The sequence below is a fragment of the Dipteris shenzhenensis genome, chromosome 14 (genome assembly GCF_047967505.1).
Source record: "Dipteris shenzhenensis isolate YYH24624 ecotype China chromosome 14, Dip_SZ_1.0, whole genome shotgun sequence".
NCBI classification, from domain to species: Eukaryota; Viridiplantae; Streptophyta; class Polypodiopsida; order Gleicheniales; family Dipteridaceae; genus Dipteris; species Dipteris shenzhenensis.
The window spans coordinates 49389498-49458943 of record NC_141609.1 but is presented as its reverse complement, the minus strand read 5'-3'; the positions used below and the strand labels follow the sequence as shown (position 1 = coordinate 49458943).

Genomic DNA, 69446 nt, shown 5'->3' with positions numbered 1-69446 from the left:
GTCCTTTGATGATGTGGCACAGGGATTCACATGTTGAATTCCATACTGTGCTTAGCAGGGGCTCTGTGCTTAGGTGGCACTGTGGTGACCTTTGAACCTAACTTGGCTAAACCTAAGGTTACATTTACTAACCATGGTCCAACTAACCATAAACTTTACCCAAGGTTAACTTAACCATACTGATTTCAAACTTAACTAAGGATGCTTCTAACTAACCCTGGTTAGTATTTATCTGCCACGTGTCTAACATTTAGAACCTTAGAGAGACTTTGTGAAAAGATGAGCAGAGCGTTTGCGATGGAGCGAAGAGACGGCGTCGCGGTGAAGAAGGCGATGGCCGGCTGTTTATTTTTTTTGAGGTGTCGTGAAGGAGCTGTGTTTGCCTATGCTTGGAGAGTAGAAGGTAGTCGATTCAGTTCGTTGGAGACTGGTCGGCTATTCGTTGCATGCAAGAGACCTTTGTTGCGCCGTTGGAGCACGGGCATACAGTCGTCGTTGTTGGAGAGTCTCTTTGCAGGAGAGCTCCTCGTCGGAGTGGATGGCATTTTTTCTGCAGCTAAGCTCTTAAGTGATGTCACTGAGGATCCGAGAGATTCTGGAGCGGAAGGCCTTCGACAATCTCCATGGCCTACTCTTTGCTGCTGCTGCAGATCCGGGCATTAGGCCGTTTAGGCATCTCGACTGGCTACGGAGAGAGCCAAGGAGCTATGAGGCTGGTGCTTTTGTTGGAGGCTATCACCGTTCGTGCAGAACACTACGAAGCATGATGGTTGATGAAGCTGCTGGAGCCGTGGCCTTCATTGTGGTTGTGGCTTCATCTCCAACGCCTGCAGTCCTCGACTCAACATTGCAACTTGAAGATCTCTCTTCTTACCTTTCTCTTGAGCTCGAAGTTCTCTAAGAGGCTCTCTTGCTTCTCTTGCTTTATCTCTTTTAGTCAAGAGAATGTTTAAAAACCTCTCTCCTTCTCAGCAGATCCAAAGGAGGTCTCTCACAAATCTTTCTTTGAAAGACTCTCCCTATCTCTCTCTCTCTCACAACAACACCCAATGGACGGAATTCTTTCACAAGAAGAATGAATCTAGATCTCTCTCACAACTCAAGAAACACTCTAAAGAACTCTCTAGATCTAAAACTAATCTAACATTCTGAAACTAATCTAGGAATGGGAGCAATCCTAGTGAACTACTAATGAGCTAAACTAGGAGAGCTAAACCTATGCTCTGATACCATGACAAAACATGCGTGCCTCAGGATCTATGGAGCGCTCTAAGGTGGATGGAACCTATGTGGAAACATGATGAAGAGAGTGCTCATGACATGTATCTCAAGTCAATTAGGTTCCAAGATAGATTAGCTTGGACTCATAAAGAGAATCTTGAGATAGTGCAAAATGCTTGATTGATATTACTTCAAATGAACCTCCCTTTTATAGGTGAGGGTACTTACATCCATTTTGCTTGCTCACATGTGGGATAGCTCCTCTCCATGCCATGTGGCAGCTTATCCTTTGCTCATACCTTTGCTCTATATGTGCTTATGGCACCATATCTCTCAACAGCCATTTCAATAATGTGTCATTTCTTTCCTTTCCCCGCAATATGTTCCTTATATCTTGACCAAGCTTTTTAGTTTTCCTATCTCGCAACCTCTCTTTGGTTCTCTTGCAAGCCATGATGACCTGCATCTTGCCATTGATGCCATGGAGATGATCATTGAAGTGCCACTAGAATAGAGACTAACTAGCTTGCGAGGTGAGCAAAGAATAGAAGACAATTTACCTGAGTAAAGAAGATAATGCCAAACCAAAAGAATGAGGTCATGTCGAGTTGACTCTGCACGGGAGGTAGGTTGCAGGGTAGTAGGAGGAGAATGTACTTTGTAGAGCAATAAGAGGAGGGTGAACTTTAATATTCAAAGATTTGTAGGGGGAGAGGTGAAAATATTCAAAAGTACATGGGGATAGCAAAATATTCAATCACCATGATTTCCCCCTCTGATGATACACGTCAATAAATTTGGATATATGGTTGTCATCAAGCAAATGCAAAGTGGCCCAAATTGCTTCAGAATACAAATAGGTCAAAGGGCATGCTTTCAGGTTTAATGCTATATATTATGAAATGCAATGAACTTTGACATGCTTATAAGTCATATAGCAAACAAGTGCATGGGAAAGAAACCCATACAAAATTATAAATAGTGTTGGATTTATTGAAAGATCTTTGCATATGAACAAATTGCACATTTTCAAATTGTTCCATTCTAGGGTGAGTCTAGATACCACTATCACCAACTATCAATGTTTTAAGACCACTGTGCAGTAGGCCCACTAGTTTGGATTCCAAATTTTTAATTTGCCTTGGTTTTCAACAAATCAAGAAAATTTTATGGAGCATGCACTTGAATGGGTGTGGAAAATTTTAGCACAACATTGGATGACCCTTAAACCATGCCTAAGTTTCTCAATTGGGTATTTACTTAGATTAAAGATAAGCTCATATAGTAGTATAGTTTTTCATGATTACTTGGTTGCATGTATGTGTAGAACAAAACTTTGATGTTTTTGAATTAATTGCTATATCCTAGACTCTTCAATATATATGCTTCCCATGCAACATAGAACTTGTAATGCTTTAATGGTCTTGTTCCAAATCTTTATTTCATAATTTTTTGGTCTCATGTTCAAAATTGGAATGGTACTACAACTTAAACACAAAGTTTGTCAAATTCCATTGAGTGATGCACAAGCTATGGGTCAGGCAAGATACCTTCCAAAGCCCAATTTGGATACTCTCTCCAAAATTACCAAGTTGCTAGATGAATTCAACGTGTAGGAGGGGTACATTATTTGTCAAAGTTAGAGGATTAACATCAATGAAAGCATGATTCAAAAGGCACTAGGAATTCTTGGAGGCAAATCACAAGCATAATTCTTGGAGAAATCATGGAAGAGAGAAGATATTTTAGCTTTATACCCCAACGATAAGATTAGTGTAGATGGTGGAAATAAGTTTTCGAGCTTGCCAATAGATGTTCAAGATGTGTTGAAATATACTTTCCTAATACAAGAGGAACCATGAAGTTTTGGCATGTTCAAGCAGTAATAGAGAAATTGTGTAGACATATGGTCTCTTTCTTGATGGCGATCTTAGAGTGTGATGACTAACTTGAAGAATTGCAAGGATGACAAATCCAAATTGTTATCTCAATCAATCAAAGTCTCTATGCACTTAATGGGGACTTCCCTCAAATCAATTTTTGAGCAATAAGATAAGAAGATGTATTTTTTACATATGGAAGCCACCGATGATGTAGCAAAGACAATGCTATGTGAGAAAATGCTCAGGGAGGGTGCAAAGTCTAGATTGAGGAGGAAAGAGTAAAGGCCTTCCAAGTAGGAGAGTAAGCTGAGGCCACTAGAAAAATGTATAAGATGGAAAGACATAGAAGAGAAGAAGCCACAGAGAAGCACATCGAGCTATAAATTAGTAGTTTGATGAATTTAGAATGGATGGGGTCAACACAGAGCAAGAGCTAGCAGGGATGAGAAAAATTCTTGAAGTTTAGAGAGAAAAAAAGGAGGCTCTTTGCAAATGTTTGTGCAATATGCAAAACACATTGAACATTGATGAAGACAGAATGTTAAAGAAATAAAAAAGGAAGAATGTAGAAACCAGAGCAATGATGTAGGAGCTTCAAGATAGCTTCAAGGCCAAAAAAGATGCAGATCAGGCAAAGAGAAGCCATGACAGAGAACACAATGAGACTATGCAATATTGGCAAGATAAGTACAATTCCTTGCAATGGAATTAGACTAGGTCTATGCATGAGCTTGCCATGGCTCTTGAAAGATTTGAAAAGCAATCCTCTAGCTTGACTAAAACCTGACATAGAGTCGATGTCTTGGAAGATGCCTACATAGATCCTGCTAAACAATTTCACTAGCTTTAAGAGCAATTGATGGAATTAGATAGAGCTATTGCATAGAGTGACTAGCACTGTGAAGGTGCTGAAGGAGAACGTCCACACACTTAAGATGAGGAAAGAAGTAATCAAGAAATATGTTGCTAATATACATGGTCTAGACTGTGGTATTCATAGTCCCAGAAAATAAATTGGAGGACCATCTTGTGATGTGACAAGGTCATACATGATTGGTATACTATGGGCACATCATACTAGATGAGTGCATGATCCGATGGCCCGAGTGCAAGGACCCTTTGCATGTTTTTTTCTTTGTGGTGTTTGTGGATGCAACCTCAAAATGCAAAGATTGTAATCTGCCACTGGCCAAGTCATGGAAAGATAAATTGTGCCTACCTATGTAGCCATCTGTAGCAAGAAGGGAAGAACCAGCCCCCTGAAACAAAGGAGCCTATAAGGGAAGAATCCCAAGCTCTATCCTTAGGAACAAGGCCCGATCCTCCCATCAGGGAGAGGATGTATCTCAAAGAGCTCAAAGCCACCGAATGAAGGGACCTCAAAGTAAAAAGTAAAATGTGAAACCAGATGTCTCCCTAAAGGAAAGGAGTGAGAAGGGTCAATCTTTCCATCAGGGAGCAACCAAACGTAGCTAAATACCTCAATGTATAAGATGTTTCTATTCAATTATCAATGAAACTAATCTTTAATTATTTTCAGAGTTGTCAAAATTTTATAGCCATTGGAGTTCAAGTTTCCTTTTTATAGGCTATTTTAGGTTTGCAACCAGCACAACAGTAGTATAAGACAAGAGGTGTCACAAGTTTCTTTTATACAAGCTATTTTAGGATTGCAACTAGCACAATGGTGGTACATGATAAGTGGTCTCACAAGTTTCTTTTATACAAGCTATTTTAGGATTGCAACTGGCATGATGGTTGTACAAGATAAGTGGTCACTAGCATGGTGGCTAGTTACACAAGGTATATAGGACCTTGAGGGGACCCTTTAAGGGTAATACCCATATCGACATGCCATATATTTCCAATGGCATGTCGATATTTCCCTTGCCCCTAAAAGGATTCCTCAACGTCCATATTAACAATTGCATTTATACAAGTGGTTTTAGGATTGCAACTAGCATGATGGCTGGTTGCACACGATAAGTCATCTAGGAAGGATTAATTGCCATCCATCAACTGCCACTAGCATGATGGTTTTCTTCAAGTATTACAAGATGAATGGCATACAACTCTTCAAAGCTGGATGCTTCCAATGCACTCAACTATAGTACTGACATCTTATCAGGCGTCAATGAGCTCATTGGTACCGAGAAAGAAAAAGATTTCACAAGTGATGCCTTATCCAAAGTGGATGAATTAATGCACATTGAGAACTTGGGCAAACATTTCAAAAGTGATATCTTATCAAGCATAGATGACTTCATGTGGATACTAATAAAGTTCTTGGGGTCAAACCAAGTAATTATGGAATTATGAAAATCATGTATGACGATATAATGAGTGATGCCTCTCAAGAGTAGAGGAGTTTCAAGACTGTGGATTTATGAAATCCATAGAAAGTACATCAATGAGTGATAATATATATGAGTTTGGAGATCATTTTGGACACTCTATCACCCACTATGATAGTTAATGCAAATGGTTCTATGATTGTATCAAAAGTAAGGATGAGATCAACAAAGGACTATATAGTATTTGACTTTGACTATGATAAGATCAAGGATGCAACCTCTTGTGAAATAGTTAATGCAAAAGATTCTATGAATGCATCAAATGCAAGGATGAGATCAACAAAGAACTATTCGGTATTTGACTTTAACTATCATGGTGATAAGATCAATTATGCAACATCTCATGAAAACAAAGCGACAAATAAATCTTACAGGGAGAACTACACAAATCCAAATAAGGATGTACAAAAGGCCCAAAAATGGATATATAGATGCATGAAATGAAAGCGAGTTGAGGCAAATCTAGAAAAGAAATTACAGAGAATAAGAGTAATGAATGAAGATGTTATGCTGAAAGCGTAGAAGTATGTGATCCATTAACTTACATGACATTAAGGGCTGTAGAGAACATGTCTAGCAAAGAAGAGGGAGTAGAAGAAATGAATACCTACTCACGAGACTCTCTTGCTTTCTTGTAAATGGAGTAGAAGAAATGAATACCTACTCACGAGGCTCTCTTGCTTTCTTGTAAATGATAGGAGAAGGCAAAGTTCAGGACAACAGATAAATCCTCTTATAAATAAAAAAAGTATTTGCAATAATGCATATTGCATTATTATAGGATTGTCACATGGCACATATTGGAATTTGGCTAATAAAGCAAATTATGGAGTAAAATTTAACATTCATGGAAACACAAGAAGGCCCAAAACAAGCCTCAACAGTTGCAGCAACAATAATTTTGAAAGACTACATTCATGAAAATGCTTTACCTCAACCCCATCTATCTAAAATGCATCTTAAGATAGGTTTGACAAAAAAATAAGTATATAACTCTATTGGAGAAACACAGAGGCAAAGAGGGTGTGCTCTGGCATCTTTTCATACTTTGTATACTCCTTGGAAAAAGATCTTTAGACATGTTAAAATCCCAAAGAGGAAAAAAATGTCAAAGTGCAAGGAATGTGATGATCTAAAGCGAGCACTTGAGAGTGCAGCATCTCCAAAACAAAGAGAAGCAAGAGAATTTCATCGTGGGCTTGTTCAACATTCTAGAATAAAATATGAATTTTGGAAGGAGAAAGTTATTTCTCATAGCATATCACAAGTGGAGCTCGGTATCTCAACACTCCCCCTTAAGCTCAATCCCAATTCTTGCACACCAAGTAGGTCTTTGAACTTGCGCAACTTCTCTGCACCCAATGGCTTCGTGAATATGTCAGCTACTTGATCCTCTATGCTAACATAAACTAGATCAATAAAACCTATTAGAACCTTCTCCCACACATAGGATAATGCACCTCAATGTGCTTTTTCTAGCATGATAGACTGGGTTATTTGCCAAGTGTATACTGCTCATGTTGTCACAATAAATGACAACTGGCCCATCTATAGACTGATGCATATCATAAAGTAGCTTATGTAACTAAGCTGCCTCACATGCAGCCATTACTGTACCCTTGTACTCAGCCTCTGTGCTCAACAAGGCAATTGTAGGCTGTTTCTTACTGCTCCAAGTGACTGCAGCACTCCGAAAAGAGAACACATATCCATTGGTAGATCATCTATCAGAAATACTCCCAACCCAATCAACATCAGTGTATCCATGCAATTGTATCCAAACCCTAGTCTCATAAAATAGTCCATATTGCAATGTGGACTTCACATACCTCAGTATGTGTCTAGCCGCATCCAAATGTAGTTTCCTTGGAGCCTGCATAAGCTGACTTACCAACCCAACAGCATAGCTCAAATTTGGCCTTGTAATAGTCATATAAATCAAACTTCCTACTATGCATCTGTACATAGCAGGGTCTTCTAGAAGCTCACCTACATCTACGCTCAACTTCACATTCTGCTCCAAAGGAACTAAAATAGGTTTATGCCCAAGATGTAATGCAGCTCTCCCAAATCCTTCATCTCAAACTTCTACTTCAATAGCATTTTCACATGAAGGATATCTTCATCACTATCACATGTGATGATCAAATCATCAACATAAATGACAAGCAACATAATACCTTTCTCTCTTTTTCTCACATAAAGTGAGAAATCTACCTTGGAAACTTGAAAGCCAATAGTGACAAGATACTATCCTATCTTGTCAGACCATGCTCTGGGTGCTTGCTTCAAGCCATACAAGGCTTTCTTCAATTTGCAAACAAACTCAGGATGAACAGCATGAAAACAATACCAATGCCAAATAAAAAATATCAATTTTTGGCGTCACATCTTTTCTGCCCCAGCAGATCCTCTTTAGTGACAGAGAGGGTCTACTGGCCCTCAAGGTGGTTAAGCATAGAAGAATTTAAGGTGATACTCATTGGTGTGTCCGAGTATCACCATGCCATCAACATCCTCAAGGTGATAGGTTCCATTCATGAACTTCTTTTTGACTCGATATGGTCTCTCCCATCGACCGATAAGCTTTTTGTCTAGCAGCTTGTCCAGACGAGTATCAAATCTCATGACCAAATCTCCTTCTGCAATATCTTTCTTCTTGTGTAATTTGGTGTCAAAATGGGCCTTGCGCCTTTTTTGAGAAGCTTCCAAGTTTTGTAAGGCCTATAATCTGCATTCATCCAAGGCTTCTAGCTGTACCAAGCATTGAGCATAGGCATCGTCCTGTCCTTCTTTTCTTGCAACATCAGTGCGAAGAGTATGTATCTCCAATTCAATGGACAAAATGGCTTCTATTCCATACACTAGTTGGAATGGTGTAAACCCAGTAGCTAGCTTGTATGTGGTCCTGTAAGCCCATAAAACTTCTACCAAGTGCCTATTCCAATGCCTTTTCTTGGTGTCTACAAGCTTTCCCATTGAATTGCACAACAATCCATTTGTTTTCTCAGCTAAGTCATTACATTGGAGATAGTATGTCGTGGACATGCTATGATTTATCTTTAGCTTATGCACCACATCTTCAATTAGTTCATTTCTAAAAGAGGTTACTCCATCAATGAGAATTTCCAAAGGACAACCAAAGCGTGAACAAATTCGATCAAAGAGAAATTTTGCAACTGTGCTTGCCTTGCTATTGACTGTGGCCTTGGCCTCTGCCCACCGAGTCGCATGATCTATGGCCACTAATAAATAATGCTTGCCCTGAGATGAGCAAGCGAGTGGTCCCACAAAGTCCAACCCCCACCTCTCAAATGGTCCATATGCTGAAATAGGCTTCAAGGGCCCAGGAATCAACTGTCGCCTTCCAAACTTTTGGCATGCTTTACAACTTCGACACCATTCATATACATCCTTATGGAGGCATGGCCAAAAGTAACCTGCATTAAGAATTCTCCTAGCTGTGCTCGCTGAAGCAAAATGACCGGAGCATTCATAACACATTTCTAGGATTCTCCTAGTCTCCATGGGATGGACCACCTGACAGAGCACCTTGTCTTTTCCCAATTTATAAAGAATGTCATCAACAATAGTATAGGGACAAGCCTTTCTTACCAATCTCTGCTTCTGTTGTGCAGTTAACCCTTGAGGAAACATGCCTTCTTCCACATATTGTTGAACATCTTGCAGTTCTGGCCATCCAGTGTCTACCGAAGAAACCACCCCCTGGTCTTGTACTACAATGGCTTGAGTAGCTAACTCATCTGCCCTTTGATTTTCTTTTCTGTTTATATGAACAAACTTGCAAAAATCAAATTGACTACATAGTGCCATAGCCTTTTAATTAAGCTCCTTCAAATGAGGACTTCTTGTCCTGTAATGCCCTTGCATTTGCTTTATAATAAGCTCAGAATCTCCTCTTACATCCAATTCTTTAACTTGACTTTGAAGACAACCCTCCAAACCAAGAATCAAAGCATTATACTTAGTTGCACTGTTAGTTGTGATACCTGGAAGCTCTTGTCCTCTTGCCCACACCTCTTGACCTTCAAAATTCATCAAGACTATCCCCCCGGCTCCTTGTTGGCGTGAAGGACTAAAATCCCCATCAAAATACAAGACAAAAGCTCTTGGTGGTGTCTCCTTTTCATCATTAATGTCCTCCTTATATTTCATTTCTTCTCTTAGATCCTGGTGTCTTGTGAGCAAATCTGCCATAGTGGACCTAGTGGTATTTTCAGTGACAAAAGAGAAAGAGAACTCTTGAAGCTCTGACAACCATTTTGCAAATCTCCCCCCCGGATTAGGCTTGTGAACTAGATATGCTAATACAAACTAAGAGATAAGGAAGAAAAATGGCCAAGGTAATAAATAGGAGCGAAACTTTCTAACTGAAAACACCAAAGAAAGGGCTTGTTGCTCCATTTCTTCATACCTTGTTTCCACCTCTGTAAGCTATCAGCTGGCATAATAGATGGGTTTCATTCTACTTGCCTCTCCTTTTTATAGCAATACAGTACCAACTGAATGCAAAGAGACACTTGGATTTACATAAAAATCTTGAGACCAATCAGGGGCTTCAATATTGGGCCCTTACTCATAGCCTCCTTAAGTTGCTAAAAAGACTCTTGTTGCTCCACACCCCATTGGAAAGAAACTCCTTTTCTTGTCAACAATTTCATGGGATGCACTATCTCTACGAAATCATCACAAAAGCATTGATAATACTTGCTTTTCCCTAGAATTCTGCGAACACCAATGACACTCTTAGGACTTGGCAATGCCATGATTTCTTGAACCTTGTCAGGATCCATTTGCAAGCCTTCTTTGGACACAATATGCCCCAATAAGACTACTTTTGTTTGAGCCGAATGACACTTGCTAGGATTTAGACACCCTTTTGCTTCATCAATCCTAGCTAAGGCCATCTTTAACTTCTCCATGTGATCTATGGAAAAAATCATCCAAAAACACCCTTATGAACTTTCCCAAGTAAGGCTTGAGCACTTGACTCATGAACCTTTGAAATCTAGCTGATGCATTGGTCAACCCAAAAGGCATCACTCTGTAAGCAAAAACTCCCCAAGGTGTGACAAATGATGTTTTCTTTTTATTTTCCTCTCGAATACGAATTTAAAAGTACCCAGAATACCCATCACATACAAAATACATCTCATCCCCTGCTACTTGGTCTAGTATTTCATCTTGGAATGGCAAAGGAAAATGATCCCTCTTAGTGCATGCATTCAAAGGACGAAAGTTGACACAAACCCACCACTTATTTACTTTCTTTGGTGTGACAACTATAGGAGATATCCATGCTGAATCATCAACATAAAAGATGAATCCCACCTCAAGTAGTTGTGTTACCTCTTTCTTTAGTGCCTCAATGTGGATCACCCCCAATCGCCTTAAGCGTTGCACAAGTGGCTTGCTTTCTGGCTTCAACTCAATCTTGTGCTCCACAAGAGAGACTAGTCAAACCTGTGAATAGTTTGTTGCAAAGAGACATGGAAAATCATCTAACATATCGAAGTACTAGAGCTTCTCACTACCTGATAGAGAATCACCAAGAAGCTCTTCATTGCATTGGCATCATTTAGTGTACTCCAGATCCTCCACATGAAGTGTCTCTACATGATCTTCTTGCACCACCACGTTGTTCCTTCCTGACTCATCCCAATTAGCACCAAGACAAAGACTAAAGGCCACTCCTTCCACCTCACCCTCTGATCTGGACTCCTCGGAGTTACACCTTGTCTTCTCTTCTTCATCGGTTATTCAAACTCTCTGATGTTGAAGACTCCTCCTTGACAACTTCCTTTTTGTGACTTCTGATGTTGTAGTGCACCTTCTTATCATTTCCTTGCAAAATAAATTCTCCAGTATCCCACTTTTGAACAGCCTTCACCTTGCGTAGCCAAGGCCTTCCCAAAATCAATGGATAGGAACGTGCATCTAGCTTGGTAGGGATCACCTGAAAGTAGTCGGCACAAAAATTCCACATACATCCACTTCTAGATTCTTCACAACTCCCAAGGTCTTAACCCTAGTATTGTCAGCCAATTTGATGCGATAAGGAGAGGTAATACTAGAGTATTTTAAATTAGCATCTATCAAAGTCTTCTCACTCATGACATTAATCAATGCACCTCCATCAATGTAAACATTAGAAATCACTTGACCATCAATGATCACATTAACCACAGGTACATCATCCACCAACATCTATATCTACCTTTTTAACAACAGGAATGGCACTTTTCTTCTTTTTCTTCTTTGACACTCTTATGCTTGCTAGCTTTCCCCATTCCTTCCATAGTTTTGGAGACAAAGCAAGTAATTGACCAAAGGTGATATGAGCTTCCTTTTCTTTAAGGTCAGACAACAAGTCATAGCTTCCAATGCCTTGTCCTAAAGGAAAGTCTGATTGGCTAATTCTCCTTCTAGATGCCCTCTTTTTCTTAATACAATGTTCCTCTTCCTGATGTTCCTCATCTACTTCTTCCTTCCTTTCTTCTTCTTCTTTTGCTTTACCACGCCCCCGTTTAGCCATCACTACCTCTCTTTTCTCATCCCTTGAAGAAGCTTCTAACAAGGATACTTGTTTTTCTTCTTTCTTTCTCAATCTAGGACACTCGGGGCAATAGTGACCTTTTTCATTACATTCATAGCATGTGACCCCACTCTTATCTCGAGGCCCACTCTTTGGTGCTCTAGGTTATCGTGCATTGACCAAATGCAATTTTAAATCAGCAAACTCTACCATCGATTGGGAGATATTATGATCTAACTCAGAGCACTTTGGTACCTGAGGAGTGCCCATTACCTCCACCTTAGAAGTTGAAGCTGTTGAAGACAAAAAGAGGATTCGATCTTTAGAGAAGCTTCTTTCTTGGTCGCAATGCAAAGTGCCTCCACGTATGTTGTTGGATCTTTACTCATTACTTTTGAGCAAAGATGAGGCTCCAAAGCCATAATGAATTTGCTCATCTTTAAGTGCTCCATCCCTGAGAGACTTTGAGGGGTCGATGATGCAAATGCCACAGCTCACAAAGCTTTCCTTTCATACTTTGTCCATAAAGTTTCATATCAGATTGTCAACACAGAGACCATCTCACCCTCTCCTTGATAAAACTGGTCCAACTGCAATATCAAAGCATTTGGCGACTCCATTGCCCCAAATATCTGCTTCATTGCTGCCACCACTTGGTCCTAGTCCTCCTTGGTAGAGTCTGTGGCAAGGCCTCATGCCAACTCAAGGCTAAACCTTCAGGAAAATCAAGAAAAATCTCTGCCCGATCCTTTGTGGACCATCTAGAAAGCTGGCATCCTTGAACAAAATCCCAAAGATAAGACTCCGGGTCATCCCCTTGGGTCCCTCAAAACACTAGAATCTTCACCATGATGAAACACAAAAAGGAAACACCAAGATCCAACTAATATCCCAAACAAGATCCGAACAAGATCCCATAGAGACTTAGTATACCAAGACCAACTTATTATGCATAAACACTTGTTGAAAACCCTCCACAATGTGATACTCAACAAAATCTTCAAAAATAAGTGACCAACCAACACCATGAAAACATTGTGTATACATGCATTCAAGAATCACCCTTCTCACAATTGGAAGTGCATATAATAGCTTCAAGATATTGTACTCTTCATCATTTTCATAGCAAAAGAAGTTGAAAGCATTGAGAATCAATACTCCACTATTATAGTAAAGAATTACCCAAAGACTCAACTGCCAGTGCATGAAACAATCCCCAATCTATCATTATGCCTACTGACGGCATTGTCGATTCACCAACATATTCAAGACTACAAACATAAAGAATATGATCATAATGACCGTGCAAATAGCTTGAGCATCACCTCCACAATCTTCAAGTTCTCTTAAATGGGTTGTAATCTCTTCTAACGGAGTTCTTCCAGGCATCTTCTTTATCACATCAGAAACACATGCCTATATTAGGCATAACATGTAATCAAGTACACCCAAGACCATTTAGTAAGGTGGGATGAATCCAATACCAAACGTACCCAGCATCTCCACCAAAAAGATGTGACGTGAAGTTGGGGGTAATGAAACTTCACGCACCTCTTAGCTTCCCACTCTTCCCAATCTTAATAATAGAGACCCTTGTCACTTACAAAAAGAGATCAAGAAAATATTTTCATGCAAAGAAAACCACAAAATATCTTTCTCCTTGCTTCCCTTATAGGAGAATGAATATGGTAACATCCCAAGTGATGTTGTAGTCTAGCATCAGAAGAAGAAAAGGATCTGTAGAGGCCATTATCTCACCAAGCCGGTTCGTGCCAAAGAGAAGAGTGATGCATTGTTGGAAGAAGATCTTTTGACTCAACATGACATGAACTGATATATATCTAGGGGCTTGAAGGGGCTGATTTGACTGGATGGGTAAATTCTGGGGAAACATGGCACCTCCGTCATAGAGGCCTCTAGAAATGGCTCAAAATCATTCTATAAATTGCTAGAAAACACAAAGGTCTATAACTTCCACCCAAAAAATGATATTAAAAATTAAAGCACATACAAGGATGTTCCTTGAAGTGAGCTTTGTACTGATATAAGTTTTGTTAAAAATAGATAACCGTTGAAGAGATATGGATAGTTTACTGAAAGGGGGTAAAAATTGCCATAGAAATAAACAGTCATACATAGAGACTCATAACTTCTTGTCTTGGACCCAATGCAAGAAATAATTATATAGGAGGGAGAATCTTAAAGAGAGCTTTGCGTTGATATAAGTTTCATTGAAATCGGACCACCAAGGAGAAAGTTATAGGCCAAATATTGACAGGGGGTCTAATTGCTATATTAACTACCATCTGCCCATGCAGATTTTGCCCAAGCAAACTACTCCCTCAAGGCTCCACAATTATCAACGATCCAATACCCCTAGAAATTGCCTAAAATAGAGGAAGAAGCTTGCATGGTGGCTCGAGAAACGGATGGACCATGTGTGCACAGTGAGCGGCCGAACAAGAACTACTTTAGAGACTTGAATAGAGAGAGAAAAGAACATAGGAATGGAGACTCAAGGAAAATGATAAGAAGTGACTTTCATTTCCATGAGAGTAAGACTCCACTCAAATACACTCAAAATACTACAAACACAAGGGAGAAGAAGAGGTTTCATACATACAAGAGGGAGCGGAAGCTCCAAGACTACTCACAGAGAGAGAATAAACTAGAGAGAGATGGACTCAAGAGTCTACATAAGAGAATATCTACAAGAGGGAGAGAAGGTTCATGGAAGAGGCTTGAGGAGACTAGAGCTACAACAACATGAGGCTTAATGGTGGAAGAGATGATGAACAAGGGATAGGAGGGCTCCTTTTATAGAGATTTTGTCACCCTCCTTCACCCATTTACAATTGCTGCCTGTAGATTCTTTTCCCCATCAAGCACATAAGCACGTATGTCACCATCCATGTCCTTTTTTGCTACTCTCGCCATGTGTCCCATCAAAAGATGCTCAAGACTCTTAAAATATTAAGAAAGTCAAGAGTCTCCCCACATGGAGCCCATAGGGACCCTCTCTTTTCCATATGTCCACATCCTCCTTATTTCACATGGGAATTCTAGAAGGATTTCTCTTGACTCCACACTCCTCCACATGCCTTCCACATGCTTGGCATATGGCCTCTCTTATATTATTAGAACACATGGACATGAGCCCACCTCTTTATATGACTCTCTTCCTATTTTCTAAAAACCCCATAATATCCCATACACAAATAACTCTCACCCCAACCAAGGTACTTATAATTCATACATATGGTATTTACAATGATCCATTCCACTCATCCTCTCAATCCCATACAATATCTTAGAAAATAGAAATAACTGAGAGCTGCTAGGCTATCACTTGATACTCAAACTCTTATCAAACATAGAAGAAAACAATACCAATGCCAAATAAAAAATATCAATTTTTGGCATCATAGTACATGTGCATTATTATAGATGGTATGGATCGAAATACAACAACATTACCTTGATTCATTAACACTCCACCTAAGCTACAAGGAAAATACTTTTTGAAGACACATCTATGTGGAGTGTTAGTGCATGGATTTAAGTTTTTTGCAGACATATGGATTGATTCCTTGCATTACATGATAGCAATCTGAGTTGTAACATCCGTTATAAAGGCACTTCACAATGTACATGCAGAAAAAGATTGCCTACTAGTAGCAACTTTAAGAGTACATGCAGACAATTGCAAACGAGAGAATAAGAATGTACTCTTCTTTGCATTTTTCTCAATGCTAATCACTCATCGAATCTTCAATGAGATTGAAGTTGGTTTTTTATTGGTTGGGCACACACATGAGACACACATGAGGATATCGATCAGGTATTTAGCACGGTGTCAAGAGAACTAAAACACAAGGACATGGACGATGGATGACTTGATAAGAAAATGTGGGAGGCAAGTTGAAAGGATGTATGATTGAAAGGATGGTTAAAAGGATGTATGATTGGAAGAGCTTTATTCTACCTTTCATACAAAAACGTGGTGATGCCTTGATAGGTCATAGCACTCCACACTACTTTTGCTTTTTCTTGAAGGATGAAAAACCAATGATGTAATGGCAACACTATTATCATGATAGAACATGGAAACTTGAACAACCTTACAGTCTCTTAACTTCAATTTCGAGCAAAGAAATGCATCCAACATGGACTCCTGTAAAAGAATTCAGCGAGAAATTCAAAGGTGAAATAGAAGGCTTAAAAGCTTTTATTACATACAAAGAGGAAATGCTTCAGAGATTTCTTGATTGGAAGCCTTCTTGGAAGGAACAAACTGTTATTTGTCTTTAATAGCAAGACCTAACAATTGATAAAGGACCTTGCAAAAATGTGAGTAGATGATATTAAGGTAGAACGGCCTTTATTTTGGCCAAATGTTGGTAATGACTTGTGCCCAACATGTAGTCTCTTTGAAAATGAGTTTGAATTGCTACTCCCACGTCCATATTCTAGACCCAAGAAGAGAGAGTTTATGCCACAAAATAGACATAGATGACCATTGTTTTGTTGCAGTTCGACCATAGATAATGAACATAAGAGCATGAAGTTTTGGGTTGCAAAAGTAGTGGACATGAGCATGGATTACTAGGGGAGAGCTACAACATTTACAGTGGTGGTATGGTATGAGCCAAGGGGTAGGAAGGAGAACCAAGATAACAATACATTGTATAGTAGTTGTCTAAAAAAGGAATGGGTCCCAAACCATGAAGCAATTTCAAAGCTTTCCATAGATACAGTCATAGTATCTTGTGGAAATCAAGAATGAAGAAAACAAAGAAGCACATGGGGTATGATGTAGAAGAAAAAATAAAAATACTGCCAATTATTTTGCACATTATAGAGTTCATAAAGATGCTTGCTAAGGAGGAAGTAGAAGGAGATAGCACAAATGAAGAATGCCCATGACAAACCCATTCAAACATTGAGAAAGACTAAAAGTGATGGTGGTCAAATGAGAGTGAATGAAGATGGCACCCAAGCGACAAGTGACGACGAATCGGACATTTGAACAAGCAAATGTTAGGATCGCCCGTTTGTACTTAACTCGCTATAAAGGCAGAATTAAATTATTGAAAAGGCCGTAATGGATCCTTTGTACAAAGACTCATCCAGAGCAATATTTCTTGTAAACTTATGATAATGTAAAATTGCAAGCATAGCTATTGCTATTTTTTAGAGTACAAAAGATTCTTCCATGTCTCTTTTCTATGTAAGCCTTTTAATTCTGGAATCTTCAAGAGTGTTGTAGTTTTGTGCAGTGAAATTAAAAAGAGTTTTGGAGGTCTCTTGTGTATACCTTTTTTATTTTCAAGAGCGTGGTTTTTCATGGATTTAAACTAATAAATCATTGACAAGCTTCAAATTGCATCTATACATACATATGATATTTTCAAAGATGAAGTTAGTAGTACTCTGAGCCGAGTTGTCTTAGAGTGCCTTAGCTTCTACTCACTCAGTAGCATAGTCAATGGCAACAATCAGGGATGTTTTTATCAAAGCTATATGTATATATTAATATAAAATCTTGGCGAAAGTTTATCGAGCTTGTTTTTTTAGTTTCATAATTTTGATAGAACATCTTATAATTTTTTATATTTTCTTTTAAAATTTGAAGAAAAAGTTGTAAATCTTTGCGAAATTTTAAGATTTTAATCATTAAAGTTTCAAATCTTGGCGAATGTTTCCAACCTTTATTTTTATTAGACCATATAAACTTTCGACACCAATATAAAAGTTTCGCCTCTTAACGAAAGTAAGAGAAAAAAATCATCCTTGGCAACAATGATGTATTTATTTTGAGTAAACTTGGCTAGTTTAAAAGTACCAATGAAAAACCACACTCTTGAAGATTCACAAAATTTAAAAAAGGTATACACAAGAGCTCTGCAAGACTCTTTTTATTTTCAGTGCAGAAAACTATAATACTCTTGAATATTCAAGAAATTAAAAGGTTTATATAGACAGGAGACATGATGGAAGCCTCTTTTGTACTCTAAAAAATAGCAATAGGTATGAGCGATAAGCATTGAGCAAAATGCAAAGAAGAGTACATTCTTATTCTCTCGTCCACAATTGTTTGCTTGTACTCTCAAAATTGCTGGTACGTGACCTTTTTTCTACATGTATATTTTGAATTTCCTTCATAATAGATGTTACAACTTGATTGCTATCATGTAGATGCAAGGAATCAATCCATATGTCTGCAAAAAACTTAAATCCATGCACTAACACTCCACATAGATGTGTCTTCAAAAAGTATTTTCCTTGTAGCTTAGGTGGAGTGTTAATGAATTGAGGTAATGTTGTTGTATTTTGATCCATACCATATACAATAATGCACATATACTCATTTGGATAAGAAATAGACTATGCCAAGTGAAGTCTCTAAATTGTTGGTGAAGATAGAACTGCAATATATAAAATCTGATCTGTATTACAAGGCTTGTGGCAATGATGCCAGGAATAGCCAAGAGGCTTTACAAGGCTGAAATGATGTGCACAATGCCATGACATAGCCGAATTGGATTTACAATGGTGGCATGTGTGTGTGAAATCAAGTGTTATATGCCCACTGAAACAATCTGCAATGACTCTTACACATTGGCTACAACGCACGCTTCCTACCCATGTTCTCTTCTGTCTCAACGACCTCACTTAGCAAGTGTAGATCAGCGTCTTCCACTCCAGTGATTTCTGACAAAACAGTCGAAGATCCGCGTGAGGAATATATCCCTGTGAAAACGGAAGCAAGCTACTATCCATACAGTTAGCACAACGAAGAATATGAAAAAAATCAACTTTCTGTTGTTTAGAGAAACTACATTGTCATTAAACTATAATGGTTTTTTGGAATAACTTGGATTCTCAGAAGAAGAGTACATTTTAACACTAGAAGCATCTATTTCACAAGCAACACTATTCTTAAAAAGAGAACCAAAAGACATATACACTAATAGTTTCAATCCAACATTGTCAGCACTTTGGGGAGCAAATACTAATATACAATTCATACTAAACCCACATGGGGCTGCTTCATATTGTACATCTTATATGACAAAAATCAATAAAGAGACCACTGAAGCTATCAAATCAACACTTACACAAAGTATAGAATTGAATAATGCGCCAAATGATCGCATTCGACATGTTGGCAATGCAATTCTAAATACACAACACATAAGCTCCTAGCAAGCTGTTTACTTATGTCTCTCCCCACCACTATCAACATCATCGAGGCAATTTATGTACATAAACACAAATCCTCCAGAGAAAAGAACACTGCTATTAAAACACCGAGAACAACTGCAACTACTGCATCTAGAAGACACAAATATTTTTTTTGACAACATTATTAACAAATATTTAAAACGTTCGAGCACTCTTTAGAGCATTTGTTTGGCTACTTTTGCAAGTGAATATACACTAACACCAGCTTCAGTAAAACGAAGGAGAAAACCTAAAATAATAAGATTTAATAACTACAATGAATCCAACAATCCTAAAAACTCCTATAGAGAACAATGTACTTTATACCTTCCATACCACAAAGCCGAACCATCCCTTGATGAAGACACTCCTACATGGCACGACAAATACAATGAAAACAAATAAATAATAAACAAAAACAAAGAAAAATACAATAAAGTTATTCCACAATTTCCTACAACATCAAATTCCACTTCGAGTGCTTCCACATCATCATTTTGCAAATCTAAACTTCATGACATGCACAAATATGACATTGGAATTGAAATGATGGACAATTTTGCACTCATAAACATATACAGTTCTCCTTCATCATCCACTTCCACACTTTTGTATTCACTTTAAAAAATCCTTTCAACCATAGAACCAAACACACCAACAATCATAGGAGACTTCAACATTAACTATAAAAACCTCAACAATAAAACTAAAGCCCAACATACATTCATGACAAAAATACATATGACACAATTAATTCACCAACAAACCATTGTTCACAGTTCAATTATAGGACAAACAAACCAGAACAACATACTCTAGCCGGAACTAACTTCATCTATTGGTCAAACCACTCACTCATTTACACAAACATACGATAACCTTAATGGCAGGCCTTATGAATGTAATTCAAATTGTTTGGTGAATATCAAATTGAAGAAGGGAGACCACAAGGGAAGGGAGGAGGTTCATATTCCAAGTATAGGCTCCAAAGAAAGTCTTTTGACAATCCACCTCATCACCTCCCTCAACCTTGCAAACATTCCTGAAGCCCGATCTAACCAGAGATCTCCCGTTCCCCCGTACAATTTCCCTCAATCTTTGGTTCCTACAGCCAAATCTCCCCTTCCTTGAGCGCAATCCATCAAACACAGCCTTCCATTTTGTGGGATCATCCTCAGACATGTCGCATGTGCCCTCGTTTTCTGGCTTCTGATCGGGAGCGGCATCGACCTTCCTGGATTCAAATCTCGCAGAGAATCTAACAAGCATGTCTGAAAGCGCCGTGGTGGCCCTCTTCGAAAACGCCGATGCAATCAAGTCCTCTTATGCCGTCAAGGTGGGCATTGCCCAAATGCTGAGAGGAGGGGTAGTTATAGACGTTTGCAACCCGGAGCAAGCGCGCATTGCAGAGGAGGCTGGCGCCGTGGCTGTCTTGGTCGTCGATGATGCTATCATCGGGACGGGTAAAGTCGCTAGAATGATCGACCCGGATGTTATCAAAGCGATCAAAAAAGTCGTGACAATTCCCGTGATTGCCGAGGCAAGAATTGGCCATTCTGTTGAGGCACAGATTCTTGAAACGTTAGGGGTGGACTTAATTGATGAAAGCGACTCGTTGACTCCCGCTGATGATGTTAATTACATCAACAAGCACAACTTCCGCATTCCGTTCGTATGTGGGTGCCCCAATCTGGGCGAGGCGCTTTGCCGCATGATTGAGGGTGCAGCGATGATCAGGACTGAGAGCGATGATGCCCTGATGGGTGACATTGCAAAAGCAGTGCGGCAGGTACGATCGTTACTGTGCGATGTGAGAAGTCTGCAGGGACTTGAAAAGGATGAGCTACACAGTTTTGCGAAGCGGATTCGAGCGCCTTACGAGCTTGTGAAGCTAACGAAGCAGTTGGGCAGGCTACCAGTAATGGTATTTGCGGCCGGAGGAGTGTATACCCCTGCTGATGCGGCCATGATGATGCAGCTGGGGTGCGATGGGGTCTTTGTGAGCTCTCACATATTCAAGGTTGCAGATCCGGCCAGGAGGGCAAGGGCATTTGTACAGGCAGTGACGAGCTACAATGATTCCCATCTTCTGGCAGAGGTAAGCACTGAGTAGAATAACAGCAAAACCCTTTCTCTCCAAGAATCTTGATTCACACAATAACACTGCACTTGAGCTCAATCAAGTGCTGCCACAGCGGCCATTTTTCCACCCTGAAGGAGTCCATGAGGCACAGCTTGTTATCTTCTTGCTGCAAAGTCATTTTGGAATAAGAAGTCCGTAGACCTGTGTGTTCATATTCACTTGTATAAGGAACAACCAACTACTAACAAATAATGAAATCCACTTGTTGGAACCCTCAAGTCTGTAAACGTTTATGCTGTTCTTCTCATGTCTAGGGTTTTCGTAGACGTTTGGACGGTTGATTTATTTCACTTAGTGGACTCTCGGAAATATAATGTTGCACTGCAAAATGGGCGGATGTATGCTTTCTGTTCAAAGCTTCAGAAAGATCCATCAATCATCCAAAATATTGAGATCCTACACAGTAGAACTGATTCCCGCCATGAAACTGTAAGAAACAACACTGAAGGAAAGCCAAGATGGAGACAACTATCATTGGCAGGATCACGAGAGAGAAGCCTAGACTAGCGGCATCTAATCATAATTTTGACCCACAATGGAGTTGCACATCTAATAATGATCAAGCTGAATTAATTGGCAACAGGAGGGTCCTTGCTACCTTCCTTGCTACTTTAGAATATATAGATAGATTTTAAGGTCCTCCTCCATACCACCATGGTTACTCACGGACAGCGAAACAAAAGTTGGATTTTCTTGCAACCATTTCTACAACTTGATTAAGCGCACTTTTGCTCAAGGTTTCCCACCAAGCAAAAATTAAAGGGCCTTAATGAACCTACTTATTAGTTAGTACATAAATGCATTGCGAAATTCATAAAACTGTACTGAAACCTAATGCAATATGAAGCCCAAGAGACTCCGCGGGTCTTTAGAAACCCAATATAGCTGCTTATGCTTGGGCATTGATGATGACATAAGTGTTGCTTTGCTTGCTAAGTATGTCTTCCTTTTGTTTTCCATAAAAGTTTTTGTTTACCTCTTTTTTTTTCTCTTTCATTTTCCCTTTTATTTTTTGTGTAGATTTTTGGTCTTTAGAACAACAAAAATTCTAAATTTGTATGATTGGACTTATTCTAGTCTTACAAAGGTATATATATATACATATATATACACACACACACACACACACACACACACACATATAATATACATATACATACACATACACATATACATACATACATACATACATACATATATATATATATACACATGCATGTGTGTGTGTGTGTGTAGAGAGAGAGAGAGATTTCTATCTTGAACTTCAAATGAACATTTTTCATAAGCAGCATTGTTTAGCTTTGGGAGGAAAGACAAATGAGAGAAATGCAAGGAGAGCATGGGATTCAATACTTACTTTACCCAGAAACTAATAAATGGATTAAAGTTTTTGCCAAGACCTACTTTCACTAACCACTCTACCAATTAGCATATTCCTTGACCCTCACGTTTTCATTCACGAGTTTGCCTCATTTGCTTCACCTCCATTGTCCATTTTGCAAACATTTCCACTACAATAAAGGCATGTTTGTCATCAATTGTTTTGCGAGTTAGCTTATTGTTTTTAAATTATCCTATATGATGAAATTACTCACAAAAGTGAGTTGTGAATTTCGATAATATGGATGTGTGTAAATGGAAAAATAAATTTTTGGTTACTAATTTCTCTCTCTAAATACATACCCATTTACTCTAATGTGCTCATATGACATGTCTTGTCTGTTTGCACCTTTTTGCCTCCCAGTATAGTTTTCTGGGTTGCTTCTCCCCCCCCCGGTCGACTCGCTCCTCAGTAGACATGCATGCATGTGTACATGAGCACGCCTGTGCATGCTTACACACCACACACAGGTTGTAAATCTAGCAATTTGCAGTCATATTTGTTGTGTGCTCATGAGGCCTCAGCATAGCATCTTGATGAAAGTTTGCTTTATCTCTTTTTCTATGGTGTTAAGGCCATATGGTTGTAGGTGTATGTTGAGCCATATGTCTGTAGATGCTATAGTATTACGACTTCCCCCCTCCCCCCCCTCGCCTTCCTTTGCCTTTCCCCCTTCTCATGTGGAGATGCACGAATGCACACATTATTTGTTACTCATTTGTGAGGTTAGTTTCTTTGTTGATCATACATCATGGCACTTTATTTAATTAGCACTTATACACACATAAATATTTTTCCTTATTGATTTTTACCATGGAATAGTTTTTCACCATATGCTCTTAACATTTTGTGTGTATATGGGGGTAATGGCATATTAAATATTTATCATAATGATTCTCACAATCTACATGTGTGTGTGTGCATGCGTGTGTGTGTGCGTGCGTGTATGTGTGTAAAATTTATGTTTAATTTTTACAACACATTCTTATTTTGAAGTATCTTGCTTTGATTTCTTATTGATAATTTAATTATAATTTCTATTTCAATTGTAAATGAATAACACAGCTTCTCGTTTGCTAGTGTTATTGTCTTCTACATGTATGTACATCTCTTTTCATCCCTCATCGATGTCATTAGGGTTGAAACAAGCCTCTTATGATAGAGGAGGTACAAGTGCATTTAAGATTCCCAAATGATGAAATGTTACTAGGTCTATGGTGCAGCCAGTGCTCATCTTGCATTGTCACTAGGCTTCTAATTTCTATTTTCTCACGCTATTTTTCTTGATGAGTATGACCTTCAATTCAGGTAACAAGGGGGATTTGGTTATCTATTGGAAAGACGTATTTGTTATAAATTATAATAGGAAGCAATACTTAAGCTCTTTGTTTGTTTGATTTTTATTTAGCATGAAAAATGGGCGAAGTCGGTAGCTTTAATGGTCACTTACTTGAAGGATTGGAAAATACATACCAAGTAATTATATCCAATTTTTGACTACATTGAAGAGAATGGAGACATAAGTAGCCTAATTACAACAAAGGTTTCTATCATTTAAAGCTCATAAGGCTACGTATTATGTATTTTCATTTATGGAGGTCTTTTCAAATTATTCATGAATCTTTATCTTTCTACTATATATATTACCATAGGAAAAGTTTCTCTCAATGCTTCCTTTTTACTCTATTTACAATACAAGCAACTTATGTATCCTAATATATGTTGTTGATACAATTACACAATAGAGGACAAGAAGATTGTAGTTTCCCTCTTCTTCTTGTTGCCCATCTTAGTGTCTAGATTTGAACTCCTCAAATGTATTAAAAAGCACCATATGCACTTTGCTTATCCTCTCAAATAAATACAAATTGCATGTAAAATTATTAGACAAGATTATCTACTCTCTCACTTGCATGTAGGTCGTACTTTTGCAAATGCCACAGGTGGCATTCTTAGAATATGTCGATTGACATTTTCATAATAAAGAAATAACTTTATAATGATATGCACTTATACTAAAAGGTGTTGCACTCAAAATGGTGGTAGCTACTAGAGCTCTTACTTCAACGCCTCTATTTTGGACTTCTGGTCCCTATTAAATCAAATTGAATCAACCCCTAAACTCAAGAGTAGGTTGAGCAATCTTTGACTTCTAAATCTTTTTTGTCAAACTAATATCTTTTCATTTCTTGATAGTGATCATCGCATTAGTTGACTGCCAATCATGGTGGATATTTTTAACTCAATATTAATTACTTTCACATCTTGACTGCAAGACTACTACCTTGAGCTCAACTGTGGTCTAGTGTCTACTTTGATGTTCACTTCAACTGACCAATTTCCTTAGTTGAGTCCCCTCTTTGCTTAGCCGATTCCCTATTGACCCTCTAAGGATGAACTCATGCTTGGACCACTCGAATCGCAACATTTATTCTTTAAATTGAGTGTAGCTCTCAACATTCTATAGCTGAGCTTGGCACATTGTCATCGCTTCAATGTCCTAGGTTGTCTTGACATATCCTTGGTAGCATTATACTAAATTTTCTTTGTTAGATGTACCTTTTGACTTTTCTTTCCATCAGTTGGGCTTGTTTGATTAATTTTCCATCCCTTACCTCAAGTTATTGGATGCTCTACTCGTAACCTTCCATAGTTGCATCCAGTTCTTTGAGCGTGTCCATTTCCTCATGGAAGGTATAGGGTTGTCCCTCATCACTTGAATCTACCTACTCCTCATCCTCCTCAAAGGGGATTCTTAGGGGCTCTCCCATCTCTTTGGAGTGGAAAAGATTCTATAATGAGATGAGAATATTCACTTAGATGTGAGATTCTGGTGAAATTTCTCAAGCCCTCATGATTGTGGGGGTGGGAATACTAGCACTTTCTCCCTTTTGAAGTTGGGAAGAGAACAAAATATATCCTTGTACATAGGTGTGGATCACAGGATCCCATAAGTGTTGACTATTCTAAAGGCTCTCTCTATATAAGAAGCCTATCTTTGTATTGTTCATATATACATTGGAATATATTGAGTGTTTCATACTTTCTATCTCTCTCGTTAAGGTTTTCCATACTTGGTTTGATCCTCCATGATCTTTATGCTCATTGAGTGGTAGATTAGGCTAGTACGATCCGCATTTTCACACCAATTGTAGGAAATAATTCCCAATCCAAGTAGCAGTCAGTAGGACAATCCACGAGTCGCAAGGCCTTACCATGGAGGACACACTTGCATTTGACCGAACAAGGATAAAAATACGCACGCTCATCTACACAACCTTGTCTAGGGTGCCAGATCCAAACAACATGTACCTTATTTGGGAGTTGGAAGAAAGACACATCAAAGTCAACTTGGTGGTTTTGTCAGAACTTGAAAGTTTTCACTCCACGGTAGCATTGACATTGGAACAAGTAGACTTCTCACTACACCATCACAACAAACTCAACATTCAATCACGAAACACGAGGTCCTTTGCAACACACAAAGCAGACATTCTACAATGCAGTGGCTTTAGTCTTATGCCTCCAAGATTTTGATACCCTAGATTTTGAAGGTCCGATTCATGCTAACTACTGATATTCCTCTGCTCTTTAGAATAGGGGAAGGAGGGAGCAAAGGAACATATTCATCTACATCAATGATGGTGCCAATCCACTTGATCCTAAAGATATAATTCATCCTAGTTGCCTTGATACTAACCACCCTTCCCTTTTTTCCCACCTCTTGAGCCAAATTCTTCATAATGGATCTCAAGGGACTTAGGCCAAAGACAATAGCCATTGATAGTCGCTAGAAATTTACCAACTCCTCAAACTCAAAAGTCCTAGGGAAGCCTATGTAGATTGATAAACATAAGTACCCATACCATCCTACCCTTGGGGGGCATCTCTACCCAATCTCACACATTGCCTATGGCACCTCCTCCTCTTGGAGTAATACATTGGGAATCCTGATCCCTTTTGGATATCCCTCAGTTGTTCTTCTTAAATGAAGTACAAGCGGGGAATCATTTGACATTGTCATACTTGCTAAAATGCATCCTCTCCTTGGCGAGCTCTCCATCAGATCTCACATATTTCCTACTACACCTCCTCCTCCTAAAGTAATGCATTGGGATTCCTAACCCTTTTTGGATAGTCCGCAGTGGTGCATCTTTAAATGGATTACAAGTGGGGAATGATATGACATTTTCATATGCATCACTCAATCCCCACATAACACATGTTAAGGTGCTTCAATAGTCTGTTGTTCCTGTGTTGATTGAAAGAGAAGTGTAGAGTGCTTGGAAGATAGGATAACTCCATCTCTCTCCATGTATAATGACCCCTGATTACAAAGATGAGCCACTCCCATGTACTCCTCTTTGTTGTGTGGGAATTGCTAAGAAAGGAACTTTGTTTTGCTTGTCCTCCCCAAACTCCAAGTTCTTGAAGTAACCTCCAACAAACCAAGACTTGATGACTGGAAGGCAATCAATTTTCCACCTCCAGAATGTTTAGGAATTTGATCTTGAAATCACCCAATCGTAGTCCCATCCACACCACTCCGCTGGTGGAAATCTAGCCCTGATCAAACACATTAGGGGCAACTGCTTGAGAAAAGAAAATGCACACCCCTCCACTCCTATCAATTGTGGGGATCACACCTCAAGTCCCCTCCTTGGACGAATACAATGGCATTGTCTCAAATTGATGCTAGAAAAATCAAGAGAAAATCCACCATTCATTCTACCACAAGTCGCTATAATTCTTGATGAAGGATTAGATGCTGCCGTGACTTACCTTGGAGCCTATTCACATTCTAAGTCACCATTGTTTAGATCATGGGGAGGGGTGAGGGGATGGATAATAATTCCCTCTTGTGAGTTGGAACCAAAACTATGATCTCACATTTTTGTAAATTCAAGCCACCAGGGGGGTGGCTATAGCGAGAGTCCTCATCTATATGACAGCACGTGAGAGGCATGATTATCTCTATGCCTACCTTCAAAGACCAATGCAACATAGAGGATACTTTGGCATCTATCTGGCTAGTGCATTGTTGAAGTGTCTAGTGTTTACCATGGGAGAATTGGAATTTTGACTCCATCCAGAGTACCTAGACCTAGTCTATGTTAGTGTATAGGCAAGAAATCCAATTGATAAGTGGATGTGCCACCATGGATTACCAAAATTTTTGTACCTCTAGGGAACCAACCACTATTCCATCATATGGAACATTGGATCCCTCATCATAAGATCAAACAACATTCGGGTCCATTGCTACATTCTAGTGGTGGCATAGTTGAACCCCTAGAAAGGAGTGGTGGAACCAACTACCTTGATAGAGCCCCCATTGAGAGGTTGAAGGATAAAAAAATAATCTCCAAGGAATTAGGATAATCATTCAAAACAACAAGGTAATTATAGGGTGAAATACTCTAGAACTCCTGCGGAAGAGGCTACATAGGTTAATGTCAAAGTCATTACAACCATCCTCAGGTTTGATGCAAAATTTTCCTTGGCTTTATACTTTCATATTTTGACTAAACCCCACAAGCTTGATGCAACCTTTTTCTTGGCTTTATACTTTTGTATTTTGATTAAGCCCAACAAGCTAATACTCGTTCTTTTTTTTGTAGTAATGTTATAGCATATTTTCCTTAAAATATACAAAGAGTTTCATATATGCTCGATCCGCTTATTTTTGAAGCGCTTAGCAACAAACAAAATACCATAGAGGATCTTTGCAAGTGGTTGAGGCATGTTCCTATGAATGAGGCACGAGTTATCTTTACAACATATTATAAGAAGTAACAGCAAAACCTACTTGTTTTTCTCTTGCATTGCTAAAATTGTCTCAAACACAATATTTATTCTTTATTAATAATGCAGCTCACATTGGAGTTTGGTGGTCGTGGACATCTTTGCCAAGAAGTGCTTCTTTGCCAACTCAACGGCATATGCCCATGGCACTATGTCAAAGTAAGTATAGACTACACTTATTGTCACTTCTTGGCATGTAGATTGATATGCAATGCACATATTCACTCTTGTTATATGTTTTGATGTTGTGCAAATCGGCTCGAAAGTTGGTAGGAGCTATCGACACAGTAATGCGGCAAGGTGACTTGGTACATCAAATAGAGCATATAACACGTTAGGTATCACATAAAAAGGATAGCCACATCTACAATTGTGGATGGAGGTGGGCTATAATTCCTTTTTAGTACTTGATCAAATTTTTGAGATACATCAACATATACGGACTTGCATCTCTATGCATTTATAACATGTATCATTTGAGCAATCATTAAGGGCAATATTATGGACCCTCCCACAAGTCAAATAGATAATGGCTCAGGGGAGTGTGAAATGAATGCCGTCAAAGAGTCAAAGGGGATATAAGACCTCAACTCTACAAACATGGCTGCATTGGAAGAATTGGGAAGCTATTTTAATGTTAGGGTTATGATTCAACATAGACCTCAGTATCTCAAATTTGGTGGAGAGGAGATTTCGATCCTCTTTGTTTCTTAAAACGAGTTCAATAACAACGTTATGATGGCTATTCTCAGGTTTGATACAAACTTTTTCTCTCCTTTTTCTCTGCTTGATAATTCAATATTTTGATTAAATCTAATAAGCTAATATTCATTTATTTGTTGGTGCAGTATAGTTATCTCATGACTTTCTAGATCAGTACAAAACCGTGTGTATATGTTGGATTCCTTCCTTTCTCCTATACTTAGCAATAGCAAAAAGACGACAGTCGATGTTTGTCAATGGTTACAGCCTTTACATTTAGATGGCATGCGAGTCCTGTTTATGGCATATCACAAGATGTATCATCGCAACCTTATTTTTCATCTTCTACTGGCAATATTGTGTTAAATAATAATGGTTATTAATTATTCATGTAGGGCACATTGGAGTCTGGTGGTTTGGGACCTTAAAGACAACTATTGTTGGTTTGTCAACTCAATTGTAGGCTTTCATGGCTCAATGCAAATGTAAGTATTCTATTAATCTATTGTTACTTCTATATTATGTATCTTATGTAATAGACACATGAAGTTTTTTTAATATGTCATGATGAGCAAGTCAGTTGAAAAGTTGGTATCTGCTGCTATCAAAGAAATAGGACAGTACAAAGACTCTATAAACTTCCAAAGGCATTTAGTAGTAGAGCAGGAAGATGGGCATAGCTGTGGGTGGAGAGTTCCTATAATTGCATGTTGATTTTCAAAGAAATTTTCTCACTTAAGCCACCAGACTTATCGAAAGAATCTTTGGAGTTCAAATATTCAGAGGAGGATATAAAATTATTTAGGGCTAAAATCATTCAAGACCTAATTACTACCATTGGAATACAACATGCAACTGAAGCAATATCAGAGCTTGCATTTAAGGAAGAGGAGTCTAATTCTACTCCAAAAGCACTACACACTACAGAAGAAGTAGAAACTTAGTGTACACCTAGGGCACCATAGCCTCTACTGGAAGCATCAGAAGAGTTTCCATAGCCTCCGCTTGCATTTAAGGAAGAAGAGACTGAGTCTACTTTGAAAGCACTACACACTATAGAAGAAGTAGAGACTCAATGTACACCTAGAGCATGAAAGCCTCCAGTGGAAGCATTATAAGAGTTGTCATAGCCTCCACTAGAAGCATCAGAAGAGTTGTTATGCATGTATGATGTTGTTTTTGTATATATGCAAGAGGAGCATATTCTCATGATGTTGTTTATTCCACGAGTATTATGGTTTATGGTTGACATTTACTTGTTGCAATGTATTGAATCATGATGTTGTCTTTGTTGATTATACACCAATTTGTGACTTATTACTTAAGTGGCATTTATTCATGCTATTTATATCATTATTTCATGCATACAATTTTATGATATGAATGTGTGATGATGTGATTATTTGGAAATATTAAATGTGTGATGAGAATTATGATATGAATGTGTGATGATGTGATTACTTGGAAATAAATGTGTGATGAGAAGAACATAATAATTATTTGTAATCTTTCACTTCAAAGTATTAATTCCCAATGCTCCACTCACTTAAAGTACATCATTCCTAATGCTCCACTCATTTTATTCCAAACCTTTCATTTTACACTATCGATCAAAGTGTCAATTGGACCGTCTCCACTCTGGTGGCAGAAGTTTTTCGTAGGCACTCAAGAAAGTGCTGTGTTTTTTGTGTGCGACCACTGTTCTGCAGGTAGGTGAAAAGTTATCGCAGAAATTACATCGTATGCCTATGCTAGAGATATTGGGAGTGATAGAATCATTCTCATTGCCTGTTGATGAATAATCATCACTAGGAAGTGACTGTGTGGTCAAATACCACTTTTGTCAGTTTTGCAGATTTACCCTTATGAGGCAGAAGTTGTGTTTTTTTGCAGTGAGAGAATATTTTGCAGTGTTCTGTAGTGGCATCTGATGCTCTTTCACAGATTGTCACTGAAAATCTTGACAAGAACAATTTCCAAGCATGGAAGTTTAGAATGACGAATTTCCTTAAGGGAAAAGGCTATTGGGAGCTCATTACTGGAGCTGAACAAGAACCAGTTATTCCTAATGTTGCTAATCAACAGGAGTTGTAGGCATTTAAAGGCTAGCATGAGAGAGCCAGAAAAGTTATGTACTGGCTATCTATTAGTATTTCAGATTCTATGATTGTGCATATTCAGGATGTAAGCACGCCGAAGGAGGCATGAGATACTTCAACAAAAATGTATAGCACAAATATGCAAGCCAGGAAAATACAGCTCAAGCAGGAGTTGCATAATGTGCAGAGAGAAAATATGAGCATCAATGACTACCACATGAAGGTGAAGAAGTCGCTAGTGGAAGATGATGATTTAGTTTTTGTGACCTTGAATGGTCTAGGAAAGGATTATGCACAATTTCGGACATCCATTACCGTCCGTGAGAATTTTCTTGATTTTAAGGAGTTGATTGCTCTTCTAATTTCTGAAGAGCAGAGAAATGGTGGTGCATCTTTTTCAGGAGGAACTTCAAAAGAAGTTTTCTACTCAAATGCTGGAAGAGGTAGAGGCAGAGGTAGAGCAGGCCAATTTGGAGGCCATGGCAGAAATCAGAATATGTAGCAAATTCAAGAAAACCAATCCTATGGAGGAAGATGTGGTAACTTTAGAGGCAGGGGGAGTCAAAGAGATCGTGGTGAATGGCAGAGAGGCCAAAATGCAAACAACAATGCAGAATGCTACTACTATGGTAAAATTGGTCATATGGTTAAATAATGCTATAAAAAGCAGAATGACATCATGACTGAAAAATTACAGCAAGGCAATTATGCATCCTCTAGTAGACAGGGTGATGACAAAAATGAGCATCTGTTTATGGTGCAGCACATGGCCAATTTTGTGACAAGTGTAGAAAAAAGCAATGATGTGTGGTATGTTGACTCAGGTGCATCAAACCACATAGTAGGTCATGCAAAATGGATGCAGGATGCAAGGAAAATGGAAAGACCAGGATCTGTGGAGGCTAGTGATGGTACTGCACATCCTATTGTGCAGATTTGTAAAATTCCTTTGTCTATGCAGGATGGGAAAAAGAAATACCTATCTAATGTATTTCATGTCCTGAATATCACCAAGAACCTGGTTTCTATAAGTCAAATGGTTGAGCAAGGCTTTCAGGTTAGATTGAATCCTCATGGATGCTTTGTTGAGGATATGAAAAATAAAGGTCGCTTGATAGCAAAAGGGAAGAAGAAGGGCAGGATGTTTATGTTGCATGTGGACATGCCTGAATTGAGTGCAGCAATGTTTGCACATGGGACTGGTGTAGTTGCAGATATTGATATCTGGCATAAACGCATTGATCATGTTAATGTACATCGACTTAAATTAATGCAGGCCCAAAATAATGTTGCAGGTTTGCCTAAGTTCAAGGTTGCGAAAATGCATACGGTATGTGAAGCATGTCAATTTGGAAAACAGGCAAGGAAACCATTTCCTAGACATGTTCAAGAGCGTAAAAGGCCATTGGAATTAATCCACTCTGATGTGTGGACTGCTAAAGCTGCATCTATTGGAGGTTATCATTATTTTGTCACTTTTATTGATGACTACAATAGAAAAGTTTGGGTGTATTTTATGAAAAAGAAAAGTAAAGTGTTTGGGAATTTCAAAGCTTTTAAAGCTATGGTTGGAAAAGAAAGAGGCCTGCAAATAAAATGCCTAAGGTCAGATGGAGGGGGAGAGTACCTCTCAAATGAGTTTGCAAGTTTCCTGCAGGAGCATGGCATAAAGCAGCAATATTCATGCACTCATACCCCACAGTAAAATGGACTTGCAGAAAGGAAAAACAGGCATATTGGAGAGGTATCTCGTGCCATGCTCAACGAAAAAGACCTACCAGATTATTATTGGGCTGAAGCAATTGCTACAGTAGTCTACATAATGAACAGGACCCCCACTACAGCAATACATGGCATGATGCCAGAGGAGAGATATACTAGTGGGAAACCAGATATTTCTCATTTAAAAGTTTTGTAAGAAAACAATACGTCTGTGCTCAACAGATAACACGATCTCGTATGCAAGAGATAAAAGTAGATAGTATGGAGAATCAAAATTTTGATTACTGTAAAACTGATACAATAGATGGCACTGCCTCCCAGCCATGCGCTCTTATGAGAGAAGCTTCAATGGTGTGCTGGAAATAGTAGAGAATGGAGGCTGGATGCTAAGGAATCAGGGTTGCTGTAGCCAGTGATGATAATGGGCTTCATGGGCTTGCTCTTATATAGCCACCACTCATAGTCGGTTAGACCCAATTGGGTGATTGATACAGTTCACCCAAAATGGCCGATGGGGGGTTGTGGACCTCGAAATAGTCCACCGACCACACGATAGGACCATGGCGCAAAATAGAGCAACTAACCTACGGTATCCATTCGGCCCACAGCCATCCGCGATCATTTGGAGTTCCAAACGGGCCCCACAACCCAAGAGTGGGCTACCGTGAGAAATGCTCCATCTACCCTTAGTGCGGTCAGTCATGGGATGCCTTCCCACACTTGCATGTAGCCTAGTTGGCAGTGTGCCAACTCTATCTGAAGCCGTCCAGCCATCAGGCCACACATGGCCTCCATATGGTGTCCAAACTAGGACCTACCAGATAATCGAGCTACTCAAATGCCTTCTCCTCATATGGAGGGCTTACAAGTAGAGTTAGCTGGTTCCCGCATAGTTACTCGAGAGTGGAGCATTGATATCTAACACCCCCCCTCAATGTCCACCCGCAAGTGAACTTACTTTTTTGGCCCAATGCCAAGTCGATGAAGATGCCTCTCTAGCAAGTCTCTTCCAAGAGCCTTCGTGAAGATGTCTATAGCATTCTCTATAGTCAGACAATACACCAAGTCAACCTCTCCATCCATGATGAGCTCGCGTATAAAGTGATATTGAATCTCAATGTGTTTTTGTGAGCATGGAACACAAGCTTCTTTGCAATCGCCATGCAACTCTGATTGTCACATGATAACTGCATAGGCTTGTTCTGCACTGCACCTATGTCCCCTAAAATCCTCCTCAACCACACTTCCTCACAAGAAGCAAAACATGCTGATTTGTACTCAGCCTCGGTAGAAGAAAGAGCAACTGTGGGTTGCTTCTTGGTGACCCATGACACAGCTCCAGATCTAAGTGAGAAACAGTAACCTATCACTGATCTCTTGCTGTCCACATCTCCTGCCCAATCCGAGTCACAGAATCCAGTCAAGATGTTGGCCTTGATATAGGTGATGCCATAATCAAATGTGCCTTTGGTGTATTTCAGAACTTGCATCCCTACCCTCCAATGGTTCTCCTGAGGCTTATTGGAAAACCTGTTTAGTATAATAGTCACAAAGCTGATGTCGGCCACGTGTTGCACAAGTAAATCAAACTTCCCACAAGTCTTCTGTACTTCGCTTCGTCCACCAGTGGTGATGAATCCTTGTTTGAGAGCTTCACATCAACCTCCATAGGGGTGCCAACTGTCTTGCACTCAGCCATGCCAAATGCCTTCAGTATCTCTCTAGCATACTTCAGTTGTGAGATGAAGATCTATTTTGGCTCTTGCCAAACTTCAATCCCCAAGCAGAAATGCATCAGTCTGAGGTCTGTCATTTCAAACTCTCTTCCTAGCAAATGCTTTGTCTGCGAGATCTTCTCTTCATGGTTCCCTGTTATGACAAGGTCGTCCACATAAAGGACCACGATCATACACCTGCCTCCTTCTCTATAGATATACAAATTTGCATCAGATGGGCTCCTCCTGAACCCGTTTTGTAGAAAGTAGGCATCAATCCACTGGTACCATGCTCGTGGGGCCTGTTTCAGCCCGTAAAGTGCCTTCTCCATGTGAAGGAGCTCCAGAGGAGCCTTTGCCCTGCTAGTCTCTTTAGGAAAGGGCTGCTGATGCTGCTTGCCCATCATGCAAGCTTCACATACATCGGGCAGATCTGTAATTTCTGGTAGGTTTGCAATCATTCCACTTTTATGCATCTCCTTTAAAGAACTAAGGTTTAGATGACCAAACCTCTCATGCCACAGCTTAGTGTTCTTTACATCGGCTCAAGCACTGAAAGCTGAGAGTTCGTAGATGTTGTTGTGCTATGTACCTTTACCAACGACCTTCCCTTGAAGATCCAAAATCTGTGCACCATTCTTATCGAATTGAACTTTGAGGTCCCAATCTGTGATCGCAGAAACGGACAACAAGTTCCTCTTGATATTTGGCATATAAAGAACATCGGACAACTGTTTTACAACTCTGTCTGACTTGAGAGCAATCGTACCTTTTCTTTTTGCTAGACATTTTGCATCATTGCTGACTGCTACCAGGATGTCATTCCCTACCAGATGTAGATAGGTATACCAATCCTTCTGACTGGTCATGTGGCGCGATGCACCACTGTCAATAATCTAAGGTTCATCTGTAGGTACATGAATTGCCTCCATGCAAATCTCCTCAATTGCTATGAACAGCTCCATTGGTACTATCTGCATGTTGTTGCTGGACTCTTTCTTAACTCCATCTTTCTCATCTGCAATCTTCTTCCGGCATTCATTCTGCTTGTGCCTTGCTTGTTGCAATAGAAGCACTTGATCTTCTTCTCTCTCTTTTTATCATTAGAAGAAGATGGGTTACCAGAGTCCTTATATCCTTACCTTTCTTTGATCCAGCATAGAAAGCCGAATCTTCTCTAGTCATCTTTTGACGCATCTCCTCCTCCAGAAGCATTGCGCTGAAATCCTCAAAGTTGAGCGGTGGATTTTTATTCCACGTATTTAGCATTGTAACAAGACCATCGTACTTTGGTGGGAGAATCCGTATGCACCTTCGTGCTCGATTCTCGCCGGTGATGGTGATGCCAATCGCAGTCATCTGATCGCATAGATTCTTCACCCTAGTGATGAACTTCTCTGTCGCTTCAGACTCGGACAGTTTCTCGTTCGCGAGTTGAGTCTCCAGATCTGAATCCACGTCTGATTCGTGGTCTCGTACTGATTTTTCAAGACCGTCCATGCCTCCTCTGCTGTGGTGACATGTTGAATTAATGCAATGATGGAATCACTTACACTATAGACAATAGAACACAACGCATCTGCATTTCTTCTTGTCCACACGAGAATCTCATCCGCAGTTGGTACTATTTGTTGTCCTGCATTGGCTGGATTCGGTCTCACAACCGGCTTCACGTCCACCCTAGTAGCAGTATCCCAAAGCTCATATGCGCTTAGGATGGTCTTCATCTTGAACTTCCAGAGTGGATAGTTAGTGTCATCCAACTTTCCCGCTTTCGCCGAACGGTGGGATTCATAGTCTTGCAGGCTGGGCCATCTCTCACAATCTGATCGCAAACATAAACACACTACCAAATCTTCTTGCTAGAGCCCAAGCTCTGATACCATGTAAGAAAACAATACAATCTCTGTGCTTGATAGATAAGAGGATCTCGTATGCAAGAGAGAAAAGTAGATAGTATGGAGAATAAAAATTTTGATTACTATAAAACTAATACACTAGATGGCACTGCCTCCCAACCATGCGCTCTTGTGAGAGAAGCTTCAATGGCATGCTATAAATGGTAGAGGATGGAGGCTGGATGCTAAGGAATCAGGGTTGCTGTAGCCAGTGATGATAATCGGCTTCACGGGCTTGCTCTTATATAGCCACCACTCATAGTTGGTTAGACCCGATTGGGTGACTGACCTAGTCCGCCCAAAACGGTTCGGTCTCGAAATAGGCCGCCGACCACATGATAGAACTGTGGCGCAAAATGGAACTGTGGCCATCCGGGATCATCTGGGGCTCCAAACGGGCCCCACAACCTGAGAGTGGGCTGCCTCGGGAAATGCTCTATCTACCCTCAGTGCAGTCAGTCATGGGATGCCTTCCCGCACTTGCATGTAGCCTAGTTGGTAGTGTGCCAACTCTATCTGAAGCTATCCAGACATCAGGCCACACATGGCCCCCATTTGGTGTCCAAACTAGAACCTACCGGATAACCAAGCTACTCAAATGCCTTCTCCTCATATGGGGGGGTTACAAGTAGAGTTAGCTGGTTCCCACGTAGTTACTCGAGAGTGGAGCATTGATATCTAACAAGTTTTTGGTTGCATTTCCTGTGTTCATGTGCCAGATGAGTTGAGATCTAAGTTGGATCCAAAAGTTGAGGTGCATCTTTATTGGTTATTCTTTGTAGCAAAAAGGGTATAGATGCTATAACCCTTCTACTCGTAAGTTTACAGTGACCAAAGATGTTGCTTTTGATGAGATGAGCAGCTAGTATAACCAGTAAATGTGATTGATGATGTAGATGCACAAAATGGTAATGCTGCACAGAATTCACAGCAGCAATCACAAAATATTAGTGGACCTATAGTGTCCTCTAGTAGTGGTTCACATACTTCGCCATGGATGGGCAGATTGAGATTAGAAGGATCTCCTCAAAGCAATGTAGATAGTGGTATGCAATTATCACCACGAAAAGGAAAAGAGCAAGTAGATCAGCCCATGGTTAATGTGAATGCAGGTCACTCTTATGTGGATGGTGAATCTAGTGGCTCAGAACAGATCCTTGATGATGAGTTGGGTATTCCTTCTGTTGTTACACCTGGAGTAAGGAAGACAAGGGATGTTTTGAGAGCACCTGGTAGTGAGCCTATTTTGTGTAGGTCTACCAGAGCTAAGTATCCCGTGGATAGGCTTAAATATGATGGATTTACAGCCATTCACTATGCCTATATGGTCAAAGTGATACTTGAATGAGAACCCACTTCTTTTGAGCAAGCCATGGGAAAAGAAAAATGGGAGAAAGCCATGGATGAAGAAATGGATGCCTTGGAAGCAAATGCTACATGGGAATTGGTGCCTTTGCCTAAAGATAAGAATGCAATTGGCAGCAAGTGGGTTTATAAGGTGAAGCACAATGTAGATGGTTTTGTGAATAGATACAAGGCAAGATTAGTTGTCAAGGGGTATGCATAGACGTATGGCATTGATTATGAAGAAACATTCAGTTTAGTTGCAAGGATGGCAATTGTAAGAGTAGTCATTGCTATGGCTACATCAAAGGAATGGTCTTTACATCAGATGGATGTAAAGAATGCTTTCTTGCATGGTGATTTGCAAGAAGAGGTCTATATGGAGCAGCATGGGTGAAGGAGGGTGATAAAATCTCTATAAAAGGAGCCCTCCTCTCCCTTGTTCATCATATCTTCCACCATTAGGCCTCATGTAGCTGTAGCTCTAGTATCCTCAAGCCTCTTCCATGAGCCTTCTCTCCCTCTTGTAGATATTCTCTTATGTAGACTCTTGAGTCCCTCTCTCTCTAGTTTATTCTCTCTCTATGAGTAGTCTTGGAGCTTCCACTCCCTCTTGTATGTATGAAACCTCTTCTTCTCCCTTGTGTTTGTAGTATTTTGAGTGTATTTGAGTGGAGTCTTATACTTATAGTAATGAAATTCACTTCTTATCATTTTCCTTGAGTCTCCATTCCTTTTCTTCATTCCTATGTTCTTTTCTCTCTCTATTCAAGTCTCTAAAGTGGTTCTTGTTCGAACGCTCACTGTACTCTAGTTATGAGTCTCTGTGTATGACTATTTATTTCTATGGCAATTTTTACCCCCTTTTAGTAAACTATCCATATCTCTTCAACCGGTTATCTATTTTCAATGAAACTTATATCAGTACGAAGCTCACTTCAAGGCACATCCCTGTATCTACTTTAATTTTTGATATTAGTTTTTTAGTGGAAGTTATAGACCTTTGTGTCTTCCAGCAATTTGTAGAATGATTTTGAGCCATTTCTAGAGGCTTATGTGAAGGAGGTGCCATGTTTCCCCGGAATTTAGCCCATCCAGCCAAATCAGCCCCTTCAAGCCCCTAGATATATATCATTTCATGTCATGTTGAGTCGAAAGATCTTCCAACAATGCATCGGTCTTCTCTTTGGTGCCGACCAGCTTGGTGAGATAATGGCCTTTGCGGATCCTTTTCTTCTCCTGATGTTGGACTACAATGTCACTTGGGATGTTACCATACATTGAGATATCGAGCTCCACTCATGATATGCCAGGGTGACCATGGTGCATTTATGTCACTAACTTGTTAGCTGCAGATGCGGTTGGTACACTGCCCATGAATGATAGCTGGATGTCAGCTATCTTTATGTACTCTAGTTAGTGGCTCAGTTAGTATGCCACCTTAGTTAGCTGAGTTTGGATTGAGACCCACATATAGGGTTCACCTATTCTTTTGTACTTAGAGTTATTTTGGCTTTCACAACTAAGAAGAGGAAAACTATTTTCAGCCTCCACCTTTGTGTATATTCCCCCATTGTGTATATGAGAAAGCGGCATGTGAGACTCCTTCCTTCTCTCCCACTCTCTTCACATGGTATCAGAGCTCGGTTCATGGTAAGGAGCTCAAGAAAGCAAACCAAGTTCACGGTGTCCTAGTAAGAGGATCAGTGTTGCTTTCCTTTTTTTTTGAGTTTGGGAGCAAATCTCTGCAGGTAGCACAGCTGGAAAGTGCAATAGTGCACTGTCTCAAATTGGGATGCCCTTTGCAGTGTGGTGAGAGGGTAGTATATGGTACGGGTGAGGGCAAATCCCTCAATGAAATTATTTTTTTGATTGAAGGCCATTTCAGGGCCCACTTAAAGTAGAGCATTCCCACTACTCCACTCACTTTATTCCAAACCTTATCAAGGGAGTTTGATATCCAAATACACCAAGGTCAAAGATTACAACAAGAAATGTGCACACGGAAGGAGTATAGCTCAAAATCAGGGAGTTTGATCCCCAAATACCCTAAGCCTGCCCAAAAGTCCAAAGATTCCAAGCAACGTGCATAGCTTATATGTTCCAGCTACCCCTGCCCAGAACAAGGAGGTGTTGGACCAAGGAGATGCACACTTTTGAGCCATGAAGAGTGCATGTGCCTTGCACTTTCTAGCTCCACATCCACAAGAAATAGTGACGCCAATGGAATTAACAATGAAAGAAGATAGCTCAAACTCAGGGAGTTTGTTCCCCAAATATCATCCTAAGATAGGGTTACCATTGAGTGTCCCGATGAAGCTGAGTCTCACCACTCTAAGTTTGAGTCTCATGCATCATGCCTCACCACAAACAAGTGAAAGTGTGAGGGCACTCAGGGGTTCGAGCCCCAAATCACCCAAGCCTAGGAGTGGCAAGGCTAACACAAGCACTATTTGGGAACTGGTTAGGAGCACCTCCTAACACTAGATTTGTCCCAAGCACTTTAATATGGTTAACACAAGCGCTATTTCTTCCAGTAGGGAGAGTTGGTAAGAAGAGAAATATGCCTTGGTGCCCTACGAGCCCAAGAGCCCATGGTTGTAAAGTGAGGGAGAGTGCTAAAAAGGAAAAGGGTTGGCCCTCCCTTCAAAAGGTGACTTGTATAAAAGGCCACAAGTTTGACTTTGGTCTTCATTGTTGTTTGCACAAGTTTGAATACAATCTCCCTCTTCTCTTCCAAAAGAGTGTTTTGGGTGTTCTCTTGTTTCCATTGTAGTGCCTTTGTGGTTGTCACTCTATCCCCCTTCACTCCCTTCTCCTTCTTCCCTTCCTCCTCCTCCCTTCTCCCCCTTCTCCCTCTCCCCTCCTCTCCCCTCTTCCCCTTCCCTCTTTCTCACGTGAAACCACACTGCAACAATTCGGAGGTTGCTTGAGTGACACTTGTGGATGGCTCATGCTATGCATTGCTCCCACAAGGAGTAGCTGGGAGTGGAAGCTCCGTAGGCATATCTTCAACTACCCCATGACATGTGAGTCACCACTGAGACCACACTACATTTATTGGTTGTCAGTCTATTCCCCTTCACTCCCTTCTCCCCGACAGTGGCGCCAAAAATGAAGATGGTGTTGTCATCTCTTGTTAGCTTGTTCCAAAGTGTTGTTGCTTTGCGCTTCCATTATGAGAGTACAGTTTCTCCATCGCTTCACAGTTTCATTATGTTTTCTCAAAGCAAGGAGTTGATGATGGTGGTAATCTTGAGAAAATTTGAAAAACGATGGGAACTCACCGTAACCGAGATCACTGAAAAGGTATACCTGGGGTTGGACGTGCGAATATGGGATTATTTCGATGGCAACATTAGTTATGGTTTTCTAATAGAGAAGCTAAATGGATCACAAAGGTGGCTAGAAAATGATTGAGAGAAAGATGTGGCTTATAGGACAGTGAATGCAAAAGATCAGGGATACAAGTATTGAATATAGAGGAATATCTTTATTCTTCTATCTTCTGGCATGTTTATAGGACTTCTAAATATTTTATTGAGTATTTTATTATCTCCTCATATTTTGGACACACAAAAAATGAAGAAATTGTGAAATTCCCTTAGAGCCCCAAAATGAGCTCCCTTTTTTCCTAATGTTAGTGACTCCTATCTTATAGAAAAAGAAAGGGCCAAGAGAAAAAGCGACAACAAAAGACCTTTTGGCATGCAATCAAATCTAAAGAATCCATTGTAGCACAATAACTCATGTACGTAATAGAAAAACAAAAGACCAAGATAAAAGGGATAGTAGAAGCTTACCAAAAAAACTTATCATCATCATTTGTGGTGGTGGATACATCATTGATGTTCTTGAGCTCTCCACAAGCACCCTTGGATGAATCAAAGTTTGAATGAGAAAAAGATTTAGTAATATTTTGTAGCCTAAGGAGCATGGATGTTTTTATCGAATCTATACTTATATGTTAGTATAAAATCTTGGCGAAAGTTATCGAGCTAGTTATATTGATAGAACATGGTAGAATTTTATATATTTTCTTTTGAATTTAAAGTAAAAGATGTAAATCCTAGCGAGACTTTAAATTTTTTCTCATACAAGTTTCAAATCTTGGCAAATATTTCAAATGTCTACTTTTATTAGGGCATTAAAACTTTTCACACCAATATAAAATTTTTGCTTCTTAACAAAACTAACATGAAAAAATCATCCATGCTAAGGAGGTGTATTATTGTGCCAAGTGTGTAAGGGTGCAATATCATTGGTGCAACATTACTAGGACATGGTGTAGCTATACTATGGGTATGTAAGTTCCATTATATATTTGCACTAGATTATGTATATGAGTTAGCAATTGTTCTAGCTCCCATGTCATTGGACCTCTCATACGAGAAGCTAATGCTCACTCTGTGGCAACAAGGGACAAAAGTATAGTCTAGAGCAACAAAGATGAGATCATTGTGTGTGTAAAGTAGCGACAAAGTTCCACGTGATATCTTGAGGTTGGAAGATTGTATGATGAATCTAAAAGGATGAGGATAGTCAAAATATTATCTAGAAAAGATCCAATCATACTTGCAAAATCAGGATTTAGAGAGAGAAATACTAAAAGCCTACACTTTTTGAGGCCCCCCCACTTTGTGTAAAGACCCTAAACGTCCCCCCACTTTGTGTAAATACCCAAAAGGTTGTTGAGATATCAAGCTCTACCTCCGATATATCTCCTGGATGACTATCATTTATGTCACCGCCTATGTTAGTTGTACTCGTGGTGTAGTTAGACTACCACGTATGTTTTTGGTTTGGGTTCACATATGAACCACGTATTCTATTGTATTGTTGTTGTGTGCAAAAGTGAAGAAAGGCTTCACCCTCCAACCTTGTGTCCTCTCTCTTTTGTGTGTTGTGAAGAAAGCTGAACTTGAGTCTCCTATCTCTCTCCCTTATTCTTTACATGGTATCAGAGCCTTGTTCGTGGTAAGGAGCTCAAGAAAGCAAGCCAAGTTTGTGGTGTCTTGGTAAGAGGACCAGTGTTGCTTTCCTATTTCGAGTTTGGGAGCAAATCTCTGCAGGTAGCACAGCCAGAAGTGCAGGAGTGCACTGTTTCAGATTGAGAGGCCCTTCGCAGTGTGGCGAGAGCGTAGTATATGCTGCGGGAAAAGGCGAAGCCCTTGGTGACTTTACTTTTTTGATTTGAGGCCGTTTCGGGGCCCGCGTTTTGAAGGCGGAAGTTCTTCGCAGGCACTCAGAAAAAGACCCTGTTTTTCGCTGTGCGACCACTGTGCGGCTAGTCGGTGGAAAGGTGCCACAGAAATTGCATCGTATGCCTGTGTGCAGAGATATTGGGAGTTGCAGATTCATGCCTATTGCCTGTTGATGCAAAATCGTCACTAGGAAGTGACTGTGTGGTGAAATACCACTTTCGTCAGTGTTGCAGATCTGCCCCTGTGAGGCTTTTTGCAGAAGTTTTGCTCTTTGCCCTTGTGAGGCATTTGCTGTGTTTACAGGTTGCTGTTGCAATTCGTGATTTGTAAAATGTCTGAGAATCTGTCTACCATTGTTAGTGAGAAGCTTGACAAGAATAACTTCCAAGCATGGAAGTTCAGGATGACAAACTTCCTTATGGGAAAGGGAGTTTGGGAGTACATCAGTGGTGAAACTGCACAACCAGTTTTGGGTGCTGCTCCCACTCCTGCTGAATTGAAGGCCTTTAAAGAATGGCATGAAAAAGCCAGAAAATGCCTGTATTGGCTGTCTGTTAGCATTTCAGATTCTATGATTGTGCATATACAGGATCTAGAGACGCCTAAGGAGGCATGGGATACATTGGTGAAACTGTATAGCACAAATACCAAAGCACGAAAGATGCAGCTAAAGCAGGAGTTGCACAATGTGCAAAGGAAAAATCTGAATATAAATGAGTATTCCTTGAAGGTGAAAGGCCTTGCAGATTCTCTTGCCTCCATTGGAGCACCTGTTGATGATGAGGACTTAGTGTCCGTGACCTTGAATGGTCTTGGGAAAGATTATGCACAGTTTCGGACATCCATTGGAGTCCGTGAAACATTTCCTGATTTTCAGGAACTTATTGCTCTCTTGCTGAGTGAAGAGCAAAGGAATGGTGGTTCAGGCACCTCAACTTCTCAAGAGACTGCTTTCTACTCGAATACAGGTAGAGGCAGGGGTAGAGGAAGAGGCCGTTTTGGTGGCCGTGCAGGAAATCAGAACCAACAGCAACAACAGGAAAACCAGTCCTATGGAGGAGGACGTGGTAGTTCTAGAGGCAGGGGGAGCCAAAGAGGCCGTGGTTCATGGCAAAGGAACCAGCAAGTAAATAGTAGCACAGAATGCTATTATTGTGGAAAGCCTGGACACAAGGAGAATACATGCTATAAAAAGCAGAATGACATCAAAAGTGGGAAGTTGCAGCAAAGCAACTATGCATCATCAAGTGGGCATGGTGACGACAGAAATGAGCACCTTTTTGTGATGCAGCATATGGTTAACTCCATGTCAGGAGATGCTGCAGCTTGCAATGATGTTTGGTATGTTGATTCAAGTGCCTCTAACCACATGACCAGTCATGGTGAGTGGTTTCATGATGTTAGAAATTTGGATAAGCCAGGTTATGTTGAAACAGGTGATGATACTGCGCACCCAATTACGCAGGTTGGTAAAGTGCCATTGGCTATGCAGGATGGCAAAACGAAGTACTTGGCAGATGTACTTCATGTTCCAAAAATCACTAAGAACCTAGTTTCAGTTGGCCAGATGGTTGAGCAAGGTCTGCAGGTTAGATTTAATCCTGATGGATGCTTTGTTGAGGACTTGAAAAATAAGTGCCGCTTGGTTGCGAAAGGCAACAAAAATGGCAGAATGTTCACCTTGGATGTTGATATGCCTGAGGTGAAAGCTGCTATGTTTGCGCATGGGAGAGGTGTCATTGCAGATATTGAGATATGGCACAAGCGCATTGGGCACATGAATATACAAAGGCTGAAATCTATGCAAACGAAAAACATTGTTGCAGGTTTGCCTAAATTCAGAGTTGAGGGAATGCAAAAGGTATGTGAAGCATGCCAAATGGGTAAGCAGGCCAGACATGCATTTCCCAAAAATGCTAAGGTGAGCAGAAGACCTTTGGAAGTGATCCATTCAGATGTTTGGACAACCAAAGCTGCTTCTATTGGTGGATGCCATTATTATGTGACATTTATTGATGACTACACTAGGAAGTTGTGGATTTATTTTATGAAGCACAAAAGTGAAGTGTTCAGCCATTTCAAGGCTTTTAAGGCCATGGTTGAAAAAGAGAAAGGGTTGCATATTAAAGTGCTAAGATCTGATGGAGGGGGAGAGTACTTTTCAGAAGAATTTTGTGAATATCTGAAAGAACAGGGAATTCAAAGGAAGTACTCATGCAGGTCTACCCCTCAGCAGAATGGGGTTGCAGAAAGGAAGAACGGGCATATTGTAGAAGTAGGACGGGCGATCCTAAATGAGAAAAACATGCCTGATTATTTTTGGGCTGAAGCAGTAGCAACAGCTGTTTATATTATGAACAGAACCCCCACTGCAGCTGTCCATGGCATGACACCTGAAGAAATGTATACAGGCCAAAAACCAGATATTTCTCACTTGAAGGTATTTGGTTGCATAGCTTATGTTCATGTTCCTGATGAGAAGAGAACAAAGCTGGATCCAAAGGCAGAAAAATGCATCTTTATTGGATATGCTCTGCACCAGAAAGGGTATCGCTGTTATAACCCTTCCACCCGCAAAATGCAAGTGAGCAGAGATGTTGTTTTTGATGAAATGAGCAGCTGGTATGCACCAACTGTTATGGTAGGAGATGCAGATGCAGGAAATGGGAATGCTGCGATAAATGCAGAGCAGCAATCTCAAGCCTTGAGTGGACCCAAAGAGTCCTCTACTAGTGGATCTAATGCATGGACAGGGAGATTGAGATCTAGTGAATCGTCACATGGCAGCCCTGATAGTGTTGTGCAGGTATCACATAAGGGAAAAGAAAAAGTAGACCATGCTCCAGTGTTTGATGTGTCTGCTGGTAGCTCTCATGTTGATGGAGAGTCAAGCGGCTCTGAAATGAGCCTTGATGAGGAACTTGGGATTCCTTCTGTTGTTACACCTGGTGCAAGGAAAAGCAGGCATGATTTAAAGACTCCTGCAACTGATCCAGTTGTACGGAGGTCCACTCGTATTAAGTATCCAGTTGACAGGCTGAGATATGATGGGTATACAGCACATCACTATGCTTATATGGTCAAGGTTCTAGAGGAGCCAGAGCCCACATGTTTTGAGGATGCAGCAGGGCATAAAAATTGGGAAGCAGCTATGGATGAAGAGATGGCTGCCTTGGATGCAAACCACACTTGGGATTTGATGCCTTTGCCTCATGATAAGAAGGCTATTGGCTGCAAGTGGGTTTACAAAGTAAAGCACAATGCTGATGGGTCTGTTAGCAGGTACAAGGCAAGATTGGTTGCCAAAGGTTTTGCGCAGACATATGGAATTGACTATGAGGAAACTTTCAGCCCAGTTGCAAGGATGGCAACCGTGAGAGCAGTAATTGCTATGGCTGCTGCAAAGGGATGGTCTTTGCATCAGATGGATGTGAAAAATGCCTTCTTGCATGGTGATTTGCAGGAAGAGGTTTATATGATGCAGCCAGAAGGTTATGAGGATAATTCACACCCCGATTTTGTATGCAGGTTGCGCAAAGCCTTGTATGGCTTAAAACAGGCGCCGAGGGCATGGTCAGACAAGATAGGCCAATATCTTGTCACTATTGGATTTCAGATTTCCAATTCAGATTTTTCACTTTATGTGAAAAGGACAAACAGAGGGATTGTGCTTATAGTCATCTATGTTGATGACTTGATTATTACAGGTGATAGTGATGCAGACATTAATGAAGTGAAGCTGCTGTTGAAGCAGAAATTTGAGATGAAGGATTTGGGAGAGCTGCGTTACTTCTTGGGCATTGAGGTTATTAGATCCCCGAGTGGGATATGGCTGTTGCAAAGGCAATACGGTTTGGACATGCTGTCCAAATATGGGATGACAGGCTGTAAGCCTATTTCTGTTCCATTGGAGCAGAATGTGAAGCTCAATGCAGAGACAGGTGAGCTTCTTGAAGATATTACTATGTACAGGCGCATAGTAGGTAGCTTGATTTACATGACTATAACCAGACCAGATTTGAGCTATGCTGTGGGGCTGGTGAGTCAGTTTATGCAGGCACCGAGGAAGCCACATTTGGATGCAGCTAGGCGCATACTGCGGTATGTGAAGTCCACATTGCATTATGGACTATTTTATGAAGCTGGGTGTGCATTACAGGTACATGGATACACAGATGCTGACTGGGCTGGTAGTGTCTCAGACAGGAGATCTACTAGTGGTTTTATGTTTTCCCTTGGGAGTGGTGCCATCAGTTGGAGCAGCAAGAAGTAGCCAACAGTTGCCTTGTCGAGCACAGAGGCTGAGTACAGGGGTGCAGCAATGGCTGCATGTGAGGTAGCTTGGTTACGGAAGCTACTTGCAGATATGGGACAGACAATTCATGCAGCAGTTGTCATTCATTGTGACAACATTAGCAGCATCATGCTTGCTAATAACCCAGTTTATCATGCTAGAACGAAGCACATTGAGGTGCATTATCACTTTGTGAGAGAGAAGGTTCTAGCTGGTGAGATTGATCTTGTCTATGTCAGCACTGAGGAGCAGGTGGCTGATATTTTTACGAAGGCATTGGGTACCGAGAAGCTTCGCAGATTTAGGAGCTTAATGCTTGGTGTACGTGAGATGGATTTGAGCTTGAGGGGGAGTGTTGAGATATCAAGCTCTACCTCCGATATATCTCCTGGATGACTATCATTTATGTCACCGCCTATGTTAGTTGTACTCATGGTGTAGTTAGACTACCACGTATGTTTTTGGTTTGGGTTCACATATGAACCACGTATTCTATTGTATTGTTGTTGTGTGCAAAAGTGAAGAAAGGCTTCACCCTCCAACCTTGTGTCCTCTCTCTTTTGTGTGTTGTGAAGAAAGCTGAACTTGAGTCTCCTATCTCTCTCCCTTATTCTTTACAAAGGTCCCCCCTTTGTGGAGGTACTCACGAGGTTCCCCACTTTGTGCAGAGACCCAAAAGGTCCCCCTACTTTGTGAAGGGACTCATGAGGTTGTGCACTTTATGTAGAGACCCAAGAGGTCCCCCCAAAAGGTGGAGGGACTCTTGTCCAAGAGTTACATAAATCAATATGTCATCCCTCTATATTCATAGGAATAGATTTTATTTGTATGAACACCTATTCATATATGCTTTAACCTTGCAATCTTGTAAAGTACACATTTGTACTCTCTTTACTAGGATGGGAAAGATAGAATCCCACTTCAGATCCTTGGGGGAAAGCATTTGGTTATAAGGGAGAATTCCTTTCTCCCATTGTAATCCTTTCTTTTGTTTTTTTAAAGAATACATGCAATACATGCATGTTAATGTTGTATTTAGGGCTGCATCACAACCATAAAAGCACTTGAGTGTCTTTAAATCACTAGCAAGATGCCATTCAACTTGAAATGCTCCATGCCCAAAAAAATTTTTCTCTTCCTCTTGTCTTTGAATAATTGATGGGATTACTATTTTCTACAAAACCCACTTCAATGTCTAATGGGACTCTTTAAGAGTCTCAAATGCTACAAGCCACAATATGTCTTTCTCGGATTGGACTATGATATCTTACTCAACGTTCTCATCCCCTTGAATAAAGGTTTAGGCTGTGTTCATGATATATATTCTCACCCTCTCTAGCTTATGCTCTTAGACCAAGTGAGCTTCATCAATTTTGATAACAAAAATGTGATTACCATTGCACTCTGAACAATGAATGAGAAAAATAGTTAGCATTAAGAGGATATTAAAAATGAAATTAAGTAAAGTGCAGTGTTGTGGTGGAGTTCTTCTTACATCTTCTTTCGCTGTAGTTTCTCAGCATCCATTAAAAGCATTCATTGCAAATAGCTGCATAGTGCCAGAATTCTTTTGACTCTTCCAACTACTCACTCAATCATATTCTCCAAGCATTTCTCTAGAAGTTCAACTAGACCAAGGTGTGGGTTGTGGTACTTGTTACGAAAATTATATTTCTGATATCTCTTGCTTTGGACATTATTATTTTAGTCAAGTGTGACTATGGCAAAGTACTCCATAGGAGCACACTGGATGTGGCGGGGGTCCTAGTGGATACTTTGTGTGGTTAGTTGGGGATGCCTGACTAGCTTGTGTTTTGCCATGCTAGATGGCCGGTATTGTGGGTGATTCCGTGTTAATATTGATGTCGCTAGTGTTATTGGTGTTGTGCTTGATTATTGTGCTTTGAGCGCGGTTATGTTGGGATCAGTTGATTCAGTGATTCATTCAATCAATTGTTAATAACAAATGTAATTGGTGGCTTGAGTGCAAGTGATGGAACTCATAGCGAGGATTGGAGTTAGGCATACTGATCAAGGTGTTGCACAGTGCATTTTATATGGCCATGGGCCAATTTTGTATTTGCTTTATTATTGCAAGTTTGAGCAATATATTTTGTAATGGACATAATTCATTTTTGGGCCCTAAGATGGCTATATAAAGCAAATCCCTCATTTTGGAAGAGAGGGATAATTTTGGCTCCTTGGTGCTTTTATGAAATATCATAACTTCTCTAGGTGAGGAAGCATGAGCCACTCATCTAGGGGGGGAGATTGTACCCAGTCTCTTGTCATTTTCGTGGTGTGATTGTGCTCTTCTTCTCCAATTGATTCAATGGTGAATTTGTGTGGAAGATAATTACCTTTAAGGTTTCAGTGGTATGAGAGCTTTGGTGACACTCGTGAAGAAAGAAAAGAAAAGAAGAGAAAAAGTGAAGCTCCTTCATGAGGGATTCAAGAAGAAAGAGACACCTTGGAAAGAGAATTCTTGTGGAGATTTCAAGAGGACAAGCTCACTTCTATGTAGAATCAGAGCTCGTGGTGGGGAAAGAAACTATTAAAAAAAATATTGGTCACGCGTGTGTTTTGGAGGCCAACAAAGCCTCGTCTATGTGCATTGTTTCAAAATTTTCCAGGGAAGTCTAAAAGTTCTACATAAGGCTAAATCCTTTAACTCTTCTCTGTCCACATGCCGCATCATAGGACGCCGACTAGCATGCCGTGTTCCTTGAACTCCATGTGCCCGTGATAGACCACCTACAGTCTGCAAAAAAGAATTTTAAGAGGTGGCTAGAGGAGCCTAGAGCCCTCTAGAGTCTGTGGTTCTTTTCCTTTCACAGCCTGCGCAGCACCTAGATTAGGCGATCGAAGGCCAGCCGCCTCTATTTAATTATGCTACCCCTAAGTTGCTCGCCTATTGTATCTCTGTGTGCCTGCAAGCCACATGCTTCCTTTCGTCAATCTGCGCAATCAACACTACCTGCAGCAGTCGTCACGTCACCATCTCATGTGCATAGCTAGAGGACCAGAAGACTCTATTACCCTTGGGACTTGGGATGCACTCAGTATTGTAGTGAGCAGCCCGACGCTCGCACACCCTTCTGCACCTCCGTGTGCTCACTTGCAAACCTAGTCATCAAAACAAAACAGCGGGCCTCAGTTCATTAAGACTCCAGAGTCCATAGCACCGCCCTTGGAAAAAGTAGCCTTTGTAAAGGATTGATTTCGAATTGAGCATATAATCTGTCGCCATCATGTTTGAAGCCCTACAACTCTTGCTCATGACTCCTTGGTTCAGGATATAGGATTCAACATAGCGATGTATTAAGTCAAAGGTTTCCTTTGACTTCTTACAAAAGCAAGGGACCCCAAGGTTCAAAGGCCCTTTAGAGAATTTATTTTATTTTTTAAAAAAAAAGAGAGAGCTCTAAAGTTCTCAAAAGGAAGACCTTGTTATTTTGGTGATCTGCAACACAAAAGTGTGAGGCTACTCCATCGACCAGCAAAGGCGTATTTTTAAAAAAAGAAAGAGAAAAAAGAGCAAAGCAAAAACTGAAGAAGCTCGAATCAAGAAGGCGATTGGAACCACAAAATCTCCGAGCAATTAATTGGAGATCGGTTGAGCACAAAAACATCTACAAACGACATTATCGGTCACATATCTCCCACTCTAGTCTTTTCTACCTCCGATCAAAGAGCGAGATAAGTTATTTCATTTGCTTTATATTTCATACACTTAGTATCTTTCGCCATCTGTTGTCTTACCATACACTTGAACCAAATTTTTATTTAGTCCATTTAATTCTTATACACTTATCCTTATTTCCCTCTGTTTTGCTTTATTTGTATTTATCACATTATCATGGCACATCGGCCACAACCACACATGCTTTAGGAGTAATTAGACGCACTTCAGGCACAGTTGGCCAATGAGTGTGAGCATAGGGAGAGATTGGAAAAGAAAATCAATGGTATGAAAAGGAAGAGGCATTCATTTAACAATGAGTCATCTGACAATGATTTCAACGATGATCCTGTTATCAAGATAGTAAAGCCACACTGAGAGCACATAATTCGAGGAAGGAGAGTAAGATAAGTAGAAAAGCTTTCTCATTTCAAAATTTTGATGGAAAGAAAGAAGCATGCACTATCTTATCTTGGATCAGTCAGCTAGATGATTATTTTTCAGGGGAGAAATTCTCTGAAAAAGTTAAGATTAAATGTGCTACAAACCATTTATAGAGAGTGCTACACTTTGGTGGAACATCACTAAGCACAGTGAAAGGTGACCAAAATCTGGGAAGTCTTTTCAAAATCTCATCAAGAGAGATTTTCTTCCCTTACATTTTAAAGCAAAATCTAGACAACAGTGGGATACTTTTAGGCATTTCGATAAGGAAACGATCTCCACATATACTGATAGATTTTGGCAAACGTTGATCCAATTATAGTCCTTAGAGAAAGTTAATGAGCGAGATCAATGCAGGAAGTATGTGGTAGGTCTAAAGTCTAAGTTGAGAGCCGAGATTAACATGTTTCATGCTCACTCACTGAACTCTACGATTTTTCTTACAATGAATTGTGAGAGGAAGAATGGGATCTTAAAAGAAGGGAAAGATTTGGAACGGCATGTACCCTTCCATAAGAAAAAGAGATTTGATAAAAAGCCCTTCTTTAAAGCTAAAAATGGTTTTGTTCCACAGAAGACAGATTCTTCTTTGAAGCCAAACGGTGGAAATTTTCCAAAGAAAGAGATAAGGTGTTTCAAGGGCAACAAGCTGGGACACATAGCCATTGAGTATCTCGAAAGAAAGAAGACCCCGATGGCGAAAGTGCACATGATCGACAACGAAGCAACCAAGCAAGAGGGAGGTAAGTATAATTGTCATGCTCTTCTAAAGATGAAAGGTTTCATCAATGGCAAAGAGGTTGTTATTTTGCATGACGATAATAGTACACATGATTTTATTTCGGAAAGAGCAGAGCCTTTTCCATCTGACTATAAGGTCAAAGCTGCTTTTACTAACATAGAGTACAATTGCACTAGAGAAGTCAAGAATCTTGAAATCTCAATCAAACCCTACAAGGATACACGAGACTTTCTAGTGGCACCCATACAGGGAGTGCACATCATCTTAGGAATGCCATGGAGGCATCAATATAATCCTAAGATAGATTACAATTCACATCAGATGTGGATTGAGAAGGATAGATAAGAAATATGTCTAAAAAGCTCAATGAAACCTGAGCTCAGTCCTTTATTAAACCACACACAAGCCAAAAGAGCAATTAGAAAATGTGAGAAGACATATCTGATTTTGGTGAATACAGTAACGACTACTCAGCCAAACACTAAGCCTACACACCAAAAGTTTCTTCCTTGATTTTTTGATTGTTTCTTAGAGGATTTACCACCTAGATTACCATGTTCTCAACCTGAAGATCATAGGATAGAAATTCTACCGGGCAATACTCCGCCTTGCAAAGTTTCATATAGAGTCAATCAGCTAGAACAAAGGAAATTCAAAAGCAAGTGAAGGAACTAATAGAGAGAGGATTGACAAGACCCAATAGTGTTCCTTATGGAGCACCTGTCTTATTAGTCAAAAAGAAAAATGGAACCTATGGAATGTGCATAGACTATCATGCACTAAACAAAATCACACTGAAGAACAAATACCCAATCCCTAGGATTGATGATCTTTTGGACAAATTGAAAGGGGACAAGATCTTCAGTAAGATAGATCTCAAATCCGGCTATCATCAAGCTCGTATGGTAGAAGAGGATACATACAAGACTGCCTTTAGAACTCAAACGGGACATTATGGGTTCCTAGTTATGCCTTTTGTGCTAACTAATGCTCCAGCTACTTTTAGTAGAATGATGAACCGAATCTTTCTTAAACACCAAGTATGTGGTAGTATTTTTCGATGATATTCTGGTGTTTAGCAAAGATGTTGAGGAGCATAAGGAACATCTGAAGCTAGTCTTTTCACTCTTGAAAGAAAATCAATAGTACATAAATCCTGAAAAGATTTGTTTTTTTCAAGATCAAATAGAGTATTTGGGTCACATTGTATCCACCGATGGGATTCGAGTAGATCCAAAGAAGATTGAGTGCATAGTCACATGGCCTAAACCCCAAGATATACATGAATTAAGATCATTCTTGAGATTGTGTAGCTTTTATAAAAAGTTCTCAAGAATTTTGCATACATTGCACATCCATTGATAGACCTTCTTAGAAAACCTAAGCATTTCTTATGAACCGAGCGTCAAGATAAATCTTTCACAGCTTTGAAAGAAGCTCTCACACAAGCTCTCGTGTTACAACTACCCGATTTCTCTAGACCATTCTTTGTAGTTGTAACCGATGCTAGTGGATATGGAATTCGAACCGTACGTATGCAAGATGGTCATCCAATAGCATATGAGAGCCAAAAATTACAACTAGCAGAATGCAATTATAGCACATATGATAAATAATTAACCTGTTGTGTATACCTTATGAATATGGAAACATTATTTGATGGGAGCTGAGTTTCTTATCAAAACTGATCAGCAAAGTATCAAGCATTTGTTGACTCAGCCACTAATATTCGATAGGCACATCAAGTGGGCATCATTTATATAGAGTTTTCAACCCATGATTTAGTATCAACCTGGAAAAGAAAATGTAGTTATTGATGCTCTTAGCAGAAAGCCAAGTATTAACCACATCACTGCTGTAGAGACCCAGCTTTTTGAAGGTATGAAGAATTCTTATCAAGGGGATCCAAACTTTTCCGATATATGGAACAAATTAGAGAATAATAATTGGAATCCTATGTTGGACTATTCATGCAATGATGGATACCTCTTTTAGTAAAAGAAATTATGCATTACTCGACCCTTTAGACAAATTGTAATGGAGGAAATGCACCGACCACCATATATGGGACATAGGGCCACTTTACAAGTGATAGTGAGGGAATTTCATTGGCCTACTATGATTTGGATGATAGTAGATCGCTTTAGTAAGCAAGCTTATTTCATCCCATGCAAGAAGACTTCAACAGCTCAGTAAGCTGCACATTTATTCATCAAGCATATCTTTGTTCATCATGGCTTGCCAAATATTATAGTGTCTCATCGAGATTCAAAGTTTTGCAGTAATTTCTGGACTGCATTATTTCATAATCTAGGCGCTAAGTTAGATTTCTCATCAGCTTTTCATCAAGAATCAAATGGACAAACTGAAGTTACAAATAGTACTATTCTGGATATGATAAGAGCTTATGCGGGAAGTCAACCAAAGACTTGGGACAAATATCTTCATCTCTTACAGTTTGCTTATAATAATACTCCTCATTCTGCAACTGGAAGAGCACCCTTTGAGATTATCTATGGGAAGGTTTTACCTATTCCTATCGCACGATTGACCCATAGAGTGGAGGCAGCAGATGCATTTACCCATGACTATCAAAATATTCTCAAAGAGGTTCAAGAAGCCATTGCAATTGCTCAAGAGAGGTACACAAAACAAGCTAATAAGAAACGAAAGCACATGCTTTTTAAAGAAGGTGATTATGTACTTCTTCGGATTAAGAAAAGAAGATTGAAGAGTGTTGAGAAATGGCCAATAATCAAGATGTCTCCATGTTTTTATGGACCATTCAAGGTGGTTCAGAAAATCAATGATCTAGTTATAGGCTTGAATTACCTGATAATTAGAAAGTACATAATGCTTTCCATATCAACCTCTTAAAGCCATTCAAAGGACCTTTCTGTCTATGAAGAGGCTCCATTGATTGTTGATGAAGAAGAAATTCTAGAACCTGAATGCATTATTGATCATCAAAAGACCTCGACCCGAAAAGAAAATATCTATACCAAATACTTGCTCAAATTTAAGAATCATCTAAGAGATGATGCTCAGTGGATGCCTGAGCAGTTCTTTTGAACTTTTCCAGACCTCATTAGTTTCTATAATCAAACACACAACTGAGGTCAGCAGCAATCCAAGCAAGAGCAATGTTATAGAAATTATATTTTTGATATCTCTTGCTTTGGACATTATTATTTTAGTCAAGTGTGACTATGGCAACGTACTCCATAGGAGCGCACCGGACATGGCGGGGGTCCTAGTGGATACTATGTGTGGTTAGTTGGGGACACCTGACTAGCTTGTCTTTTGCCATGCTAGATGGTCGGTATTGTGGGTGATTCCATGTTAATACTGATATCGCTAGCATTATTGGTGTTGTGCTATAATTGGTCGCTTGAGTACAGGTGATGGAACTCATAGCGAGGATTGGAGTTAGTGCGAGGGTATCGATCGAGGTGTTGCACAGCGCATTTTATATGGCCATGGGACAATTTTGTATTTGCTTTATTATTGCAAGTTTGAGCAATATATTTTGTTATGGACATAATTCATTTTTGGGCCCTAAGATGGCTATGTAAAGCAAATCCCTCATTTTGGAAGAGAGGGATAATTTTGGCTCCATGGTGCTTTTATGAAATATCATAAATACTCTAGATGAGGAAGTGTGAGCCACTCATCTAGGGGAGGGAGATTGTACCCACTCTATTGTTGTTTTCGTGGTGTGATTGTGCTCTTCTTCTCCAATTGATTCAGTGGTGAATTTGTGTGGAAGATAATTACCTTTAAGGTTTCAATACTGGAGATTTCTTATACTTTTCCAAAAGAGCAGACTTGAAAATTTTATAAACAGATGTGTAAGCTTCACGATCTACACCAACAACAACATAACCTACAAGCATGTCCCTTGCATCCACAATGCCATCAACTTGCACACGCATGTGTTTGTGTCTTGGGTCTTTCAGCATCCCAAAATATATTGGTTAGAGGATATGAATAATAAATATTATCCATTTCAATTCTTCCCATCACATTTTCCATGAAGTGGCCACTAGTGAATCTTAGCAAAACAAATGCAGTACAAGAGTAAGAAATTCTATTGAGGCATTGGGGATCCAACCTTTTGCATGGATTCTCCTCTTTATAGCACCACTAGTGGGTGACAAGGCTTCTATAGATTGTGATTTTCTTTTCTTAAGATCCTTCAATCCCAAAGGTGTTTCCTTCATCGTTCGTACTCATTCTGTTGTCTTCTCTCATTCCTTCTCTATGGCCCATTCAATTTGGCAATAGATAGATCTTTTCAAATATTGTATATCTTCCCCTACCTTACGGACTGATTCTTGCAATTCCTATTGCTCCAATTCCAATGCATATCACTCCTGCAAGCCGTATATAGAGTTGTGCATTGCTCAAATGGTACTATTTCCTAGAATGGTCCTTTGAAGGTCCTATAAGAGTTGTGCGTTGCAACAATGGTACTAATTCCTACATGTGCTAATTGCTTCTTGGGTAGTACATATCTCAAAAGCTTTCATAGCCATTGTATGAGCATGGTTTAATCGATTGTAATAACCAAGCAATTTAGCATGTCCATTGCCAACAAATCGAACCAGTTCATGCAATGTATGAAAAGAAGGGTTCATTTGGGTGGTAGGGTCCATAGGATACAATGTTCCTTTCACACAAGGGTCAAGATGATTCTTTCCTTACGAATGGAAAACTATGGCACACATTTTCATAAGTTTTTCTCAATCCCAACCTGTGTGTGCTTGCATATTCATCCTCCAATTGTAAGTTCACATGGTACTTGTTGGAGATGTCCTCAAAAGGGCATTCCATGAGTAGTCAAAGAGTGTAGGGAGAGCTTGGGAGGTCCTAAAACAAGGAAAGCCATGGATGAAGGTGAGCAAGAATAGGCATGGGGGATGAGGAGGAGACATGGAGGAAGAGTAGGTAGGAGCGAGCAGCAAGCATGGAGGGGGAGCATGCAAGACTTGAGAATTTGGCATGGAGGAGGAAGACAAGGAGGAGATGTGGAGGCATGGAGGAGGAATAGGCAGGAGCATGAAGGCGTGGAGAAGGAGGAGGAGGAGGGAGACATCAGGGGGGAGGAGGAGGTAGGGGGCGGGGAGGGGGAGGGGGGGAGGGGGAGGAGGGAGGAGAGGGGGGGGGGAGAAGGGAGGAGAGAGGGGGGATTTTCAAATTTTGAATTTTGAATTAGTGGCCCCCACTTAGGGGTAGTAGGTGGGCTCACTTGTGGGCTTAACCCACCTAGGTACAGGTTGTTAGGACTTTGTTGGACCCTAATTTATTCCTCGATCCATTCCTTATGAGGCCCTTTTGAGACCCCAAATCTCTCCTAATGATTGCTAAGAGATGGAGCTTGCTAAAGAGTACAAAAGCATTGATACTTCCTTCTTGGAGTACAAATTTCATTAATATATGTGCTCTTATTTCTCTTTAAATAGAGCCACCACCATGAATTCGCCTCCTTCCTATGCATTTAAATTGCATTTTATAATATTTGAGGTCCAATGGATAGGATATGACAGCCTTTGTTTATTAGCTGTCATGTATGCCGAATTGTCACTTGAAAATGAGGGTCTTAAATTTCTTTGAGTTTTTAATTTCTAATAGCTTTCAAAGTATGGCACGTGGAATATTGTACTTCTAATATAGCTACTAAAGTAGAATATCAAATTTAGAGGTCATGGTGGGGGGGCCATTAAGAACATAAAATGAAACATCAAGTGGAATATCCAAGAGGAAAAAAAAGTCTTATTCTCTCACCCACATCATCTATGAGCTAAGTCAAATTGATTCTAAACCGCTCTCTTCCAATACAATCATTTAGTATCTCCTCTTATTGAATTTAATTGTATTAGATGTTCTATCATTGTGTGTTATCCTTTGAATGAAGGAGATAAGAGTACTACTAAAAGGATCGCCTAATTCAAGCTCATAATTTTGTCTCCTATTTACACCATGCTTTTGAGTTATGTCTTTGATGTTTCAAAGCCACCTAGAAAATTTAAAAGAAATGTCCTACGTTCTTGAAAGACTATTAGTTGTCGAGGGCTTTTGGGAGATGAGAAATGAAATACATTTTCTATTTTAGTACCTACTTTCGTCTTGGTTCCATATGAGAGAGAGAGTGAGAGAGAGAGAGAGAACGTTGACACGGCATACTTCCACTACGGTTTTTAAAGCTCAACGAAATTTTGACGGAAGAACCTATGGAGTTGAGATGCGCACGACCTTGTTTACACATCATCGGCCGGGTATCCGGCAGCTATAAAAGGGCAGCCCGATGGTGGAAATTGCTTAAGTTTTCCGCAGGGAACTGCGCATTAAGCGGGCAGTACCAGCTGATGGCGAGAGCAGGAATTTGAAAATCCAAGAGATTCTAGCGATCGGTGAGATTTATTGTTGATACTGTTAATCGATGCCCAAATACCAACTTTTGATACATTTCATCCCTTGATATTTGTGCATGCGCATATCGATGTCCACTTGCACCGTGGCTGAAAAGAGCGTTAAGGCATCAGCCTGGCAGCAGCTCACGATCTATTTCTAAAAAACGCTAATAGTAACTATGAAGGCTGCGTACAGCACGCATTCCCGAATCTCCGACTGCCCACCGTTGTTTCGGCAGCTATCATCGTATGGCGTGCTGTGATGCCAACTCTAAAGTCATAGCTGCTTTGAAAAAAGGGCAAAGTATAATCTTTCTCAGCTAAAACAATACTTATCATGTGTTTTTTATAATCCACAACTTGCCCTTCGCTTCTACTTAATCTTCGTCTAATCGTACAAACATGAACTTTCCCAGAATTCGGTACCCCTCGTTGTCCTCTGTAGACTTAAATATATTGAATTTTTAAGCAGGTCAGCTTGACAAAGGTGGGCGGGGCTTTGCTTATCGATTATCTATCTGCCCGCCTGTCAAGCTCTATCGTACTGGAACCTCCAGTGTCGTTAATAACGACAGATTCATACACAGATGCTTCTGCATCTAATAATCGATGCCCTCCATCTTTCCATCCCCAAGCTCCTAGATCATTCTGATTTCTCACTTCCGCTCCATCCCTACAAAATCTTCTCGGGCATTGTGACGATGAAGCAATGAAATGCTGCCCGATGGAGATCACTTTCATAGATACATACATGTGAGCACCTCTTGGAGAGTATCTAAGAATGCTTAATGGCTGACCATAAGCAAAGAAGATATATATTGGTCAATTTCCAACATAAATTCTCATAGTATTTGTAGTATGTCCCCCCTTAAGTATTTGTATAGGTGGAGTAATAACTTTAATTATTGGATGGAAAAGGGTGAAGACATGAGGGATTGTAAAAGCCTCGGTATTCTACTTAGAATATATGTTGAAAAGGGACTCTCAGTGCTTGACAATAGTAATAATTTTAAAAAATTACTGAAATATGAACCTTGGGATTAACCTTGATGAGGCCGGCACGAATTCTAGCATTTGACACTTATGTAAGCTTCAAAAAGTTTCTAGGGCAAAATGGGGTTCAAAGAGTCCCATTCTGCCACCAATACAAATCAATAAGATAAATTACAGAAGAACCCTAGAAGAAGAGTCATGAATATATGATGCAAGATGTATTGGGCATGTTTCCCTCAAAGAGACATTATCTTATAAGGAAGATATATTAAAAGAAACCCCCAAAGGACAAAATCATAATTTTGACAAAAAAAGAGAGACTACAATTCGAGAGGTACACCAAAGTTTAAAGAACCAAACACTACAATATGTAGAGGGCTCGTCTCATTAATCATCATCTTTTTAGAAGCGTGCTTTGCCCTTGACCTTGACCTCCATCTCTACCTCCTTTGTCACCCTATCTATCGCCCTCTCTGGAGCTAACACTATTGCATATCAAGTGAGAACTATTATGTATTATCCACTTAAAAAATCCCCTCCAAATATTGCTAGGTTTTACCTGATTTTTAAAATTGTGGCAAATTTTGTACTTATGTATAAAAAAAGAGAACAATTTAATATGATTTAATTTTTGGATCTAGTTTTAGACTAATATTAAAAAAATTTTGCTTTTGTGTATTGGATCTTAACACTAGTTTGGTGAAACCATAAAACAATATCATAGGACACATTTATGTCTTCTTAACTTAGTGACTTTCTAGATTTATTCTAAGGCATTGATAAGGTTATTTGGGTTTTGATTATTGATCATAATAACTTATGTGCTACAAAAAAATTAGAATTACTATGGATTAGAACTCGCACCTATAACGTTGAGTTTTACCTAAAGTTTTAAGGTTGAGCTATTATTGAAGTTTCAAGTTGTTTTCTCACTACCTCTCAACTTTTAGATAAAATGGCCATATTTCTTGATTAGAATGAGTGTTTCATTTTTTAAAAAGTCCCATAGTCTAATAATAACTATAATGCATATGTTTTGGATTGTGTTTGGTTCTAGATAAGCATACACGACTACACATAGACCCTATTTCGATGCTTAAGCATCGACGTTTAACGTCTGCAGGGCACTAATTGTGGGTAATCAAAGTGAGATCCGTTAAGTGTCGCTATATAGCAACTTTAGACAAGTGTCTCTATATAGCGACGTTTAAAGAGCATCGCTATATAGCGACACTTATTAGACTTGTCAATGGTCGTTATATAGCGAACTGAGACAATTTCCTATAGAGATGTTTTAGAGAGAGTGTTTTTTCCCATACCGACCTTAAAATATAGTTTTTCCCAATGACAAAATTTTTTTCCTTTTCATATATGTTTGATCCTTTGAGAGAATAAAAGTACAAGAGCATGTACATCAAGTTTGAAGCTCATATATACATGTCCAAGTTTGAGATGAAAAAAATCAATGAAGAGCATTTACATCAATGGCTTCAAAGTCTACTGTGCCAAACAAGTCTATCTCTAACTCTATACTAAGTTGATCTCCTATATCATCATCATACTCTAGCATCATACGTTCACCTAAGACTTGATCATCTTCTTTAATAAAATGGGGTGATTCTTGATGATCATCATCTTCTTCCTCAATATCGTGATCTCCATCTTCCTCCCGTATGATGTCATTATGCGCATCTTCCTCTTGGCTCATATTGTGATCTTCATCTTCTTCGCTAGATCCATCTGGATCAATTGGATCCGACATTGGTAGTGGCATCTCCATATCCACATCTCTATCTTCAAAAATTTGCTTACTTCGTGATGCAACTTGGATCACGTACCACCATCTTGGATCAAATCAATGGATCTTTAAAAACGAAAGCTTCGATTAATTAAATCATTAGTATGCACCTGCTCACAATGCTCAGGAAGAACAAAAGTATCACTTTCATCGGTCCAAAGTTTGGTGGAGTCTATTGCAAAGAAACTGCTATTGTCTTTTCTCACTAATGCATGGGGACCGTTGTAAATAGTTCTAAGCCATTTTACATCAAGAATGAAAATACTAAATTGTCTGAAATGAATTTCATAGATTTCGCGTATAATCCAACTGTGAGGAGAGAAGATTGGTATCTGAAGCACTTGCTCGGCTATCTTTTGTGAAGTTAGCCATGACTCCACAATCATATGTGACTCTCTTTGAATCGATGCATTCCACGTGAAAATATCATCCATATGACCATAATGTACTGTACTTTTTGTATTGTAAAAGAGCATCATTAAAACAATGAAGATGCATCTATTTTATAGCGTATCCTACCATAAATAATTACTTAATTATGTCAAGAGGTAAGAAACTTACATGCATCATACATCCAAATGATAACTCTCGCTCGTGCTCGTTTATTGTCTCTCCATCACGTTTAGCTTTACTTAGAGCCAATTGTAGCCAATCAAGTGACATGTGAGTAGGGAGAAGGGTGAGATCCCATGGATATGGTTGCGATCGCCTGTAAATTACTCTAAATCTCTTCCTTGCAAACAACTATTCTTTCTGCTTTGGCTGCTTCATATCTCTCAGTCCACTTTTGTATCTCCTTGCTATTGAGGATACAAAACTTATTGAATTTCTCCATTTGCTCTTCGCTCATCTTTCTTTCAATCCATTTTCCTTGGGAAACCTCACCAATGATGCAATCATCATCCTTGTTATGCCAAGCCTACGGCATATTGGGATTCATGGATGCAAGAAACTCTGTGATATATACTAATGACTCTTGCACAAGCCATCCCTCTGCCATGCTTGCTTCTAGTCTTGCTCTTTGTCTTATAAATCCCTTCAAAGTTTTCGTAAACCACTCGAGAAAAAAATCCACTCACTATGAACGGTACCTGCAATGGCCACCTCATCAACTATGTGCACAAGCAAGTGCACTTGAGTTATCATAATGCTCGAGGGAAAGTGCTTCTCAAGCAATCATATGGCTTCGATGGAATCCACCCTAGCCTTCTCGATGCTCGATATGGAGATCTCTTTTTGAGATATCCACCTATTTCACATGCCCATGTAAGATATATCAATCTATAGATTATTCAGCTTAAATGGAAGAAAATACAATCAATACGATTTGATAGTAAGCATACCTCACAATACCACTGATCTTGAATATAGCATTTCTAACATCTTCTTGTAGGCACCCTTTTAATGTAATTGGGAGGATGAACTATCAAAGCAACAAAGAAGTCATGTCAATAATATAACATAATCATAATTATACTAACGCATCACGATTATTGGTACACTAATCCTACAACTTAGAATACTTGTAAGACCTTGTGTCAATCATGGGACTTGAGCCCACTAAGCTTATTGTCCTTTGAAAATGCTCTTTTCAAGCAATGCATGTACCCTGTGGGTGTTTGAAAAGAGGCAATGTTTGCCTTAATCATCGATACGTCCTCTCTCATGGAGAGGATCCATGTTGCTTTCAAGAGGACAACTTTTCCTGAAGCACATACTTGGGACCAAAAATGAGACATCCTATTCATAGCACGCAAGTCTTCTCGCACTCCTCTTGAGTCTTTGGAACCAACCAAGTGTGCCCAAATAGTAGCCCCCATATTTTTGAAGTTATGTATGGGATCCAAGAGATGATTGATTTGTAACTGACCCCAATAAGGAAGCTCATGAAAGATTGATAGCCTCTTCATCCCACGAGAAGGTTCCTCTCCATTCGCCCTCCAAGCCTAAATCCAGTCACTTGCCTTCATATATGCTGGTGGTGGATCAAGCTGATCTCCACGTGCAAGATGGTCCAGTGAAAGGTATCAAGCATGACCTTCATAAATATATGTTTGGAGTATCATGCAAGTGATTTCAAACCTGGTCCACAAAGAGGACAAGCATGGTACCCACTTGCATGAATGTGTTAGTAAAGGCATAGGGACATTAGGGGGTTGTGATGTGGGGTAGCAAGGGGGACATGAGAGATGGAGGGGGAGGGATATGGAGAGCAAGAGGGATGTGGGGAACACAAGGTTGGGGGTAGTGTATGTTTTTCAAGCCCTCTCCTTTAAAAAATATCAAACATTTGGCGACACCCCATATGTATGTTGGAGGAAGTATCATGATGTTTTACACTATTTTCTATAAAGATGTGCCTATTATAGTGTAGCCTAGCTCAATTTTTAGCAACCATTTATCCAAAAATGATATAAAATATGCATTTTATTTGAATATTTGGCTATATTTTTAAACTTTGGAGCCTTACTTTTGCCCAAAAATCCTTGGGGGTGCCTAAATTTTTCCATATCTATGAAATGTTTTCCAACAAAAACATACTAGTGGAGAGATGCAAAGAAGGTGCTTGACAGTGCAAGGAGCGGAATTGAGATAGAGGGACCTAGATTGGGATACATGGGGGGGGGATGTGGGATGGGAGGAGGGACACAATGGGGAGAAGGTTACGCAATGGTAAGCAAGAGAGTAGGAGGGGGATGTGAAGGCAAGGGGACACAATGTGGGGGAAGGGATGCAATGGAGTCGGGGGATGCAATCCAAGGGAGCATGGGAGGATGAGCGCTGCAAGGGGGACTCAAGGGGATAGGATGATATGGAAGATAAAATAGGTCTCATATGCATAGAGATAAGAAAGTTTTAATTGGGAGACAAGATGAAGCGGCGGATAAGGAGGGATCTCATATTTATAGAAGGAGACATGAAAGATTTGGAGGTAGACTTTTTGAATTTAAGGGAAGTAAGTTAGGTCAAAATTAGTAAAAATAGCGGAATACTATACTCACAAATGCAATCAAATAACTTTACTTTGGTATTGTATAAAATCAACTCTATGAGTTGTTTGTTTTGGTGTGGTATAGCAATAGCCTCTGCCATAGTATTAATGGCAATATAGTGGTTTTCATTGAAATATATGTCACTTGCAGATGAGTTCAAGAGAAGTTGAACTTAGAACATTCACTTTTTAGATGTAAGTTTACATAAATATCATCACAAGGGGTTTTCTAATGGATGGAAAAAATTCACTATAAGTTTGTATAAAAAAAGAGGCCATTTTTTTCAATTTAAAGTTCATGGATAACGATTTCTAATATACCCCTTGAATGCACATGATATTGAGATAATGTCAACCTCTACCTCATTGCTAAGGGCTACCTTGATGTTTGTCCTCATTAACCTAGATCTCTCTCATTAACCTCTCTCTCTCTCTCTCTCTCTCTCTCACACACACACACACACACACACACACACACAAATGCAAGAGCTACTATTAATTCAGTATCAAGATAGATTTCATCCTTACAAAGACATTAGAACATTGGAGTGGTATATCACGTCCTTTCCGTAAGATAGAGTTTTACTAGTGTGAGCCTCATGTTAGAAAAGTATACAATTACTAATGAAACACTAACATATTTCAATATATCATGCATGCATGCATGCACACACGTGCACACACACACACAAAATTGCAATGCTACTATAACTCGGTATCAAGATAGATTTTGTCCTTACAAAGACATTAGGACATTGGAGTGGTTTATCACGTCCTTTCCATAAGATAGAGTTTTACTAGTTGAGCCTCATGTTAGAAAAATATACAATAACCAACAAAGCACTAACATATTTCAATATATGATTGCCTCAAAAAAAGAATGCATTAACAAGGCTTATATTGTTTTAATCCTTAGGACAGATAATAATTTGGAGATATAGAGTGATAAGTAATAAAGAAATTAAAAAAGATAGAGCAAGGAATTGATGTAAAGAATAAGGTCAAATACTATCCTTCAATGTAAAGGCTAGCTTTGTCAAAACCCTTGGGCCATATAGATACCATATAGACTAGCAAGATATCTATGCTTTGACCACTACAACTCTAAGACTTGTTAGATTCAAGCCTTAAAATTTGTTCCATGTACCTTGTCTTAAGAAGAGCAGAAGGGGAGAAAGGCAATAGGGAAGCGGTATTGGTTCATATGTAAAACTACCCCATACCATGTATCTCATATTAAGAAGACATGCAAATCTAGAACTTGCAAAATCCATGCCCAATAGTAGTTTTTGATCCATTTATATGGTCTTAAGAAGAGGAGGATTGGAGATAGGTAATAGGGAATGATACCATGTGCATTCAAGGGGTATTATACTTCTAGAATGAAAAATTATCTTTTTTTTAATTGAAAGTGAATAAACAATTGTCTATGCAACTTCTTTCAAATGCATGCTTGATGATCTTATGTTTCTTTTGGTTCCCCCTTGTATTTTAGGTGTTTATCATCTTGACCATTAATAACTAGACATGCTCAAGTAAAACATAATAGATTTGAGCATATAATTTGTGCATCTTCTTGGGATCAATCAACAAGGCTCTAGAAATGTTTTTGGGAAATAAATGTATGGTCTCTTACATAGAGCATGCCAATAGGAGAATAAAAATGGATATACAGAGCATGTATCTCTTTAAAAATGCAAAGCTGTCAAATCAAATGTCTACAAACTACAATAGTTAATTTGCATGTTTTCATTAGCCTAGAAGAAAAACCTAGAAGTGATGATGCAACATGATGAATGCGACACAATGAACATGACCTAGAAGAAAAACCTAGAGAAGCAATGATGCAACATGATGAACAAGAGATTAGAACTCTAAAGACAAGATGAAGAAACATCAATTGTTACAAGTATCAAGATAGAAAAAAAGGAGGTTGTAGGAGGCCAAGTATTGCATCCACATGAGTAGACCCCAAATCAAACACAAGCAATGTATCCATGGGAGTAGGCTAAGATATAGAGACTAGTGCAAGGGTTTCCATACTCATGCCATAGGATAGTTAAAGAAGAAAAGAAGCAATAAAACAAATTGATAGTGTAATTATCATGAGAACTTGGATGGATTTAAAAATAATGGTGATATTTGAAAGGTAGATCTTAATATCATCACAATACATTTGGATCTTTAAAGGACAAAATTCATAAGCCATCTATAATGTGAAAAGTTTTCTTGTATGAACAAAGATGAATTGATCAAGCAGTTAGGGGTTGTACCATGATTGAGTGGATTGATTTTAACTGTTACGATTGCATTTTTATAAATTTTATCTTTCTTCTCAAGGGGCCAATTCAAAAGGGTCAATGTTTACTTGGGTGTAGCCATTTTCGGTGAGGTTCAAGGAGTTTTTTTAATATAGGTATCTTGCCTGAACCATAACTTATGCATTGCTCAATGGAATTCAACAAACTTTGTCTTAAAGATGTACTCCACATTCTAATCTTGAACATGATACCAACAGAATATGGAATAAAGATTTGGGATGAGACTATTAAAGCATTACATGAGCTATGTTGCATGTGAAGAGCATGTGAATCATACATCCTAAAGAGTATAGGATATAATAATTTATTCCAAAACATCAATTTTGTTTTGCACATACATACAACCAAGTAATCATTCAAATGTACAATATGTGAGCTTCTCCTCAACCCAAGGACATACTTAATTGAGAACCTTAGGTATGGTTTGAGGGGCCTCCAATGTTGTGCTAAAATTATACATACCTATTCAAGATCACACTCCATAACTTTTTCTTGATTTGTTGAAAACTAGAATGGACTAAAAATTTGGAATCTAACTCGTGGAACTATTGCATGGTGGTCTTAAAACATTGATAATTGGTGATATCAGTATCTAGATTCATCCTAGAATGAAAGAATTTGAAAATGTTCAATTAGTGCATTAATAAAGACAAATCCAACATTATTTACAATTTTATATTGGTTCTTTTTCCATGCACTTGCTTGCTATATGGCTCAAGTATGCCAAAGGTCATCACATTTCATCATACACAACATTAAACCCAATAACGTTCCCTTTGGCCTATTTGTGTTTCCAAGCAATTTAGGCCACATTGCACTTTCTTGGGATATCCAATATTGCTGACATGTATCAATTGCGAGAGGGGAAATGCCGACAATAGCAGCTACAAATTTTGCTGCTCCCACAGATTTCATATTTTCACACCTCTGGTCTACAAATCTGTGAAAACCACAACCTACACCAACTTGCAACCTACTGTAATCCCTGCTCATCAATCCTGCCCTTGAACACACACCCAAAACCATCCTCCACCTAAGCAGCATAGGACTTGAGATACTACAAGATGAGATGGCCCTTATAGCCTAGAGGACATGTAGCAGAGGGCAGTGCATAAAAACATTGAGGTTGGATGACTTAGGTAAGTTGTCTTTTATTCTTTGCTTGTCTCACAAGCTAGCTAGTCTCTATTCTTGAGGTTTTATTCTGGCATTTCACTAATTGTTGCCATGGGATCAATGGCAAGATGTCGCTCACCATGGCTTGCAAGAGAAGTAAACGACGGCTGCAAGGTAGGAAAGCTAAAAATCTTGGTCAAGGAAGTGGATTGCGGGTCAAGGAAAAAAATGGCACAATATCAAAATATCAATAGAAGAAGCTTTTGCAATTTTTTGGAGGGAGAAACAATGAGAAGAAAGAAGGCTTCTTGTAGAGTAGTAGTAGGAGGCAATTGCAGCTTCATGCCATTGGAGTGAAGAACATGAGCTTAGATCAACTAGCTACAAAGAGAGCAACATTAGCTATGTTGGTGTCCCCTGAAAAAAAGCAGAAATGGCTTGGGCTCATAATCTCAAAAATGTTTCCAATCAGAAGGACCAATTTGTCTTTAGATGTTGGATGCAGGGCGAAAGCCATGCATGATCATCTCGATCTAAAATAAGTACATCTACTGAAAGCAAATGGGATGCAAGAAGAACATCATACACATGCTAAATACATGCAGGTTAGTGACTACCTAAACTAGCCCCATGGTTGTCTATGATTGATTTTTAGAATCTTTTAATTGCTTAATTTTGAAATTGGGGTTTCTTGGACTTAATGTGATTGTCCTAAACTAGCCCGATGGTTGGAACATCATGTGATTGTCCTAAACAAGATTCGTGGTTGTCTATGATTGAGTTTTGGAATGTTTAATCTCTACATCGGGCTAGCTCAAACTTAATGTAATTCTCATAAACCAGTCCAATTGTTGAAACATCAAGCAACCGTGGTGGTTGGTTCATGTCAAATACCAGTTATGTGATTGTCCTAAACTCTAGTGTGGTTGAATAAAAATTAATAGCAATATATTTCTCAATAGAACAATAATATATTATTATTGTGTAATTGATGACCAACCCAATGGTTGAAATTGTTTTGTTTCCTAGTAGTTAAATTATTCAATTTAGTTTTCCATCATCTGGGTCATAGACTAGTTAATTTCGAAACTTGATTGTCCTAAACCATCCATGTGGTTGGAACATCATTGAGTTAGTTCAAGTCAAATAACAGTTATGTGATTGGATAGAGACACAAAAGTGAACAATCAAGGGGGTCACTATGTACAAACCCTCTATATCACCTGCGTTCAAGGCATATTTATAAAATCCCTTATCCGTTAATTTTTCCTTCATAAAATGTACCCTTTTTCTATACACATCTATAAATTTTTCCAAGATTACTTTAAATACTCCCTTATGTACTAAGTTAATTTTTGTATAATTTAGGAATTTAAAATAACCTTCTATTGAACTCA

The 69446-nt window shown here is 39.5% G+C and overlaps 1 protein-coding gene across 1 annotated transcript; it reads left to right on the top strand.

Annotated features, from left to right (window-relative positions):
* Positions 1 to 20255: 20255 nt before the first annotated feature.
* Positions 20256 to 21524, top strand: LOC147894760 (putative pyridoxal 5'-phosphate synthase subunit PDX1). The gene has a single exon (XM_087385070.1). It carries the CDS (start codon positions 20509 to 20511, stop codon positions 21352 to 21354), a length of 846 nt encoding a protein of 281 aa, XP_087241196.1. The 5' UTR covers positions 20256 to 20508; the 3' UTR covers positions 21355 to 21524.
* The last annotated feature ends 47922 nt before the right edge of the window (positions 21525 to 69446 follow it).

Excerpts from the sequence above, each read along its gene's own strand:
- LOC147894760 (XM_087385070.1), top strand. The coding sequence starts at position 20,509 with ATGTCTGAAAGCGCCGTGGTGGCCCTCTTCGAAAACGCCGATGCAATC.